General features: G+C 32.8%; 1 protein-coding gene across 2 annotated transcripts; it reads right to left on the bottom strand.

Annotated features, from left to right (window-relative positions):
* Positions 1–5,605: 5,605 nt before the first annotated feature.
* Positions 5,606–54,579, bottom strand: LOC128165838 (annexin A4-like). Of its 2 annotated transcripts, none has more exons than XM_052830688.1 (16): positions 54,453–54,579; positions 48,453–48,482; positions 44,177–44,381; positions 43,205–43,284; positions 40,051–40,155; positions 39,573–39,620; positions 30,717–30,785; positions 29,483–29,723; positions 26,648–26,742; positions 22,530–22,643; positions 16,186–16,276; positions 13,990–14,090; positions 13,356–13,607; positions 8,573–8,648; positions 6,970–7,082; positions 5,606–6,157 (listed from the first exon to the last, which is right to left on the bottom strand). In XM_052830688.1, the coding sequence occupies exons 2-16, from the start codon at positions 48,465–48,467 to the stop codon at positions 6,032–6,034; spliced, it is 1,731 nt and encodes a 576-aa protein (XP_052686648.1). In that variant the 5' UTR covers positions 48,468–48,482; positions 54,453–54,579; the 3' UTR covers positions 5,606–6,031. The 2 variants fall into 2 exon arrangements, with proteins under 2 accessions (XP_052686648.1, XP_052686649.1); XM_052830689.1 differs by lacking the exon at positions 54,453–54,579 and adding an exon at positions 54,238–54,260.
* Between the last annotated feature and the right edge of the window lie 8,437 nt (positions 54,580–63,016).

A 63,016-nucleotide genomic window follows, 5' to 3' on the forward strand; every position in this document is an offset into this window, starting at 1 on the left:
GCATTAAATGCAGACATTTTCACACCCAGGGTTCGCTTACAAAAATCAAGGTGCAATTTTAAAATTGCAAAAAAACCTTCTTGTAATAAGAGGTAATCTACATTGTACCTAACTCTGCATACACAGCAGCATTAAATGCAGATCTGTTCACACCCAGGGTTTGCTTACATAAATTAAGGTGCAGTTTTTCAACATTGTTACCTTTATGAGTGTCACAATCAATAGATTTATTCATGCTTACAATTTTCCTGTAGGGTATCTCTGATTTTTTTATTTTATGCTGATATCCTTTTTGGTGCCTCAAATTTTGCCACTTCAGGTATTGGTCAATAATGGACTATGCTCGGACTGTTCTATTTGTTTACTATGATACTATAAATACCCATGTTTTTGGTCAGTGTGCCGGGGTCCATTAGCACGCACTGCAGTAGTAGCACGATGTATAGCTAAGAGTATTTTTTACGGTAACCAATCTCCATAAGCTAGGGGCAAGTTCGTTTTCTTATACTTTAGTCTTGTTTGTAGTATTTTTATAAAAGACTTTAGGTAACTGTTCTTATACGTGTTCGATAGTATTTTCGGGATAACGTTTTACATATATTCTTGTTTATTTACCGTAGAGTTATGGTGTGTTTGTATGACAAGCGTGGTTTGCAAGTTTATTTGTGAGTTTATATTTTGTAGTCTTATACGGCGTTATTGGTCATACATTGACTGCTTTGTAATGTTAAAGGGTCTAATACACTTAACTATATTGCATAATAATAGGTCTTATACGCTTAACTGTGACAGTGTTTAATACGTTAAGGGGTCTGATACACTTAACGGTTTTGTAGAGCGAGTATTGTGCGGTGTGATTGTATGGCGTACAGATACGGTAATTATAGTTAAATAAGTATATTGTGAAAGTGAAACGTTTAATTGAAAATACTGTTATTTATATATAATCAAAAGGTTCCAGCAATGTCCCAATGATGATCCAGCCATAGTCACCAGTGTTCCAGTATTTAACATCTTACCACCTGTTTAACCTTCTTCGTGTATTCACTTACTACGCTGGAAGCCGGTGGACGGAAGCCGTCACCTTAGGACGTGGTACCGAAGGACGACACATTGGAGGAACACTGGAGGGACACTGCTGACAAATGTACCACCATAGGAGGCCATGACGACAAATATCAATGTCAGACTTACAAAAACCAATAACTTTAAATTTGTTGTTATTTGGAGATGATGACATATCATATGATGAAAATACTGTACTATATAAATTAGTTCATAACTATATTGTAAAATCTAACAGATGTAGCTAAAAATATCATAGCTATAGCTATACATATCTAAAACATGCATCAAAAAGTAGTATACAAACCGGTTTTTACCAACCTTTTTTTTTTGCCCATCAGAATATTTTTTTATGCTTCATCATACTATTCTATAAATAAGTGTATTATTTAATTTGTCATTTATATCTTGCATTTTATATGTATTACCTTGCACCTTATGGAGAAGGCTTACATAGGCATTGCCTGCTGTCTAATCCATTCATGTAAATATATATTTGCATAATAAAATACACGTACATGTATGTTCAAATCAAATTAAAGTGAAAAATAAGGGTGAATATCCAAATCATGTAAAATGTCAAGAGGAATAATAAAAAGGATGTCCAATGTCAAAATGCTTTACATTTTTATATAAGAAATTTTAACATTATTATTGAAGATAATAAAAAAAATAATACAGTGAATGGCTTTTAATTATTTGCAATACTCAGACGATATAACTTTAACTTTTAAAATCACCTCATCTCTGAAAAAAAAGCATTTTATTGCAGGGTCAAAAATTAATTTGAACAAATCCCAATGTAAAATCAGGTGCAAATTAAAAGATAAACATGAAATGTAAAAAAAAAAGTAACAAACAGTGCAATACGATGCTTAGGAATTTACATCTGTAATGATACAAAAAAGTTCTTCGAGTCTTTGGAAAAAAGTAACTATATTTGGCAAATCACGTGTTGTTAATTAATAATGTCAAAACTAATTTACATTGCATTTATTGTCCACCCTCCGGAAAATAATTTTATTCGGAAAGTCAATAGAGCGATTTTCAATTTCATCTGGAAAAAAATGACATAATTCAACGAAACACTTCAAAAAGGCATGGTCACAATTTCGGTCAAATTCAATTTTTTCTGTTTTCATGCTTTAGAAATGCCAAAAACTTGGACAAAGAAAGATACATTTTACATGTATGTTTAAATAGTGAAATACATACTATTTTAAAATTTACTGTTAAATTCATTAACGACTGCTTTGAACACAGATGTCAATTAGTCTAAGAAAATGTTAAACTGATCTATATAGATCAGTAAAAATATATAATATATATTGTTATACATGTACTTTCATGTTAAATACTGAAATCTGATTGGTTAAGACGCAGTTCATAATCCTTTCTATTACCCTGAGCGTTAGCAACGCACTTAGCAACGGGTAACATTAAAAATTGTTACATGCACGAATATTATGCGCGTACGGTTAGCTGTAGAATTCACGTTATTCCTATATAAAAGCAGTAAAATTTTCTTAAAAATTTTAAAAAAGACATTCAGTATAACAAAATAAATAGTGCCTGTTTGGGAGGATAACAGTTGAAATTGACACCCCTCGAAAACCATTGTCAACCTCCGCTTCGCGTCGGTTGACAATGGTTTTCTCGGGGTGTCAATTTCAACTGTTACCCTCCCAAACAGGCACTATTTATATACTGTACATGCAGTTATTGTAAACATACAATGATGTTCCTATATATCAATTGGGCCTTTGCCAATTATTGTAACTGTTTTTGTGCCAATAAAATATTTGTATTTGTATTTGCATTTCTAATGATCAAATGAATTTTGAGAGTCATTTGTAGATACAGGGCTCGTGCCCTGTTTTTGTTTACATACATGTATGTTCGTAAAAAAATATTTTTTAAGTTGATTTTTCTATCCTCTTATTAATTTTAAGCATTAATAAACAGTTCCTAACGTTCGTTTAACACATTCATTTTAGGTCTAAAACTGGAATTTTTACTTCAACGTTCAAAATGTAAGCAAAAGGTTTGTTTACCTAGCAGAGAATTGCTTCTAACTCAGCAAATGACACCCAAAGTTTGGCTGCCTATTGAAAATGCCTTATTGTAGCATTGTTAACATTAAAATTGGAAAAATAATTTTTACCAAAATCGTGTGGTCTTGAATTGAGTTTAGAAATAAAAAGAAGAAAGTGGAATCGGCGTAAGAGAACTTCAGTTAAAAAGCACTGAAAGCAATTTGGGTTTAGATATCTATAATTCATGATGTAATTAAAGGTCAACCTTAATTTGAATTACGTGTTATCAACGTCCGAGAGAAATATAGAAGATTTGACAGATATTAATCATCTTTCTTAATTATATTCAAAAAAGGATTAATCATTTTTATTGCAACCGCCTTAATCCGCGCAGGGGGTGGGGGAAATTTTAGATATCCTGAAATTCAGATTGTTTGGCCGCATTTGTTTGTCCCTGATGGGGTTCATCTTTCTGAGTTTAGTAACCAATTTTTTTTTTTTGGCACCGCCTTCAACGGGCTTTGCAGACCTTCATTGCAAAAACCACCAAATGAGTGTTGGAAGAGTTTGGGCCATGGCTGTGCTATGACTAGGTAGCGAGTCATAGTTTCACCGGGGAAAATATGGTGTTTCTATATATCCGGCGACAATAAGCATGATAAGACTAAAATGCTCTAGAAGGTAAAAAAAATTTTGAACTTTAAGTCGGTATGGATGATTTTTGGGAATCCAAAAACTACACCCAAACAATCCGAAGCTTAATTCTTGACTGTCGATAATGATGAACAAATGATATAAAAATAATTGTAACAAATTGTACCGTAATTAGCACTATAAGTATGAGTGACATATGACACGGAATAAAACTTCAAATTGAGTGAGTCAGGTCTAACTTTGCAAAAAGCCTACCCCCCCCCCCCCCCATTTTTTTCGCATGAAATATAATTGTTCCGTAATGTACCTTTGGAAGATTGAGAAGTTGGAGTCTTAGGCATACTAGCCCCCCCCCCCCCCCCCCCCCCCCCCCCCCCCCCCCGGATTAGGAATTTCGTGATTTTGGGATTTAGGTTTTTTTCTCTCAATACTTCTGAGGATCAGTCTAGCCCCCCCCCCTTTCAATTTGCTTCCGACGCCAGTGTTTATGTCCACAAAGTAAGAGTTGATTTAAAACGATTAAGCAATTTCGTCTTATATAAACAAATGCTTTCGAATTAAAGTTTTGAAAGATAAGATGTGATATAGATATATAGCAATTTGATAACAAATAAAGGAGTGTAAATTTCAGGATTCATACAAGATGTCTTCAGACTTTGGATAATAGTTAAATGAAATTTCACTCCATGATTATAGTCTCAGGCACAAGTCGTGGCTGCATTGCTAATATCATTGTTTTCTATTTATTTGCACTTTATTTGCAGTTTGAAACCTGCAGGCAATGCTTTTGCCTAAGATTTACGTCTGTCATGTATCTGACGGTGATCAATATTTGGTCACTCATTAAGGTTTTTCTGATTACCTCATGATTTTTATCTTAAGTTCATTTTCCTGTTTGGATGGGGTGCTTCTTTTGCATACTACTGGTGGTGCAGAATATGCCACATCATTTTGCATAGTCTTAGTAGTATCATTGGACTTGGTTATAACGTATATGTGCTTAATTCGACAGTATGTAATTGCGAACACCTGTTCCCAGTGTTCACAATTTTGTATTTTTAGGGATGCCATACAAGGCTATACTGAGTATATTGATGCATCGGCTCCCTCACAAACGTCTAAAACCCATTTAGCCAATAATACAACCTGACAGCTATTTTCTTCTTACTTTTTTTAACTGGGTATACTAACACTCCCTTATTTTTAACTTTCATCTTTGATATTATATTGAGTTGCAATTTATTTTTACATCAGTATAAGTTAAGACCAAACAAATATTGTGAATATTGTCAAGAAACTAAAGAAAATATTGAACATCTTTTTAATGTGACAATGTCAACAAATATTGCCAAAATTGTGTAGGAATTATGTAATCATTAAAGATTTCTATTATTAAAAAAATTGAAAGGTAAGATTTTTAAATAATATATTATATCTTATGTTGCTTACAGAATTTATAAATACAAAATGTTTTGTAGATTTAAAGGGAAAAAAAAATTCTCAAAATCTGAGAGTATGTAAAGAACTATTTAATAAGAGATATGAATTACATACTATCTTGTTTCATACAATACACAATATTTTTATAAAGCTCATTAACTATGATTTTCATGTAATATGATAAAGGTGGTCTCATAAATGTTATGTCTCATCTTGGTGAGCTCTGTAATCTCTGATTACCTATGTTTGTAATCTTTGATTACCTACAAATATATGTTTTAAAATAGTTTATACAAGTTGAGGGTTTTATGAATAAATATTGTAGATATGATGAAATAATGTGAACTTGATTGAGGGTTATAAGTTTATTATTACCCCATGTTATTTCAAGAACAAGATTATATACACTCCTTTTTTGTATGAGTGTATTTATTTTTCCCAATATATATTAAAGACATATTTCATAACATACATAAAATTAAAACAGTGCAAAATCCTATAAGAAATGGAAATACTAAAAGAATATGATCTTTTGTTATTCCATGGTACATACTCAGAGTTTGTTTGCGAAAAATCATACTTAACCTTAGTATAACAATGTATATCAAGGTCCATGTACAATTGGATGATATCACATTTTAACAAAGATTTGAGTTGAAATGTCAATAAAGGTATTATACACTAAAATATACACATACTCTAATTTAAACTATAACTAAAGGTCAATATGAGCATAAAAATTATATAAAAGATGTTGAAAGATCAGAGACATTGTTTGTATAGATCAAAACAAAAATCATTGTTTTTATTCATTTGGCTTAATCTGCCAAAAATGATTAATTTTTACCAACAATAGCACATAAAAGTTTTCGGTAGTCCCCGCTTGTGTCATCCTGAATCCATTTCCAAAGGGTTTGTTTATTCATTTCCAGGAATTCCTTCTTAATCTGCACCATATCAATCTAAATTACAAAACACATTATGACTTACATTTGAAATTCAGAAAAGACTTTTAAATGGAAGTGTAATTCCAATTTATAGGGACATGCAATGCTGTCACCATTATTACACCATAATATCATACAACATTTATGTATCAGTTAAGAACATCAGCTATTTCTTAATAACAACAAAAAATAAATTGTCTTATTAATTAACACTTCTGAACTTTTTTGATTAGATATTAACATCAATTACTTTCATGCAACAAATTAATTCCATACACCACAAGTAGTCCTGTGATCGCATGTAGTGACAGGAATACAACCCAAGCTAAACCAATATACTTTTGATCGAGCTTAAATAACTTTAATTTACTGTTATTGTTACTGAAATATAAGAAAATTCTATTACTGCTCTGCATGTTCTTGATTGAAGGTGGAATAACACATCATCACAAAATGGCTGACCTCTGATTGAAACGACATTTCATTTAATCAAAAGGTCTTTATTGATGGCAACATGTAACTCACTCCATAGTCGAGTGGATAAAGTGTCGGGCTTGTGATCCGTACATCCCAAGTTCAAATACTGCAGGGGCTTATGTTTTTATTTACTGAATTGAATTTTTTTTAGATACTCAGTTTTTGTCCCCAAACCGAAATATTTTTGCTTATTTGACATATGTAGAGTTTATTATTTATTATATCTTTCATATTCAAATAATTTACTATTAATTTGAGTGACTTTTTCTAGGTGTGTTATTCCACCTTAAACAATGATGTACATACCCCCCTCTCCTCAACACACCCAGACACACATTCATATCATATACCTCTGCTCTGGAAACAACTATACGAATCAATGTTTTGTCATCAGTTCCTAGCCCTTTGATTGCCTTTTTCAAGCGCTCTGCAAAGTATTTTGGTCTGCATTTGATATTTTGAGCTGAAAAAAAACCACAAAAACATGAGCCACCTACCTCATCTTATAAGCAACAATGTTTATCTGAATCCCACTATGCTAAAAACATGTTTTTATGTGTTTATCTTTAAACACGTTGTGGTGAGCATAGCAGGAAATACACATATCCAGGAATGTATAAACATGTACCGGTACTAGTCGAATATCTTGCATCATTGTCAACTACAAAGCACCTGTTAACAACATTGCTTTCCACTTAACTACTTTTACTCCCACTCATAACCTGAAGTTGGCAACTTAAATCTTTATTCCAAATTGTCCTGACACAGGGTATTATATATCAACATTTCATAGAGCCAATTCACCCAAAACGTCAAAAAGAAACTGAAGAGATATACGAATTTTTGATAAATACAAAGTCGGTTGTTTTGATGCAAAGTTTGGACAAGATTAAGGGGGGGGGGGGGGGGGGGGGGTAAATAGTTAATGGAGTTATCTTCCCTTGCTTCTTCATAATGGAGTTATCTTTCTTTGCTTGTTCATATTTACTATACGTAATTAATCATTGAATATCATATGTAATTATAAAGAAGTTGTATGATCAAAAGAGTTATGCTAGTATTTTTATCATTTGAAACAAAAACAGGTTTTGAACTTTCTAAATAAACAAATAGAATTGTTAATAGTAAAGTAATAATTGGCTAACTAACTTCATTGCTACATATAAAATGATTTTGGTATATAAATGCCAGATGGTGAATAAACTTCAATGAAGGTTGAATAGTAACTCATATGATGGCTTTTAAAGCTGTTTTTTGTTTGTTTAAATGCCCAAAAGGAGAGTTTCTGTCTGCCCCTGGGGATGGGAGGTTGTTTTAGATAAAACATGTCTACTAGCCACCTTGTTTTAGTGTATATTCTATGAAAACATATACACATAAAACCTATCCTGAAAGTAATAAATATGGGAAAATTATTTACATTCAACACATGTGTACATTCTTTGTTTGAAATGTGCAGCCTATAATCCAGTGTAATAGTTTAAGATACTAAAAATTTTTATTGTGCCTTTGACTATGATTTTTGATATTGTAAACCAACTTTTATTCGCAACCACTTTATTTCGCGATTTACCCAAGAAAAACTGATTCACTGCGACTTATTTTTATGATCAAGCCTTATCAACATTAGAGAAATATTCGCAATGATGGGGCAGCTTTCACGAACCCTGTGAAAATATTTAGCACCCAAATAAAAGTTGGTTTACAGTATCCAGTAATAATTAAGATATATAAAGACATTTAAATCTTAAACAATTAAATTTGATACCAAAATTTCTTTTTCTGAATAGTGTAAATTGTTTCTGCTATGAAAATAATCAGAAAAGGTACTATTGCTCAAAGAACACAAACCGCCACGTACCACATGCCAAAATGCAAGCATGGATTGAATGCACAGATTCTTTCTCATCTTTGAATTTCCAAATTAGTTTAATTATGCTTCATTATACATACCAATTGCTTTAAGGCCCGATCTAAAGTCACCAGAAGTTTCTCGGTCAACAGAATTTGTAATGTCTCTTTGAGTCAACTGAAAATAAATTTTAATCATCAAAATAAACACATGCATATATTAATACTGTATACAGGGAAATATTTGCCTCTGTTTTATTTTCTCCCCTTTTGCACTCATTGTCAGCAGGTAAATTTAAGACTGGGTAAATTCCAACGTCTCATATTATCTCTTTTTAAACACAACTGTGTCTGTGTGAATTCAAGATGGAGCAAAACTGTTTGCTTGCTTCTGTTTACTTTCTTCAAACCATGCATGCACTGCTATAAATAACCAATGGCCATTTTTTTTATTCTTATGAATGTGTCTCTGCTATCTTTCAACTGTAGAGGTCTTCAGGGTTTAGAAAAGAGAAGGGATGTTTTTAACTTTTTAAAACAGAAACTATAGTCGATTAATTTTTTACAAGATACACATTTTACTGAGGATGATGTAAATATAATTAGATCAATGTGGGGATTTGAAATTGTTATAAGCCCAGGCAGAACTGACTCCAGAGGGGTAGCAATTTTATTCAATAATAATTTTGAATATGAAATATTACAGACAACATCTGATGAAATGGGAAATTACTTAGCAACTAAATTAACAAAAGAAAAACATAATATTCTTTTAATAAATATTTATGGACCTAATTGAGATGATCCAGAGTTTTATGAAAAAGTTCACCGCAGTGTAGAACAATTTTATTGGGATTTTGTGGTGATAGGAGGTGATTTTAATTTGGTTCAAGATACTTCTTTAGATTACAATAATTACAAACACATAGGAAACCCCAAAGCCCCAGAAAAGTGTTACTTAACTTAAAAATAATTCAATTTGAAAGACCCATGGAGAAATCAACATAAGAATCTAAAATGATATACATGCATGGTTTGGTCCATCAAGTAAAAAAGGTAGAATAGATTTCTTTTTTGTTTCATCTCAACTATCAAATTTTGTTCATAACACAAGCATAGAAATAGGATACAGATCAGATCATTCAATTATACTTATTGATATCGTTTTTTCAAACTTTGAAAAAGGAAAAGGATTCTGGAAATTCAATAACTCTCTTCTAAAAGATAAGGAATACATAGATGGGGTAAAAAAAAAGGTTATAGCATCTTTAAAACAACGGTACACAGAAACACCAAACTCACAAGAAGCTATAGAGCAAATACCAGATTCAAATCTCCACTTATAAATATTGATTATCAGTCATTCTTTGAGCAGACTCTGCAACAGATTAGGGGATATACTACAAAATATAACTATATAAGAAAAAAGAAATAAGATAAATAGACAAAAAGAAATAGAAAAAAAATCAATATTCTGAGCTTGTATGAAAATGTAATAAACAATAATTATAAATATACTCTTTTGCAAAATGAATTAGGATCTATTAGAAAATAATATATGAAGGGTTTACTAGTGAGAACACATGTTAAAGGATTGAGGAAAGTAAAAAACCTACAAAATATTTTCTTGCACCCGAAAAAAGAATTTACATTAATAATTAAACAGTATCTAAACTCATAGACGATAATGGGATTACAGTTACAACTCAACAAGAAGTACTTCAAGAAATAAAAACTTTCTTTCAGACATTATACAGCAATAAAGATAATGAATTATGCTATGTTAATCTAGAAGACATAGTTGATGAGCACTTATTTAACAAGATATCTGTGAGCCAATGCTCACTAGTGATGCCCGAGCTCTGATGTGAATATGCAAAATAAGCAAAGTCGACATTTAACAGAAAGTTGACGTCCAATTGGTACAAAAATATATCCTACGATATGGCATGCCTTAACACACACTGGGTAAAAATTTCAAGCATCTGCGATAAATAGCTGCTGAGAAATCTTTGACGAAAATTTGTTTGAAAATTTTGGCTAAAAATAAACAAAGTACTCATTAAACAGGAAGTTGATGTCCGATTGGTACAAAAATACATCCCACGATATAGCATGCCTATACAAATACGGTGTAAAAATTTCAAGCATCTGCGATAAACAGTTGCTGAGAATTCTTTGACAAAAATTTGTTTGAAAATTTTTGCTAAAAATAACAAAGTCTTCATTTAACAGAAAGTTGACGTCCGATTGGTACAAAAATATATCCCACGATATGGCATGCCTATACAAATATTGTGTAAAAATTTCAAGCATCTGCGATAAATAGTTGCTGAGAAATCTTTGACGAAAGTTTGTTTGAAAATTTTGGTTAAGAAATAAGCAAAGTCGTCATTCAACAGGAAGTTGACGTCCGATTGGTACAGAAATATATCCCACGATATGGCATGCCTATACAAATATTGTGTAAAAATTTCAAGCATCTGCGATAAATAGTTGCTGAGAAATCTTTGACGAAAATTTGTTTGAAAATTTTGGTTAAGAAATAAGCAAAGTCGTCATTTAACAGGAAGTTGACGTCCGATTGGTACAAAAATATATCCCACGATATGGCATGCCTATACAAATATTGTGTAAAAATTTCAAGCATCTGCGATAAATAGTTGCTGAGAAATCTTTGATGAAAATTTGTTTGAAAATTTTGGTTAAGAAATAAGCAAAGTCATCATTCAACAGGAAGTTGACGTCTGATTGGTACAAAAATATATCCCACGGTATGGCATGCCTATACAAATATTGTGTAAAAATTTCAAGCATCTGCGATAAATAGTTGCTGAGAAATCTTTGACGAAAATTTGTTTGAAAATTTTGGTTAAGAAATAAGCAAAGTCGTCATTTAACAGGAAGTTGACGTCCGATTGGTACAAAAATATATCCCACAATATGGCATGCCTTAACAAACACTGTGTAAAAATTTCAAGCATCTGCGATTAATAGTTGCTGAGATAAATGCGACAGAAATTTTTGTTACGGACGGACGGACAGACAGACAGACACACAAGGGTAAAACAGTATACCCCCTCTCCTTCGGAGCGGGGGTATAATAAACTTAACAATATAGAAGCACTAAACACTATTAAAAATATGAAAAATTATAAATCACCAGGCCCAGATGGTTTTACCACAAAATTCTATAAAATTTTCTGGAAAGATATTTTTCATTTTTGGCTAATGTCAGCCAATGAAGGCTTTGAAAAAGAGTATGTTGTCTACTACCCAAACCCTAGGAATTATATCAATTATACCAAAGGAAGACAAATGTAGGGAATTTAAAAAAAAAACCTGGAGACTTATATCACTTTTAAATGTATCATATAAACTTACATCAGCATGTGTTGCAAATAGATTAAAACAAGTGTTATTATTCATATCATAAATGAAAACCAAAAAGGATTATTAAAAGGCCAATTTATCGGGGAAAATATTCCTTTTGTATATGATATTATTCAAGAATCAAATATAAGGCAAAATACTTTTACTTATGGACTTTGAAAAAGCATTTGACTATTTCTCGTGGTCTTTTATGTATAAATCATTAAAAAATTTAACTTTGGCCCCGATATTATAAGATGGGTAAAAACACTTTTTACAGATGCTAAACTACCGGTATGTGTAATTTTTTCTGAATTTTTTAATTCGACAAGGTGATCCCATTTCACCCTATTTATTTATTACATGTGTAGAAATAATGGGTATTATGATAAGACAAAATAGAAATATTAGAGGTATACATATATGTATAATGGGGTGTCAATATATAAATAGTGCCTGTTTGGGAGGGTAACAGTTGAAATTGACACCCCGAGAAAACCATTGTCAACCGACGCAAAGCGGAGGTTGACAATGGTTTTCGAGGGGTGTCAATTTCAACTGTTACCCTCCCAAACAGGCACTATTTATTTTGTTATACTGAATGTCTTAATTTTTAAGAAAATTTTACTGCTTTTATATAGGAATAACGTGAATTCTACAGCAAACCGTACGCGCATAATTTTCGCGCATGTAACAATTTTTAATGTTACCCGTTGCTAAGTGTGTTGCTAACGCTGAGGGTAATAGAAGGGATTATGAACTGCGTCTTAACCAATCAGATTTCAATATTTAACATAAAAGTATAACAATTTCAACTGTTACCCTCCCAAACAGGCACTATTTCTATATTGACACCCCGAGAAAACCATTGTCAACCAACGCGAAGCGGAGGTTGACAATGGTTTTCGAGGGGTGTCAATTTCAACTGTTATCCTACCAAACAGGCACTATTTATTTTGTTATACTGAATGTCTTAATTTTAAAGAAAACTTAACTGCTTTTACATAGGAATAACGTGAATTCTATGGCGAACCATACGCGCATAATTTTCGCGCATGTAACAATTATTAATGTTACCCGTTGCTAAGTGCATTGCTAACACTGAGGGTAATAGAACGGATTATGAACTGTGTCTAAACCAATCAGATTTCAGTATTTAACATGAAAGTATAACAATATAATATAACATAACAACCCCCTACCCCCAGTTGATAATATTCTTTCACATGTTATATTTTAGTTTTTGTTAAAATTATTTAAATATTCGCCCATTAAGAAGGCGTTGCATTCTCTTTCTAGGTAAAATATTGATATTGTGACTCCTATTAACCACATCTTTTGTAACATGCAACTTTTAGGCCTCAAGATGTGTTTGATGCTGTGATGTCGGACAATATTGTGATAAACACATTCACACACAGTGTACATGTATGTCCCCAATATAGAAAATTGTGTTCAATAAAACAAAATATGAATAAATAATCACAGTCAAATTGGCTGCTACTTTCTTTACCTTAACATATTCATTCCAAGTAGCCCTTAGTTGATAGTAATGTCTTGTTGAGAAGATGCGAATGAATTCTTCTTCATCTGTTCCCCATCTATCCTCTCCTGCTTTGAATAGTTTTTCAGCATCTCTTTTAGCCTGGCCCATATCTGCTAACTTGGAATAGTTGACATTGTACATGCCAGTTCCGTTCCCTTCCACTGTAATCTCTTCAACAGCTTCCTCTAACTGTTCTCTTGTTATTTCATAGCGATCACCCTATCAGAATTCCCAGAAACACAAATTTTAAAAATAGTGCACTATCTATTTCCTTTGATTGCCAACTTATTTCAAGGTTGTTTCTTAAGACATTAATTGGGGATGAGACATTACTGATATTTTATCAAGAGGCCCAGGAGCAAACTTTTTTCATCTGAGTAACAATAACCAACAAAAGCTATATAGACTTAATCCTTACAGTATCAAATACAAATTATCTAGACAACTTAATAGTCCTAGAGTATACCTTGATTTTCTAAGATTTTCCAATTTTTCATATATATATTGACCCAACCCTATGGCCTAATCCCATGACGTGACCATCAATTTCACAATTCAGATAAAGGGCTTCATGAAAAAGGCATATTTTGTAGAAACAAACCTGTGATGCTGCTACAAGAAGTCGTTTGAAATCACCACTTGTATCACCCTCAATGTCCTTTTCAATCAATGCATCTGAGGCTTTTCTGTGTGGACTGGCAACTATAAAAAGACATATAGAACAATATATAAACAATATCATGCAATCAAAAATCAAATTCACAAATTGATATTGTTTATCTTAAATTCAAACATGTTTGATTCAATGACTAGATGTGCAGGAATAGATTCATTATCATTTGTATGTTGAAGCACATATAAAGTAAACCTATCTTCTTCTGTGGATAAAACCTTGAATATGTCTCTAATCGGAGTCTTCACAGATGCAATTAATTGCATCGATCACTTTCTCCAATTGAACATGCAACTCCAATCAGAAGTTGGTCCCATAATACTATGATTTTCTTTGATGAGCTTGTTTAATTAAATCTTGGATAAACTTCCAAAATATTATCATAATTGGCATATGCAAGGATAATTTAATATTACAAACAATTTTTAAATTGCCAAAACACTAAAATCATATCAATAATTTTGAATTTCATTTACATTAATGTCCCATACGGTCACTTCATAAACTTACTTGACTAATTAATTTAAAAAGCTTTTAAAAATAGTTAAAATTGTAATTATTAATTATATAATATATTTCCTTATAATGATAAAACTATTCATTTATATGAAATAGGATTAAAATAACCCACAAGCCACTGCCCATTTTAGAGATTATCAATTTTCCCTAAACACATGCTCCATCTAAACCATGGCCCAGATAATGGCCCCCTTGGGACAAATAAATTCAGCTACAATTTCTTTGATGTTCTTATTAGGCTAGCTCCTAAGAATTTAATTATCATTGACAAACGAAAAGTTTGCATTGACAGTTGATAGAAAACTTATAAAACATAAATTTAGCTAAGAAATAAAGACAAACCTCCATTTGGATGTATTTATATAAATATATTTAAGAGTTTTTACTATTAATTAATTAATAAAATCTGTAAGGATTTATTTACCTCCCTTGCTTTTCAACATCAGTGTACAATATATAGGAAAAGAAAAATGAAAATTGTCATAAAATCATTAAATATTGTTTGAACTTCATAAAAATTGCAGGTGCACATCTTCAGATGATGTTCAACAAATGTACAAATTTTCAGACTGTTCCATGCAGTAGTAGAAAATTCTATAGGGGGGACAAAATTGCATCTACATACAGAAGGAGGGACAGACAAACAGACAGACAGGGTACATCCAATATACCCCCCCCCCCCCCCCCAAAAAAAAACTTTGTTTGAGCAACACAAGTAATAAAATCAGCTTTATGAAGTCATATCCAAAATATTGAGACAAAGAATGAAAAAATTGATCCTGTTTTAAAAGGTTTTAAAAATTTTCAACCAATGTTTTTTATGTTGGGCACCTTTTGTAACTAAATGAATTCATACTTATATTACATATTGACCATTTCCATTTTCAAAAGATCTTAAACAACTGTTCATATCAATATAGACCTAAATCAAATTTTGAACCCCCTGTATGGACAAGAATTATCCTGGTCCACAGTCTAAACAACTGCGAATCAACAAATGTCAATATGATAAATTTATTTCCTATATCCCCCCCCCCCCCCCCCCCCCCCCCCCCCCCCGAAATTGTGGCACCACTGTACCTCCGGGGATCATGATTTAAACAACTGAAATCTACACTACCTGAGGATGCTTACACACAAGTAACAGCTTTTCTGGCCAATTGGTTTCTGAGAAGAAGTTTTTTAATGATACCAACAATTTTTAAATAATTTTTAATAATCTCCCTTTGAAAGAGGGCGTGGCCCTTCATTTTATCAAACTTGAATCCTCTTTACCTTTGTTCCAAGTTTGGTTGAAATCGGCCTAGTGGTTCTGGAGAAGAAGTCAAAAATGTTTAAAGTTTACAGATGGACAGACAGACGGACGCCGAACATAAAGTGATCAGAAAGGCTTACTTGAGCTTTCACATCAGGTGAGCTAAAAAACCTGAAGTCAATTATGACGTCATATAAATTTTTACATCATAGCTGAAATAAGAGAGGTCGGTGTTATGTCACAATGAAATTCTGTGAGTTATCTCCCTGTAACCACAAACCTTACCTTAAAGGAACACATAAAAAGGAAATGAATCTATATATTTTTGTTACAAACAAAAGAAGACCTACCATCTCCATACACTTTTCTCAGCTCATTAATCTGTGGGTTGGTTCTAGTCATTAAAATTTCAATGAGGCTTGCCTCATCTGTCCCTGGTCCCTACAAATATACAAATATTATATTTTTTTATCTTTAAAATATAATTTTTCGGGTGTGTCTTTTTACCCTAATGAATGCCAATGTACCCCAATGATACCCCAATGAAAATTGGTGTACCTTAATGATAGTATGTGCATTTATGATATCCTTAGTGAATTTTATGTCCAAAATCTCAACTTTACTAAAATGTTATAACCCCAATGAACTTAAAAAGAGCCCCAAGCAATGATACATTCTGAACAAAATGGATTTTAATTTTTGTTCCATTAGAACATCAATTTACCACCTATTATCCAAATATTTACCAAATGAAGACAAACCATACCCCAAATAACAACAGTGTACCCCAATGATTCTAAAGTTTAGAAATAATGATACCTAATTGAGTTCCCAATAATAAATTGATGAACCCCAATAATACTGTACCAAACTGTTATCTCAATTCAATTTTCAATTCAGTTTACTGGTATTCGCTCAAACCATGAAATGGTACATGAGGTCAATCATTATTTACAGTTCAAAAGTCAGACTGAGGTACATTTTATAAATGAATAGATAAGTAGTAGATGAATAGTAAATAAACATAAATATACAATATATACAATGAAAATAGGAAAAAGTATAATAATGGAGAACAGACTATTATATCAGTTATTAGTCCCCTACCGGTTTCACCGGAGGAGACTATAGCTTTCTTCTGCGTCTGTCAGTCCGTCTGTCCGTCCGTCCGTCTGTCTGTCCCACTTCAGTTTTCCACACTTTTTTTCTTTATGCATTTGAGGAATAATATGAAACTTGCTGAACAGCTTCAAAATGTCAAACTACAGATCAAGTTTACACTTTTGTAGCGTCTGATTGACATATTTTCGAGAAAATTAATTTTTTATATTCCAATTTTTTAATGTTCGGGTTCGTTATCGGGTTCGGTGTGTAACTGAATAAATGAGGTCAGTATGTAGTCAGTATACTGTGCGTTACTTGTACCATTCCTTTTCCTGTACCATTCCTTTTATCATTTCTAACAAACAAATGAATTCTATAAAATAGCGTCAAGCATTGTGTTGTAAATTTAATCGGCAGGGTTTTTTTGTATTATTATTACAATCGGGTTCGTTGTCGGGTTGGGCTGTTTAACTGTTTGGTTTGATTCGGGGTACAGAAGACGGTAAGAAATGATATTGTGCATAACAGTGCATTGTTTTCACAAATTTTTACCAGCGAATACAGAATAGACTTGGCGAAATTACAGGAGATGAAATAAAGAGTATTATTTTACCTATTTCCTATTTAATTTCTATATCAACTATATAGTTTTAATTTCCTCTGTTCTTTTATCTCTGATTAAAGCATGACATCTCGTTTACAATAGCTCTGAAATAGTTGTGTGCTTGGAAGCTTTCATAGAATAATACAAACCGGTAGGGGACGTGTATTGCTTATGCAATACTCTCAGAATGCTTGTTTTATTTCATATATGTGATGTATATTAACCGTGTGATAAACTTTTGCTATATCAAACGGGTGATGCTTTATCAAATACTTCCGGTCCGAACTATTTTTGACACAACCCCTCGCTTCAACGCTTCAGTGACCTATTTTCGAAGATTTGCTAGTACTTTCAACATAACTATTTCTACTACAAAAATTGATATAAAATGGATTTTGTCAAAGATTTAAATTACAAATATGAAGGAAAATACATAACTGCGTAGCATCGGCGCCAGAACTGGGGGGCTATTGAGGGAGGGGGGGGGGTTAGCCCCCCCTTTTTTTGCGAAGTTATACATAACTGTAATCACAAGACCCTTTTTTATTGTTTGTCAAGATTTTTGATAAGTTTAGCCCACTTCCAACATTCAATTTGCTTTGCGAAGTTTATAAAACTGCAAATTACGTTAACTATCAAGGAGTTCATCCTGACGACGCGATGAAAACAGAGCGCTTTTTTTTTATATACAAGAACTTACTGAAATAATGTTTCATAAGACTTTAATTCCACCACCAGTAAGCATCCTTATTCACTATACTTTCAATTTCGAATCATAAGGCTAGTGTTTGTTTGATGAAACATCAACAACTGTTTCTCGTTTGAGTCAATTCAAAGTAACGAGCATTCGTAACTTTGTGTATGTCAACAAACTTATTATTCATTGACAAGTCTTCTAATCGATATTTCCATTTAATCAAGTGAATAAGCTCTATGGAAAATCATTTAGAGTTTAAAATTTTTTTAAAGTTTATTTCAGTGAAACTTTACATTAAAACAGTTAGATTTATCTCAGGAATGACGTACTAAATTGTATTGCGCAAGGTCACATTAACCGCATAACACAACGTTGCATCATCGTTTTTAATATCTGAAAAACATCAATTCGGGTCATATAATGGACTGTCTCAAAAGCTTCGTAATATAAATCAAATTGTATGAGATAAATACAACATCTCTAATTGTGTGATTTTATATTTGCTTTATCCAACTCGTTGAAATGGTCATATTCGCTCGGCAAGCCTCGCGAATATATACACCATTTCAACTCATTGGATAAAGCAAATATAAAATCACACAATATAAATATCCTCTATATATTACATTATAATTATTACAATCAAAAATTAAAATTATATATTTTGATACTAAAATTACATAATTTTTTCAGGTTTTTAACATAAGAATAAGACATAAGTTCACAAAACTTAATAGTATTTGGCGATGAACAGTATTTATCATTCAAGATATTTATGTCTAAATGTCAATATCTCTTTACATACAAGAATATAATGGAATTATAAAAACCTATTATTTACTATATAAACCCATGATACCAAAGTTATTATATCTCATGTAATTATGGATATAAAACATTAGGCTATCTTCAGATAGAGCCTGGTGTCGTTAAGAACCGGGCCTGCTTTTACAAGTTTCTCACTTCATCTAACTTGACGGGTGTGATTGTAAATATATATAATTAGTAGGGATGTCAACGAGTACTCGAGCATCGCTTGGTCACACCGATCATGAACTAAATTTTTTTTAGTCGATTACTCATAATAAAGTGAATAGAATTTAAAATATTATTTATTTTTTCTTAATGCGGCAGTTTCTGTTCTATGAATGTTAATCTCTTTTGATTTACATAGAAAGCGTTACTTGAGAACAATTTGTGTTTCTTGTAAGTTATTCATTGGATAAGATCTTTGTATAATCAAAACTTTAACCATATCAATAATTCTCTTAATGTGTTTGTTTTTATTATCATTAAACTTTGATTGTTGATTAGGCAAGGACAATGACTTAGTACTGTGGAACAGATCACATTTGATTTGCCTAAGATGATACTGAGCTCAATAATACGTAAGAGGCACAAGACAAAAGGAAAAGCCAGAACATTTTCCAATTGGAACACTTTCCAATTTTATTTAAATCAAATACATTTAGTATATTTTAGCATAAGTTTTTAAATGTGATTCGATACCCGTGATTGACAGTGGTTGTATGTGAATGGGTATGGTGGTTACCCGCTCGGACACATGGGTTTTCTCCGGGCACTCTGTCTTCCTCCCTCATCAAATGAACCCCTCTCGCTAACATCCGTGCCAACGAAAGATATTCATATAAATTGTAGAACTTGTTTATCAATTATTGTGAAATAAAAAAAGGTTAGTTTAAGAAAATGCTAATGTTAAAATCGTGTGTATTTAAAAACTTACTTTCCTATTCGATTTGGCAAAAGTATGATGTTCAATGGGTCGCCCATTACTTATGTTGGTCGTTCAAAACCCGGGTTTTAAAAAACACAAATGATCTTATATTCTGGGGAATCAATCACATGTTAAAAGGTACCTGCAGTGCTGGTAAATTTTTTATATAATGGAGATCTATGTGTAAAAATATCATCCTGAAAATTTAACAGCGATCGCATAAGTAGTTTTCAAGATATTTTGGGAAAACCTGATTTCACACCTAAACAAGTTTTGAATCAAGCCGATTTTCCGTGAGATGAACTTTGACGTCACGGGGTCAACACCGCTATATGAGAAGCAGCAGAATCGTAGGAAAACTGTTTGTTTTCTTGCATTGTTTAATTGATATATGAACATTGTTTTCTGTTGTTTTATTTCCTTATCAACCCTGGATGACTAAATATACCATTGTTTGAGTTTATACCCGTATTTTATCAAACAAAATGCTGAATTTGGAAAACTGTTTGCAGTGCTTCATGAATTAAGTCAAATGTGTAACACATTTTGCATATAAATGCACAGCATATGTAGCAAAATGACAATTAATCAAACCACTATTGTTATAAGAAACATATTTTGTTAATACATGTATTGTCATTCTTTCGAAATGATTTTTCCGTGACATTTTTAACTGATTAATAATATTGATAATACATATTTTGTAAAAGGTAATGCAGGGTCTATTCCTCATATAAGGCATAAAATTACAAATGATGCCAACAGAGTATTCAATAATATTGATATCGGACTAATAACAATCAAAATAGTATGCACTCTTTAACAAACCAACACAGGATTATAAACGGATCAAGACGAAAGTCCAAGAAGGCTGCATGATTAAGTCTGTCTCGTATTCTTTTAAAAATACAAAAATGGAATTTCATTTTACATTTATTTACATCCTTTGTCAAAATGTTCAAGTTTTTTCAGATTTCAAAATGATTCATTGTCGTTATAACATTTAAGCTATATGGAGATATTGCGGTTTATTGCTGACCATAGTGCTCGAAAGAAAGATGCACTTTATTAAATAAGAGAAACTAAGACCAACGTAATTACTTCCAAAATAACTACTTGATCACATAAAAAAAGGTTTAAATTGCTGAATTGTAAATTTGGTCATTATTTAAGTGATTAGATAAGTAACAATAAGGCATTTATTTCGAACATTAGTTTACTTTTTGATAGTCTCATGCATGATTCTTTAATCACTGATTTACGGACTATACACGAGTATTAGCTTACGAATGCTTGATTTACACAGTCTAATTTATTTTTCTGTTTTATTTTTTAACAGTTGAGAAGCTAATTATATACAAATCAATTTACCAGTGTGTGAAACCCTCTCTTTGTTAACCAGACTCGTGTACTCGTGTATACATACCCCAGATACACATGTGTCTGGAGCAGTGGCTTCATTAGTTTACCTGTTTACCTGTGTCAATGTTTCAGATCACTCGTGTGTGAAAGGCTATTATGTAATCAAATAATGAACATAAATCTGCCCATGAAAGCATTTTAAGATATCGTATTCATTGGTAAAAAGGCGACGAGGATAGCAAATTTCAAATTCCTTTAAAAAGAAATCTGATGTAATAAAATAATTACGGATACAAATTTCTAAATCTACAATACTTAAAATAACTAGATTCGTCAAAACATCAGACCTGTATCAATCATTTTGGCTGAAAAATCGAATTTAATTTGTATAGCTTTGTAAAGAAATTTTCCTCCTGTTGATTTCCCAAAGCAGGTAAAAATTAGCCACCTTGAAGCGGCATAACTCCGTTATTTTTGCATCGATTTTGATGCGGTTTTTTGCATTTAATTCTGGTAAATAAACTCTTTGACATAAGTTTCACATCGGCTGGGCTGCAGGTACCCTTTAAAATTTCGTAGTGTCAGTTAACCAATAGAAGAAGGGGAATTGCGTAACATTACGTATACAGTATGTGTATACAGAATTTGGGTGAATGCCGTCAGGGTGGGTGACCTGCAGCAAAAAGTGTGACTTGGGGTCCACTAAATATTACAAACAGCGAAATTTTCTTGATAGAATAATTTAATTTCAAATAAATGAAAACTTGTTTTTCAATTCAAATTAAAAAAAAAAAATCTTCTGCGAATTCATAACACAATGTTAACAACACACATCTATGAAATTACCTCTTAACGATATACTTTACACTCGATCTAAATACAACTAACAAACAGACTATAACCAGGGTTAAAATTGTCATAAATATCATATATTTTAAATTTCATTTAAAACCATTGAGAACGTCCGGTTTTATAAGTTGATAAAAAATCGCCTATGGGAGTTTTAATGTTAAACTGAATTCACGCGTGGCACATTTTCAACTCTCAGAAAATAATGGCGAGATTTTAAAATCCGCGAAGGATGCTTCTCGCGATTTTACGCAGATATTAATTCCTCGTGTTTAATGAGGAATTTACAGTATTGCAGCTAGAAGTTCAAGAGAGCTAGCCATCAGAATATAACAGTACTTACATATATAGCTTCCTTAATGCAATATGCATCATATACAGCTGGGGGAACAAAAAGTGCCATAACTGCTGATCTGTAGTCACCACTTAATTCAGATTCTATATCTTCAATTAAATCCTAAAAACAAAAGATTAAGAAATTACACATATAAAACAATGAGTAGCGACCCAAGCGCCAAACCATTTAAATATATATCTTTAGTGTAAATAAATAATTTATAACTATTTTATGAATGATTGTATTTTGGTTTGCAGTGTTTATGTATTTAGCTAAACTACATGTTTGGGTTCAAAACCCAATTAAAATTTGCTTCCTCTAAACTCTTGTAAATTGCATGTATATTTGCATGTATCGGCTATCGCACAAGTGATTTTCTATTCATATTAAATCATGACACCATTATTAGCTATACGGAATTAAAATTGAAAGTTATTCCATGAAATAGTTTTGTTTTTTTTAGTTAAATTAATGTTTGAATTTGAAGAGTCTGTACATGTATTAATCTATCATTTATCATATAGTTTAAGTACATATCATTCCTGTCACCAGAAATATTGGGTTGTCATTTACAACAAGACATCTACATATTTAAAAAAAAACATGATCTGAGATGTTTTCATATCTCATTTTTAAATTCTTAAGTTCAGCAGTACATTAATTAATATAACAAAATATGTTCTATCAAAAGGTGTTTTCAGATAACAGAAAATAACTTAAAAGCTCCTGACAATTTTGTCTAAATCATCAGTTATGTACAGCATCACGTCTGTTTAGAAAAAAGAGGCCCATGGGCCACATTGCTCACCTCAGCAACAATAGGCATGATACAAATCAGCATAATGGAGTCATAATAGGACAATGTATTACAAGAGGCCCATGAGCCACATTGCTCACCTGAGCAATAATAGACATAATAAAGTCAGCTTTATGGAGTCATATACAAACTATCTGGACAATGTATAGCTGCAGGTCTGTACCTCCCAGTCTGAAAAAATTTGGATGGACGACGTGGGAGCTACAGTGCCTCCCATAGTAAAAATCTGCAATTTACGGCGCACAAAAATATGCACTAGTTTGGGACTGATTAATCTTATTTCCGAACATATTCTGTAAAAATAATTGATTTCAAATAATTCCTTTGACATTTTACTACAGATATTGTCACTTTACTTGCCTCTGATATTCTTTTAAACACCATCACCAGTACCGTAAAGTGAAGTGGTGCAGTTTGTTTACACGAAATAATGGTGACTCTCGATCTCGACGTGAATTAAACATTTTTTTTTTTCCAAGGTCGATAAGCGTGTTTTGGGAAAAGTCTGGGGCAAGGAAAGAGTTGATATCAGTTGGAAATTGCATGAAGAATTTAGTGCCTCTTTTTTTTTTTAAACAGAATTTGTGTGTAAATAAGGTTAATCAGTCCCAAACTAGAGCAGATTTTTGTGTACAGTAAATTACAGATTTTTACTATGGGAGGCACTGTAGCTCCCAGGTCGTCTATCCTTCTCCCAGGGAATATGATTTGAATTAACTTGAATCTACCCTACCTGAGGATCGATGCTTTCACAAAAATTTCATCTTTCCTGGCAAATTGGTTTATAAGAAGATTTTTCTCTATACATTTCTATATATAAAAATTCAACCCCCATTTTGGCTGCACCCTACCCCCAGGGGTCATGATTTTCACAATTTTAAATCTACCCTACTGGGAATTCTTCCCTACAAGCTGTCTAATTAGATTCTGAGAAGAAGTTTTTTATAGATTATTCTATATATTCCTATGTAAAACTTCCCTTTGCATTGTTGCCCCATCCTACCCCCAGAGGTCATGATTTTCACAACTGTGAATCTACACTACCTCAGGATACTTTCAACAAGTTTAAGCTTTCCTGGATAGATGGTTCTTGAGAAGATTTTTGAAAATTTCCTAAAAATTTTCAATAACTCCTAATTATCTCCTTTTTGAAAAGGGTATAGTCCTTACTTTTCACAACTATGAATGCCTTTTGCCTAAGGGTGCTTTCTGCCAAGTTTTGTTGACATTGGCTCCGTTGATCTAGAGAAGATGTTGAAAATTTGAAAAGCTAAAAGAAAGACAGACAGACAGAGAGACGGACAACAGACAAAATGTGATCAGAAAAGCTCACTTGAGCTTTCATCTTAGGTGAGCTTTAATTAAATTGATTTGAATTTTGATAATATATCCATTGATAAAATATTTGGTAAATTTATTTAAGTTTAATTAAGAAAAAACTAGACAACATTGAGATGGTGACCATCTCAAAGGGCCCTGCTTGAATAAGTGACAATAGGATGAAAAGCATTTCAGAGAATTTTTCTTTGACCTTGACCTATAACTTAGAAATTTTGAATGAAATGAAATTTTAGAATGGCTTAAAACTTTTGATTAAATCTCATTACCCCTTACAAACAGGAATTTTTCTTCAGCCTGAGCAAGATTAAGCAAATGGGAAATCTACGGTCTAAAACTGATTATAAAAAGATCTACTATGACCTTCACATTGACTTTGTTCAAATTATAAAGTCACTGCACACCATTAAACCAAAAGCTCTTTTAAGGTGGTATGGGTAAATTCCATGTTGTGACGTACTGTTTATTGAAATAAACAGTAAAATGAAGTGTAAATACATAAGTAGTTTCTTTCCCAATATTGTTACGTAACAGCATAGCGCAGTGGGTTAGAGGGTTTACTACGAATCTGTATGTCATGAGTTCGCTTGGGATTTTACAATTATAACCTCTCCAAATATTTTTACAAGCTATATTTTGGTTAAATATTGAAAAAATTTGAAAATTCTAAGCCGGTGAAAGTATTTCGATTATAATATACTTTTATCTAGTAAATTAATATAGACAGATGTCACATACCACCTTAATGTGAAGTAAGAGCCGATTAGGGCTAAGTGAAGAGTATATATATGCTCTGAAATAATTTGACCTACAAACACCATTCAAGGTCACTGCCCACCCTTTAATCGTAAGCACTCTGTAAGTGAAGTATCAGCCAGATTGGAGAAAAGATATGCTCCAAACAAGGATTTTTCATATAATTCTACTATGACTTCACACTTGACCTTGAAACTTGGTTTAAGGTCACTGCATACCCTTCACTTAAAAGTTCTGTTAATGTGAAGTATGGGCCAAAAGGATTAAGTGGAGAGTATATATATGCTCTGAAAAAAAAATTTGCATGATCAAATATGACCTTGACACTTGACCTACAAACTTTATTTAACAACACTGCACACCCTTTGACCATAGAAACTCTGTGAGTAAAGTTTGAGCCAGATTTTGGCCAAGGAGGGGGAGAAGATATGCTCTGGACAAGGATTTTTTTTTATAATTCTGCTATGACCTTAAGCTTTGACCTAGAAACAAAATTCAAGGTCATTGCATACCCTTTTCCCAAAGGCACTCTGTGGGTAAAGTATGAGCCAGACTGGGCCAAGGGTATATATGCTCAAGACAAGAGATCATGGATGGACAGACCAACAGACAGACTGTTCACTATATGGCACCTACAGAGTGAGGCCCTGATTACTAAAAAGGTACCAAATTATGCCATGTTTTCAGATCACAAAAGTTTAACTTCACTTTGAAAGCCCCAACATTTTTCTGGATCCATGCAACTTGCATCATCATTCTTTTCTTGTTTTTTATTTTTGTTAACGTCTGAGGCGCGGGGCGCAGGAAAAGGGATCTGCATTGACTGGTCAGTATTATGCATGTTATACAGTTTAAAGCCATAGTATTTGTACCATTTTGGTGATCATGTTCAAGTTTGGTTACATTTGGCTTTGAAAAAGTAAAAATACTCATTATTAATAACTAGGGTTAACTGAACATAAATTTTGAGTCTATCACTTTTGAATTTATTCATTTTCTATGCCTGCAGAAAGTACAATACCAAGCACAAAACAGTTTTCATTGGTCAAATCTAAGCTTAGAACTTAATTCATTTTCAACAACTACTGTGTTTTTTGGGGGGGATGCTCATATATGAGCACACACACACATACTTGCAGGTTAACTACTAAGGTGACTTTATATGTAGGGAAAGAAAGAGGTTGAGAGAGTGAGAAAATTACTAAGTACTCACTCGTCCATATGAAGTCTTGTATTTCTTCTTCAAATCCTGTCTTTGGGCATTATTTCTGGTAGTTATCACATGTGTTATGGCATCTTCATTTGTACCTAAGCAAAATAGTATATAATGTACTAATATTAACTACCGGTAATATTTAATTTTTATATTATAATAATATTTAACTAATATTTAACTATATTTATATTTTTATATTTATATTTAACTATATTTGACTAATATTTTAACTAATATTTAACTTTCAATATGACATATACCAGTAGATGTCATATTGAAAGTTAAATTTTTGCCCAATATTTTATACTCTCTGATCTTTTCACATTTAAGGAATACAGCCGCACCTGCTGTTACGGCCACCTTTAATCAGCGGCCACTCGCCATGAACGGCCAGTTTCAATCCCGCCCGTTTAGTTTTTCACTATATTTTAAATGATTTCAGTGGCCACCTGTCTAATGCAGCCAGCGGCCACTGTTTTTAGGTCCCATGGTTTCAACATGCCTGTTTTCAACGGCCATTTAGTCTGTTTTGTCACATGACTTTTGACTCTGACATGTGACCCCGTATCGAAACAAGCCAAACTTAGACAGCTGATAATGCTTTAATGACAAATAATTGAGTGTGTAATTTAAAGTCTGCTGAGATTTAATGAGATAATTGATTATGATAACACCTGTTTTGTGTTTATATATCTACACGTACTTATATACTTCATTACAAAGTTATTAAATGGCCAGTCTTGCGCTAAACAGCTTAACATTTTTCTAAAAAATTTTGTGAGATAATTAAAGAGGTGCTTATTATATATCCCAATGGAATTTTGATACTTTTTCAAAGAGGTGAAATATTGGCTATCGTAGTTCATTACGTAGCCTTTGTCGGAAACGCTACTTCTGTTTGTTTACCTCATTTAATCACTTGAAAATTATTATTTGGGCGTATTTAGCAGAAAATGTTTTGCTCTTAAAACATTGCTAGATAAATTGAATTAAAACGGCCATTAAAAGTTAATATAAACTGTTTATTCAGCAATCTGAGCTGTGCATTCACCTTCTCTGTGTACGCCGCCATTACAGATGCTATTAATAAATCTGTGCAATAGAGCCAAAATGAAAATACTTGGTGTTTTTTCTTCATTAATTTGAAACCTGGAATAAGAGGCCACCTGTCTTAAGCGGCCAGGTTGTCATTGTCCCACAAGTGGCCTCTTAATTTAAACAGGTGCGACTGTATATCAATTTAGAATTTAGTGTATCACAGCCTTCCCAAGGTCATATATCATTATAGCCCATTTCACTTATGACCTACATGGGTCTTTATGATACAAGGCCATAATATTTTCATTTTTTCACATAGTTCACAGGTGAGTAATAATCACAATCACAGTGTAGAACTTATATACAATATATGAACAACTTATTTACACAAAATCAAATTGCACTTATGCAGGTTTCACAATGCACAATGCACAACTTTATATACACTGAAAAACCTCCTGGAAAAGTCCATCACAAAGACAAGACGCCTATTTTCAGGGAAAAAAGTAAAAAAACTCAGGGAGCAAAAATCGACACGTCCGACCTGCTCAATGACACGTGACACCTTCAATGTTTTTAATATTTATTTAATGATAAAAGAACTATATATGATTTTAGTCAAATTTGGCCCCCTTAATTTGCTAATTTTCAAGTGATTCAGGTACATTAATTTGTTGTGTAATTTTCTAAAAGAGTTGACATAAAATATGTTTTTCACCTATTTATTTGATTAAATACGCACTCACTGGCAGTATATGACGTCAGAAGTGACGCTATTTTTATAATTCAATCAAAAACAGTCAAAAATAGACATTTTTCTGATCTTTTTTCGAATCGGAAATCTAGAGCGACTCTTTGAACAAGAACAAACTTTTTGTCACTCATAAGTACTGGAGAGATACATCTTTGGTGAAAATATTTTGTTTGTTCAAGCAGTCGCTCAATGTTTCCTTAAAGAAAAACTGCTTCAAAACAAGCAGTTTTATGCTAAAAATGCGAAAATGGCAGGAAAAGGTAAACTGTATGATGTCATATCTTTAAATTGTGGGCACTAAAATCAAAATGAAAATTGTGAAAAAACTTCAAACGTATATTTGTTCAAATAAAACAAAGAATAAAAGTAAAATGACAATGTTCATTTAAGGCGGCCATTTTAGCCTCAAACCATATATAGTCCTTTGAACCGCGATTTGAGTCTTTTCCTAACCCCCAAGGGTTTAAAACAAACTGATAAATCTACTTTAAATCAGAATATTTATATGTAGCATGACAACTTGGTGACAAAGAAGATTTTCTAAGATTTAATACATTTTACTATATGGCAATGTAAACCTGAGGCCTGAACCCCTGATCGAGGGGCCATGAATTTCACAATTTCGGTTACGAGCTGCATGGACACCATAACCATGCATTCAGTTTTTTCCTCACATGTGTGAAAGTAGAGAAGATTTTTTAAAATTTGGCTCTTATTTTTTGGCATATTTGGCTCCACCTGTGGCCCCCTGGGGGTGGTAGAGCCATGAATTTCACAATTTAGATTCCTTTTACCATAGGGATGCTTCATACCAAAAATAGTAAGAATTGGTCATGTGCTTTTCAAGAAGAAGTAAAAAATGTAAAATTGTTAACGGACTACGCACAACGGACAAAGACCAATGGCATTAGGTCTTAAAAACTTTGCTATGTCCAAGCTTTTGCTAGATCCATGTTTGTACTATACGAGTTTCACTGTATATCTCAATATTTATTTTAAAACTAAGTGCATACACATAAAAAAGCTCAGGTATTACTTACCCAAACCTCTCATAGCTGATCTCAAATACTGTACATCATATTCTGCATTCCACTTTTTTTTGGTCAAATCTTCATCCTTTGTGGCCATGAACTCTACAACTGGGTCTGTTGGTCCATATGTGTGATAAAATCCAATGGTTCCCTCTGTAATGTCCAGGGTTCCAGAGACTTTTAAGCGCCGCATCAGTTCATCAATGTAAACTGAGCGTAACTTTTCCTTCAACATAGCTTCAACTTTTGGCTGTTATAAAATTAGTTACAAACATGTATTTATGTCAAATAGTTTTATTTTAGTAAACAAGAGAACCAAGTGCAACATTGCCCATCCAAACAGTTCTTGTATGACTTTCCAAATTTTTACATACGAAACTCTACTAAATATTACGGTATACAACTCACAAAAACTCTCATATATTCCAGGATTTAACAATACATTAAAACAATAATTATATAGATCATTAAGACCTCCTTTTGGCCAGGACTAATAGAATCATTCATTATTACATTGGTGGATAGCAAGGGGACAAAATTCACTGTCTAGGGCAAGGCTCTGTCGAGTCCTAGACAATGAATCTTGGCCCTAAGGTTGAATTTCACTATCCCATTCGAGTATAAAATGATTATTTTTCTTGCATTATAAATAATAAAGAGATGTCTGACAACTTTCTGTTATAATGTTCAAAAGATTACTTTCGATTTATCCCTCAACATGTTTAATCAAAATAGTGTATTAAAGTCAAAATGAGGGGAATCAGGGGATTTGAGAGTTTTTAAAATAAAAATATGATAAATTGTTATCAAATAACCAAAACCATTACTGAAAGGATAATCTTAATCCATTAGTTTTCATTTCAGTACAGCAGAAGTTTCTTAATTAGATTTTAAAGAAGTATAGTTAATACCGCGGTACACAGTGTAAGACAGAAAAATCTTACACTGCTATCTCACACTGGACAAACCGATCTCATACCAAAGGTAATGCGAGAAATCATATTCTGAGTTCTAACATGCACCAACTAGCCAATCTTATAATTTTAGGCCACAATGCAGCAATTTGAAAGATGATATCTTTGGATAATGAATAATGATACGAAGCAAAAAGTAGATTACCGGGTACAATGACCTACCTATTATAACTCCTAGTCATATGTCCTAAATAAAATAACCATACAACATACAGAAGTATTGATAGGTTTTCAATAAGAAGTTCCTAGATAAAAAACAAAAAAGTTACATCAGTTTCCTCTTCATTATCTTCTTCTTCCTCTTCTTCAGTGTCATCTTCCTCGACTTTTCTTTGCTTCTACAAATAAAATTTTACAGTTAACTCATAAGACACAATAAAGCTAGTAAAGTGGTTCAGATGAATGGCCTCATTAACAAATATTATTAAGAACATTGTTCATTACATTTGAAGACAAAGCAATGATTGAGCAGTTATATAGTTTCAAAAAAGCCGTAGCAAGAAACCTTCTCTGAATGGGTTGATATCCTCAATCAAGATTATGACACAAATAGATATATTGCTTGCAAAAATAATAGTCAAGTCTAAATTGGGAAAACTGGAAGAATTTATTCAATATCTAGAGCAATTCTCTCTCCTCTCCTCTATTTCTCAATACTTAATATCAAGTTAAGGAAGGAGTCTTTTCTAGTTTTCGACTTGTCAAACGTAAATTTGATTAATTGTTCATGAAATCAAGATGAAAGGAATTTAAAATAGTATATTTTTCTTTCTTTTTTACTATCATACAATTTGGCATAGAAAAAGTAATCAATATTTAGAATCTAACAAGGACTATATTTTTGGCGTAATATTGGCGTAGGAAAATATCACATGTTTCGCAATTCAGAATTGCTGCAGATTAATGAGTTTGTTTTAGCATTTTAAAAACAATAACATTAACGTTGGATTTTTTTTACTAATGTGAACTATAATGATATGATACTTGGGTTTCAGAATATGTTTTTAAAATATGATTTGCCTATCAAATTACATTTTTATATGCTTTTTAAGCGCCCATTCTATACCTTGATTTTTATGAAAAAATCACTAAAATCAGTTTTTCTCTCTTATTAAATGGTCAATATATTAGCTTTTGTGTCAGTTTATATCTTTAAATAAAGTTTTCATAATACATAAATATCAGAAATATTTTATTATTGGAAGTATAAAAAAATAATCAAAATTTCTTTAAAAATAAAAAAAAAATAGAGGAAATTCGGGCTAAGCAATATCAATTTTAGTATAAATATTTATTCCAATTTAGTAGTATAAGCTGATAGACATTCTGATATTCTATCTATTCATTGAAAAATAGAATATTCAAATCTTAAACAAATGTCTACAGAACTACAAAGAGCTACGCTTATTTTTATCATCCACTAGCTACATTGAGGAAAAAGGTAGTGACCTTGACCTGACCTTTATGCGTAAACAAAAAGGTCAAATTTGATTAAACTTATAGAATCATTTGGTAATATGATCCATTTGACTGTGTCAAAATTTCATGAATTTCTTATTATAAGAAGAATGTTTGATAACGAGAAGACTCCCTCCTTAATAAGAATTTATAATGATTTATATGAATACTTGAATAAAAAAAACTGGTAACAGTTCCGTCTGTTGACAATGGGTTTCAAGGGGTGTCAATTTTAACTGTAACCCTCCCAAACAGGTCCTATTTATTTATTATACTGAATGTCTTAATTAAAAAAAAAACTTAAATGACTTTTTTGGGAATGATGTTATTCTACGGCAAACCATATGCTCATAATTTACGGGCACATAACAATTCGTTACATTATACTTCCATGTTAAATACTGAAATCTGATTGGTTAAAGCACAGTTTATGATCTGTTCTATTACCCTCAGCGTTAGCAACACACTTGGCAACAGGTAACACAACGAGTTGTTACGTGCACAAAAATTATGTGCGTACGCTTAGCCGTAGAATTCACATCATTTCTATGAAGTCAGTTTAGCTTTTTTTTAACATTAACCTTTGTCTGTAAGTCACAGACTAATAGATTTTAAGTTGGACTTACAAAATTTATGTCTAGTTAGTCTGGCTGGACTAATACAAAAGTTCTGCTTAAATAAATGTTTGTTATCCTAAGGATACAAAAGTCTTCATGCATAAACAGTTAAGTTGAAATAAAATGGAATTAAAAGATAAAAAGTGGGTTTTTGTACTCATTTTAGCATTAGCAATTTAAAAGAAAAGAGCAGTTAACATTTCTAGAACATGAACTGCGAAAAAGGTGTTTTTAAAGAAATAAAAAACAATAAATAAAATCCGCCCTCCGCCCAATATTTTTTGCAAATCAGGATGAGAATCTAAATATTAATTTTATGTGGCCTTTCAAGACATTAACACATGGCCGAAATGCACGGTGTTCCCTAGGCATCGCACAGGTCCAAACTGACCATCAGAAATCCTACCGGCGACGCTAATGAAGTAATTTCCACGGTCACATTAATAAACAACCAATCACTTATGTATAAGATAATCTATTTTGTATCAAAGGACAAGAACTAACAATATATTGTGTTCTCTGGTGATTGCACCTGGCTACATCAGCGACAGTTCGGAAAAGAGAGATAAACAAAAGCCTGCAAAACCGGGATGCCCGATAAAAAAACAAAACAAACACACCCCACCAAATACACTACAACAGTAGGAAAAAAGAGGAAATTTAATGGCTAATTTCTGAAAAGCCCCTTTTTCACCTGGAAAATTTAGTTGATTTCATTTTCTTTGTTATAGAAAATACTCTTAAATACTTAATTATGCATAATGATATTTATTTGGGTTTTATTTACTTATTTTTTATTCCGATGTAAAATTGAAAGTAATCAGAATTTCCTCGATGTCACATGTTCCAAAGCAAATCACTAGAAAGATTCAGAAATTCCATGTTTTATCGATTATAAATTGTGCAAGCCCTGCTCGAGATTAACGCATACAATAGGTAAATAAACAAACAATATAATGTGTACACAGGTAAGGTCAGTCCTGTATGCGGTCATTCGGAACAACTATCCATGTTGGTAGCTTTAAAGCTGAACACCACTCATAAATAGGCACCGCCACACAGATGGTATATAAACCCTTCGATTTCGTTACACCCGATTGCACACCTGAAACTTGTGGTGGACGTGTAGTATTCCTTTCGCAGTCTTTTGATTTTATGCATTTATTTCTTATTCTATGTGCATATTCTGTTTGTAAATAATGCATAGACTAACTTACTGTAAACCAATTTTTATTCGCGGCGACTTTATTTCGTGATCAACTGCCGATAAACTGGTTCACGACTAATGTTCGCGACCAAGCATTATCCAAACCTGTATTGTTATAAAAACTATAGACAAATGATTGGTTCACGGCGAGAAATATTCATGACGACAAGGCTCTCGCTAACCTCGCAAAAATTTCTTGCATGCGCATAACAGTTGGTTTTCAGTACTTGATGTTAGTATTCTCCAGGCTTGAAAATTTGATAATTTTATCGCGACCGAGTAAAACAGTGAGGCAAGATGTACATCCACACAGGTGAGACCTCTACAGCAAAGTACTTTGAACTGTTTAGAGGCCTGTGCCTTATATAGGGGTTGTAGGGACAGCAGTGATGAAAGAGAAATATGGCATACAGTGCCTATTTACGAGTGATGTTCAGCTTTAGTCTTACAGATTATCAGGAAAAAATACAAGAGGCCTTAAAGGGACACGTTTTATTGTTAAAATTTTCTTTTATTATTTTATGTATTTTATGTATAAAATCTTGCTCATTTTGAATGACTGACCAAAATTTTAATGTAAGAAGTCAAGTATTAAAGCCCTATTCACAATTGGCACAAGATCAGAAAAGACAAAATATTCGTGCGATCGAAAAAATTATATATGAATCATAAACTGGTGCCAAAATAATCGAATTTGAAAAAGTATTCGTACGAAATTCGCATGATCTAAGCAAGCATTGTGCGATGTAAACGCATTAAATCTTGTGATATATCTTGCGTCTATATGTGACTGTTGTACAATGAAAGCGACTGTTGAAAGAGAATGTGATAGGATCTAGCGAGAGACCAGGTAATTGGATGATTGAACTTGCGAATGCTCGTGCGAGCCAGAGGGGGGATATATACCGCCCCTTTCCGACGCTCTTCAGTAGAGAAAGTTGAGAGAGACAGAGATGCAGTAACAAGGAAATCAAACAATCACACCGTTATTGCTACTGAAAAATCAGACAATTTTTCGAAAACAACGTATTTTGTTTAATCATATGTTGTTTGATACAATAAAACCTTTATTGCATAAATGTTCATATGGTGAAGCCCTCGAGAAAATTGATTTTTCTTGGAGCAATAAATCTTCATATTCCCCTCACCATCATGCAATTAATGTATATTGTTATTTGTGGTCTGAAACAGAGATGCTTATACAGGGTTTATATATACTGGTGGCAAAGCATGGCATATTGAGGCTAATAAGTTGTGCAATGATAGTAAAACGTTGCAAGATTACATAAGACATGTTAAGCAATAGTCTCATGGTCGCAAAACACACGCATATACAGCAGCGATTCATCTTACGACCTTTAAAAATCGTGCATCACTCTTGCGAGTACACAAAACATTCTAAAACGTTCGTACATTTGATTGCGTCTGAATAGTGTGCATATCCACTATTTTTAAGAAAAGAGACTTGATGCGAGCACTAAAATGCATGCAATAAATACGAGACCCCGTGCAATGTATGGGAGAGCTTCGTGCCAATCTAAAAAATTCTGATTGCAAAGTGTTGTAAAGTGCTCGTGCACCAATTGTGAAAGGGGCTTAAGAGAGATACAGAGGTAAAAAGTCATTGTTATGTAAACAAAGCTCGAGTCTTGTATTTGTTTACAAATTATGTAAAGTATGGAATTACAAATTTTTTTCTCCAAATGATTGATGAAGTGGCAAACAAGGTAAACTGATCAATGTGTTCATAGTTAATATGATAAACAGAAACAAGAGGCCCAGGGGCCACATCGCTCACCTGAGCAACAATCGCATTAATTCTGATCAAATTAGCATTACAGTATCAAAATATCCTGATAATTGAGTACAGTAGATCTTGCTAAAAAAAAATAAAAATCTGCCAATTTTATCCACCTCATATTTTTTGGTAAATACCAAGCCCCTTTTGTTGTTGTAACTGTAAGAAGATTTTTCTCTATTCCTTTATACCCCCCCCCCCCCCCTTCCCATTTCGTGGCCCCACTTTTCACTAGGGAATCATGGTTTCATCAAACATAAATCTGCATAACCTGTGCTTTCACACTAAGTACTGAGTTTTGGACCGAAAACTTTCCCAGAATATTTTTAAAGATTTTCTCTATATCTTCCTATGTAAAACTTGATCCCCCAATTGTGGCCCCACCCTACCCCCGGGGACCATGATTTGAACAAACTTGAATCTACACTATCTGAGGATGCTTCCACTCAAATTTGAGCTTTCTTGGCCTAAGAGTTTTTGAGAAGAAGATTTTTAAAGATTTTCTCTATATATTCCTATGTAAAACTTGATCCCCTAATTGTGGCCCCACCCTACCCCCGGGGATCATGATTTGAACAAACTTGAATCAATACTACCTGATGATACTCCCATTTTAATTTGAGCTTTTCTGGCCTGATAGTTTTTGAGAAAAAGATTTTTAAAGATTTTCTCTATATATTCCTATGTAAAACTTGATCCCCCAATTGTGGCCCCTCCCTACCCCCGGGGACCATGATTTGAACAAACTTGAATCTACACTACCTGATGATGCCTCCACACAAGTTTAAGCTTTTCCGGCCGAATAGTTTTTGAGAAGAAGATTTTTTAAAAATACCAACAAATTTTCAATAATTCTCAATTATCTCCCCTTTAAAGAGGGCGTAGCACTTCATTTGAACAAACTTGAATCCTCTTCACCTAGTGGTGCTTTGTGCCAAATTTGGTTGAAATCTGCCCAGTGGTTCTTGAGAAGAAGATGAAAATGTGAAAAGTTTACGACGACGACGACGACGACGACAACGACGACAGACAACGGACAAATTGTGATCAGAAAAGCTCACTTGAGCCTTTGGCTCAGGTGAGCTAAAAAGCAACATTGGATTGAGACTTATACCAATAAAACACATTTGTAAACCATAACAAAGTTTAAGCTTTGTTTACAAAACAAAGACTTTCAAATTCTGTATCTTGCTTATAACTCAATATTTGACTTTCAAATTTTCATAAAGCATTAAAAATACAAATATTAACCATTCAAAACATTAAAATTGGGAAAATGAAATGTTAAATTTTGAGCTCAAATCATGTCCAAGTCCCTTTAACGACCACCTGAGTACCATAGCCCATACACAAACTTGTTGTAGAGTCTCATATATGCACTTTGAGTTTCATTTTGGAGTAGAAAAATTATAGTATTGAAATGACAACCACCTTCCTGCCTGGAATCTTTTGTAGAGGACTAATATAGCAAAAGAGTTGAGTTCCTAAAAGAGTGTATGACCTAATAATGAAAAGGTGCTCAAATTCAGTAGACATTAGTATCTTAATACAAAGGGTTTTATGTTTATAAGTTTTCATAGATAAACTAAAACAAGATGGCTAGTATACTATTTATTACTATACTATTAACAAGTGGGAGTAGAGAAGAAGATTTTTGAAAATTTTGCTTTTTTGGGCATATTTAGCCCTGCCTCGCACAACAAGGGATGAAAACCAACTGTAATAGGTCGCCTGAGTCACTCAGTTGACCTAATAAAGGGATATATAAGAAATGGTGTTTTCATATTAGATCAGATTAACAGAATTCTTCAATTAACTGCTATCAGATTAAGTGGAACCCTCTGTATCTAGCATGATGTACATTGTAATGATACATTTCTGTGATTATAGAGTTACTGAGTGAAAACAGGCGCATGCAGGATGTCATGGGTGACTTGATTATTTCTTTGCCCTAAGGAGTTGTCATAGAGAATATGTGACAAGCACATGTGTTCACAACAATGGCCTCCATAGGGACACTTATGTGTTTAAAAAACTAAAGGTGAAGAGAAGGCAAAATACAGTAATGAATTTAATTTTGACAGGCAAATAAAATTACCTGCGCACTAGTTTAATGAAACATTTCTGTTTCTGTCTAGCAAGACAAATGCATAAAAAAGTTAGTGTTCAACTCTATTACATACACACTTTAAAAAAATACTTTAAAAATTTTCAAAGTGCATTTGGCATCAAGTAAACACACTTTAAAAAAAATATATGAATTTCAAATACAATATTTCTTTTGAAAATATTACACACAAAAAATCAGACATTGCATTGAAAAATTGGCAAATTTAACACCCTTTTTTGAAAGTGCATTGACATTAATTTGTCCAAAATTTTAGTTACTTTGAATTTTTTTTTTTTGGTAAGTGTCTTGCCACATCGCAACCCTATCAACAAACAAGAACCATGACCAAGAATCATAAATTTCAAACTTTTTACACTGGCCTATAAATGCATATTGAACTCAACTAACATGAACCAATTCAAGATTGACATAATTTGTATTAGTAGAGGTCCCCTTGCTTATCCCAAACATGCACTCAGTTTGCCTACTAGATGCCCTGCAGTATTTTTAAACTTTTTAATTGAAATGATAAATGCATTTTCTTTATTGATATTACCACTTGAACCCAGCCCTAACACCAGAACTTCTGACCTTAAATATCACAATTTTAGAATTGCTTTTACATTTTTACTCCAAATTCGTAGCCTTTTATACATTAAAAAAAAACTAATAAAAAAGTCATCTGTAAAACAACAAATCTTCAAACTAGCTCAAAATAAAACACAGGAAAATGAAATCATCACGACAAAGGGTGGGCTATTTTTTTCCATATGAAAAAAATACAAATACTAGTAACTATTGTCACTACAATGTTTAAAGAAAAATCCTAAATTAAACTAGAAAACTGACCAGTCAGGAAGGGCCCCGCTATGACAATTAATATAGAGAAGTGAAAAAAACTTCCTATTCCATCCTCTTTATATAATTAACAATGATGAAAAATAAATGCCCAGCAGAAGATGTAAAGAACTGGATTATATAGGATCTCGTGATTTGTAGTTGGATATGATTTTCATCCAACAATTAAAGTGTTTTTTTCTTGAGCCTTAGTGAGGGAATAAAACACACAAGTTGGATAAAAATCATATTATACTACAAATCATATGAGATTCTATTTATCCCATGTTTTATACACCGCAATCAATGTTTATACTGTTTATAAAACTCTACATTATTTTACTTCATTATGCCATTGTAAAGTCACAACTGTGGGATATCAAAAAAATATCCAATGAGTCATATCCACGGGATAAAGTGGGTTAACATGGGATGAAATAAAATTTGTTAAAAAAACAAATTCAAGAATTGATACCGATGCAATGATACCTAGGCTTTGCCTCTATTCAATAAATTATCATAAATCAATGTGTACAGTATTTTAACCAAAATAAAATATGAATATTATATTTTAAAGAATGTACACAATACTACACATCATTCAAAATTGACCTTAACTTCAAAACAAAGTTGATTTGCAGACACAGGCAGTGCAGTAATTAATCTCAATGTGACAGATAGAGATAAAGCTTAGGATTTTCTTTCTGTGGAAGGTTAATTAATCCCAAAGGACAAATATTGCACAGCCTTCCATGTATACAATGGTAACATTCTCAGCAGTTATCTCTCTTTGCCCATTCATTCTCAGCAGTTATCTCTCTTTGCCCATTCTTCTTATGCATAGTTAGGAATCTACCCCACCACCCCAGCTCCAAACCAGAAGACATAGAGAACCAAACTTAGCATCAAAATATGTATTTCTGCCTACTGAACTACCATACCAAATTTGAACTTGATTGGGCAACCATAAAATAAGTTATTAGAAAAAAACAGGAAATTTGTGGACGGAAGAGTGACAGACGGACGGACAGAAGGACGGACGGACAGAGTGATTACTTTAGGGCACCCGCAAATCCTTGCGGGGCCCTAATAACAAACCTTTTTCTTTCCTTTCTTTCTCTTTATACCCATTTCCTGTGATATTCGCTGTAATAATAATTAGAATAAAAGATTAAAATTGAGTAGTTTTGAAGTAAGAATTATGATTATCATAAGAATTATTGCAAGTGTTGGGAGCCAACTTCATTTTACAAGATGATGAAAAATTTAATTCAAAAGTTTTATCAATATCACACAAAAAATAATATATAATAGCATTAAGGTCTAGAAACCAACTGCATTCTGTCATGAATAACATGAGAAAATGATATGAAGAAATAGGACAAAAAGACTACGCCTATTCCCCCCAAATTTTAAAGGCCCATTACAAAATTTATATAATTTTTACAATTGTTCTTTGTTACTGGGGTATTTAAATTGATAAATGGAGTTTAGCAAGGAACAAACTAAGGAGAGTTTTAATGGTAAAATGTTATCTTCAATGTATATTCAATATTTCCCATTTTCAAAATGATACCTCTTTCATCTGTTGCTGGGCATACCATTGGTTCTGGTACATCTGCTGGTTGTACTGGTCCACCATCCCCTGGGGAGCAGGAGGAGGGGGAGGCGGCTGCCACGTCTGAAAATTCAACATCAAATTGTCAATTAGAAACCAAAATATTGTAAAAATACACATACAGCAGATCTAGATGTCAAAGATCTGGATGTAACATTCTAATCTCTTGTTCTAAAACATAAGCTATAGTCATAAATATATGGTAACAGAGATAACATATAATATATATATCATAACGTTAAACTTCCAATTTAATGCTGACTTAATACTGCTGATTACAAATTTCTATAAAAAGTTGAGAAGGAAATTTTTTATTCCTCATATCCTAAAAAATTAGCCTTGTAGATTCAAGAAGTCATTAAAGTCATGTTTGCATGTTAAGGGAAAATTAATGAATAAAATCATGCTTACAAGAGGCCCATGGGCCACATCGCTCACCTGAGGAACAATAGGTATGATAAAAGCAGTTTAATGGAGTCATAATACAAACTATCTGGACAATGTACAATAATACATGTAGATCCTGTATAAATAAAATCCATCCCCCCCCCCCCTAGATATTTTTATGTTTATAATCATTAGTCCCTTTTCTAACAGGATGATTTTATAGACATATCACATGTTGAGTATTGCAGTTCTCAAAACAGTCTGGGCGGACTCCGAAAAGGAGTAAACTCCGAAAACGGAGTATATGGCACCGTCATGCACTGCGATTTTCTCAACTTCCGTTTTGTAGCTAATGTAAATAATGGAGAGTTGCCTCCCTTTCCCGTAAAAACGTGATTGAAAAATAGATTGAAATCCGTCAGAAGCGTGAAAAAAAATATGGAAACGACTCAGAAATGATTCATCTTAAAATAATACTTTAAAAAAAAGTGGAAATGTTTCGGTAAACAACAGGAAAAATACATCAAATATTAAAACTCATACGTGGTCGACCAGGACTTATAAGATAAGAAAATCGGACTTCAAATTAAGACTTGGAAATATGGAAATTGAAAATTAATTGTTGCACTAATGTAAGTATTCAAGCCTTTAATATAGATGATGGTTTTTTTTTTAAATACGACAAAATTACAATGTATACAAGGTTTTAAGAAGTGCCGACTTGGCGAGTCAGCGCGTGATCAAAAGAACGGTGTAATGACTACAAACGGGATAAAAAAAACTAACAGTAATAGTGTATTTCACACCCTAGCACATAAATTATCTTTAATAATAGTGAAATCATGGAAAAAAACATTAATTATTCACTTTATTGGCTTCTTTATCGGAAACAGAATTGACAAACTTTGACAGCAAATAAAATTTGATTTGCCCAACGAACGTATATTTTTGCCAAATACATTCTGTTGAAACATGTCTTATAAAGCATTTAAACGTATTTTCAGACCTGCATATGAATAATCCGCTTTGCACAATCAATTTTCCTGAGTGCCCTGTTTTCACGTAAAAATCGGATATTTTGATTAACTGCGCATGCGCCGAACTCCTTTTTCGGAGTATTTTTTCTTTTGAGAAATCACTTCCGTTTACTCCGTTTTCGGAGTCCGCCCAGACTGCAAAAAGATCCTTAAAGCAATATGAGCTGTATTTATTAGAATTTTATTTTGCTGCAAAAACCTGCATGTAACTTAAACTTTTATGATAAATAAGATTTGAACAAATCATTAATTTTTGTCAGAGGAAAGATTTCTTTTCTAAGGAGTATTATATAGCAGTTCAATTTTTGTACAGGATGACAATAATTCAATTTTGCTTCAATTAAGGCTTCTTAATGGCTCTTCCCACAAAAATAAGGCTAACAGAATTTAAAAACCACTGATATTTTTTGTCATTTTAGTAGAAAATAACAATTTTGTATAAAAAAATTTAGCAAGAAAATTGCAGCTCATATTGCTTTAACAATTGTTTATATATGGGATATAAAGCTACATCAAACCCTGAACCTTCTTGTGAGGCCAAAAAATTGTCCTGAAGCCAAAGTCTTAACAATCATAAAGAATCATCTGGCTGATTAGTTTCTGAGAAGAAGATTTTTAAAGATTTACTCTATATATTTCTATGTAAAACTTTAACACCCCCCTCCCAATGTGGCCCCACCCTACCCCCAGGGATCATGATTTTAACAATTTTGATTCTACACTATCTGAGGATACTTCCACACAAGTTTCAGCTTTCCTGGCTGATTAGTTTCTGAGAAGAAGATTTTTAAAGATTTACTCTGTATATTCCTATGTAAAACTTTGACCCCCACTGTGGCCTCACCCTACCCCCAGGGATCATGATTTTCACATCTTTGAATCTACACTACCTTAGGATGCTTCTGCACAAGTTTCAGCTTTCCGGGTCAAATTGTTATTGAGAAAAAGATTTTTGAAAATTTCTCAAAATTTTTCATTATTTTCTTATTATCTCCCCTTGAAAAAGGGTGTGGCCCTTAATTTTCACAACTTTGAACCCCCTTTGTCTAAGGATGATTTGTGCCAAGTTTGGTTGAAATTGGCCCAGTAGTTCATGAGAAGATGTTGAAAATGTGAAAAGTTTACAGACAGACAAAATGTGATCAGAAAAGCTCACTTGAGCTTTCAGCTCAGGTGAGCTAATAATATATAGTTTTTTGTGGAAGAAGTTATTTAAAGACATGGATTGAAGTAAAATTACAGTATTGTCATTCTAGACATAAATTGGTTCCTTAATAGCTTCAGAATTGTAGTGCTATAAGAAATTTGGGTTGACGAACTGTAGAGCTAGTTCCATCCATACAAAAAACTGTGTATGGGGGTATAATTACAAACAAAAAGTTGTGCATGGTTTTGAACTTATTCAACTAATTTAGTAATATAGTCTGTAAATATTTTTCTATTAAAAATTTTGGAGTGATTTTACCACTTATGCTTGCCTTGCTTTACATGCTCAAATGTTTTTCTAAACAAAGTGAAGTGAGTTAAATTCATGTCTGGATTAAGAGTCCCCATTTTTACTCTAAACAAACCACAACATCAAAATATAAAATTTATGCTCTTTAAAAAACAGCTCATTTTGCTTTAATGGACAATGCACTAGCTACACCAGAACAAGATCCAATATGGCAACCCCCCCACCCATACACCTGTTGTTGATATTGTGGGTTGTTTTGATACTGTTGGTAGCATCCTTGAATGGCCTGGAATGGATTTGCGCCATATCCTCCTGCAAAGATATGAGAAAAGAAATACAAGCTAGCTTCAATTATTGATTGTCAGTTTTGATTATCCAGTTGTTCAAGGGTAATCAAGCTTGGGCGATCGAGATGATAAATTACAGGAGAGAGAAAAATCAATAGGCTTTCATTCTAGGGGTCCCTCATTGCTGAACAAAAGTTAGGGCTGTAGCTATGAACCCTAATGTTCATGCACATTACCGTCCATGGAACATGCATTCGTGGACTATATACCCATCTGTCTGCCTGTCTCTTTCCTTAAAGATAATAACTCAAGTGAGTTTAAACCGTCTGTGAACTTGAAATTCTAACAGATACTATATACCTCTCCTCTTAAGAATCAGTATCAAATTTACTCCATTACTCTTTTAGTGTATATGTAAAAAAGATTTGTTTTGGTTTTGGGTTTTTCTATTTTAAATTGAAACCTTATTCATAATGTCATCTTTCATTTACATTTTTAAAAAATTGTCAAGACGTCTCTTTTAATTAAATCTACTGTTAATTAGAATTAAGTCAATGTTCATTTTGTTCATGCAATACAAGAGGACACTTGAAGTTGTAAGTGTCCAAGAAAAAAGGTGTGGAAATACTCTTCCACAAATTTGCTCTCTCTCTCTCTCTCTCTCTCTCTCTCTCTCTCTCTCTCTCTCTCTCTCTCCACACACACAAAGTAAAACTTGTGTTGCTTGACCTTCAAGATAGGAAAAATTACATCATAATATTCAAGGAATTGCTTTTTTAATTTCTATGAATTTATGCATAAAAAAAATAAAGAAATTAATAAAATTTAATTCTGGGAATAATTCAGACTTCACAATTTTTTATATGCATGACAACAATTATATCGGTACGTTGTTTTGTATCTGTACGGGCACTGACCTCCTCCGTATCCTCCTGTTTGGGGTGGTGGAGCACTTCCCATCTGGTACCCACTGTAGGCAGACTGGTTTACATTGTAGGCACTATAACTGTTTCCATAGCCACCATAGCCTCCATATCCCTGGGGTGGTGGAGGGGGGCCAGATCCAGAATATCCACCATATCCACCATAGCCACCCCCACCACCATAAGATGGATAATTGCTCTAAATTAGAAGAAATTCCATTTCTAATCAGAACTGTATTACAAACCATGCATGTTAAATGCTGGACAACCAATTGTCAACTGTTTGTATTGATTTAAAATACATATGTACATGTATTCAGCTAAAAATTTTCAAATACTATTTTTTATATTTTATTGTCTGAAATGATTTACCTGGGCATTTCTAATGTTTGACAAAACTCATTTGAATCTCAGTTAATCAATTAGGATACTCATGAGCTTAATAAGATAAAATTTCACACCAGCATAAGAAACTTATAACAAAACTCAATGGGGATATCATTGTGGCTTTTATTCTTATATTGTTCTAGTTCAAGGGGGGCTGCGGTACTTTTTAATAACAGCTTTGAACTTCGATTACAGAAAGAAATCAAAGTATTAAAGAACTGACAGGAGTTGATTTTGTCAATGTTTATTTATTTTAAAATCAATGATATGTTATTTTGCATGACAAGTACATGTAGTTTTTAATTTGAATTACGCACATTTTTATAATATGATTTTTTGGACTTTTTCGACAAGAATTGAGAAACCTCCACATGAATCATGTTAAATAATATTTAAAGATAAAATTAATTTAATCAAACTATGTATCAGTAATAGAAATATTTCTCGAAAATTGTATGGATCCAAGCAATATTGAACTCTAGTCTTGTTCAACCAAATGCTTGGCTGACACCGTAAATCTCCGACAAGGATTTATGGAGACAGCCGAGCGTCGAGTTGAACGAGACTATATTGAACTCTGGCGTAGGAATACATACGACTACAAAAAAAATTTTTAATTGTTCGTACCATTTAAAATCTGACTATTTTCAAGGTATTTATAAATAAGTTTCCTTGAAAAACAATGCTTTTGCATACATTACATCGAATTTATCAATTATTTTCAAGAACTAAGTCTTGTCAGCAGCAATGATTTGTGCTGAGGTCCAAACACTGTTTCACTTTCGGTTTGACTGAGTAACTGCATATATAGGATAGTTGATTAAAATCAACTCCAAAAAAATGATAATAAAGGCAACTTGTTAGCATTAGATTGAAGAACTGATAATAATAGAATCACTTTAGTCAATATCTATGGACCCATCTTAGATTGCCCAGGTTTTTACGAAAAAGTATATGAAAGTTTTTTAGAATTTGAAAATTATTATTATATTCTAAGTGGTGATTTTAACATAGCCATAATTACTCTCATGTAAATAATTCCAAAGCAAGAGAAAAGCTTTAAATTTTAGAGATTATAAGTGACTTTTGGGTTTGAGTGATTACTACAGAATCCTTAATCCTGACAAGAGAGTGTTCACATGGAGAAGAAAAACCCCTTTCAAACAAGGGCGTCTTAACTATATTCTTATTACAGAAAACCTTACACAAATATTGTTGAAACTGCTTCAATCAAATCCGGATATAGGTCAGATCACTCTGTTGTTGTATATGAACTAAAATTTAATTCTTTTGAGAGAGAAAAAGGTCTATGGAAATTTAATAATAATCTACTCCACGATAAGATGTACCGGTATGTTGAAAAGTTAAAAACCATATTCAGTTAGTTAAAGATCAATACAATAAGTCTATTGATGAGTCTGCCTTTCTGGACATTCTTGTAGTCGAAATCAAAGGAATAATATTTTTTTGAAAAAGAGAGAATGATAAAATTGAAAAACAGTTAATTTCTGATTTTGACTTTTCACTGCTAGAAGAAAAATAAATTGCTTTAAAAGCTTTAAGAAAAGAAAAATACAAGGACATTTTATACATTTTCGGACAATGTGGATTGATGAAGGTGATAAACCAACCAAATACTTTTGTCACTTAGAATCCCAAAATTTTCTTAATAAAATTGTTAACAAGAGGCCCATGGGCCACATCGCTCACCTGAGCAACAATAGACATAATAAAATCAGCTTTATAGAGTCATATACAAACTATCTGAGTGTTATATAATAGATCCTCTATAACAAGGACACCGCAAAGCAAAGCATCCCCTCACGAAATGATATATTGGTGGGGGTGATGCATTATTTAGGATATACTTGTAATTGAAGTGACCAAATATTTATCTTCTTAAAACCTCTGTGAATAAAAGTATTTTTTTATTCCTATCCCTATATATATGCATGCACTGGAGTGTATCTGGGGGGTGGGGGGGGGGGGGTGGGGGGGGGGGGGTGTTTCATTTACGTGATTGTACATTTCCTCCAATTACTAGCAAAAACAAAACCCACCACACATATTTTAAACTTTAGTAATTTAGTTTCATTCTCTTTATTCAATGACATACATTACGCATTCAGCCAATTAGTGTAGGCAAATTGAAAGTTTGATAATGAATAAGAAACGTAGCTAAACATCTAGCGATTTGTAGTCTAGCTGCCTTATGGCTGGAAAAATTCAACTTAACATGTCATAATTTCAACCCTGATTTTTTAAATAGAGTAACGTATCTACAGCAATTAACATGTATTGAAATCAATTCCTGGTTAACAATGCTGATGATACTCATCAAAGTCTCTTCTGAATTATAAACCTGTTCTTCTGTACTTCATGAAAGTTGGCCCAAAATTCGTCTCATATGGCTGCTTGTTTGGATTAAATTGGGATAAACTTAATCTCTTGCTTGCTTCAGTTTTTCCATTTGGACATCCTTCTTACTTACCATTTCTAAAAAAACGTTTGTTTCTTACCTTTACAAGCCTATACCCAACAAAATATCAAGTCGTTCATCTAAAATGTTTACTTTTGCGAACGGGAAATGTCTATTGTCAAGTTGTACATGAAATTTCTATTTTACGTGTTGTAATTAACAATAGTTTAAAAAATATTTTACAGAATTACTTGAAAATGAACAGGGTTTGTCCTTTAACCATGCTTATAAAGTGTACGAGGTTTGATAAACATGCATGAGAGAGTTTTCTTTGAATCTTGCTTAAAAGGCTGAAAAGGACACACATACATGCCCAAGTTGTGCGAGGGGATAAAAAAAATTCCCTTGCATATTCTTATGTTTATCATTGAGCCCCTTTGTAACAGGATGATTTTGCTGTTTTATCAAATATTGATGTTCTCAAGAAGATCTGACACAACTGTTTATACATGGATTATAAACCTTGCTCAAATTTTGAACCGCTTGTGAGTTGTGAGGCCCAAGAATTTCCAGGGGCGAGAGTCTAAACAATTTTGAAGAAATAACAATAGGTCAAAATACATAATAACATTTGAGTTTTTATGATTTATTAATTCAATAAATTTATCTGTTTTCCTATGTAAAATTGGAGCCACCGCCTTTCCCCTACCCCCAATTTGTGCCCCCCCCCCCCCTGGAGGGTCATGATTTTCACAACTTTGAATCTACACTTCCTGAGGATGCTTTCACACAAGTTTCAGCTTTCCTGGCCAAATGGTTTTTGAGAGAATATTTTTAAAGTCTATATATTCCTATGTAAAAATTTGACCACCCCATTGTGGCCCAACCCTACCACCGGGGGTCATAATTTTCACAACTTTGAAAATACACTACCTGAGGATGCTTCCACGTAAGTTTAAGCCTTCCTGGCCAAATGGTTTCTGAGAAGAAGATTTGTAAGATTTACATGTACTCTATATATTTCTATGTGAAAATTCTACCCCAATTGTGGCCCCACCCTACCCCCTGGTTCATGATTTTCACAACTTTGAATCTACATTACCTGAGGATGCTTCCACATAAGTTTCAGCTTTCCTGGCCAAACGGTTCTGGAGAAGAAGATTTCTGGCTTTTTTTTTTAATTTTCAATAACTCCTAATTATCTCTACATGTAAAACAGTGTGGTCCTTAATTTTCACAACTTTGAATGCCCTTTGCCTAGAGATGCTTTGTGCTAAATTTGGTTAAAGTTGGCCCAGTGGTTCTAGAGAAGATGTTGAAAATGTAAAAGTTTACAGACAGACGTACAGACATGGACAGATGGACAAATAGACAGATGGATGACAGACAAAATGTGATCAGAATAGCTCACTTGAGCTTTCAGCTCAGGTGAGCTAAAACAGTAAATAAAAAACAAATACATACCTGATAGTATGACATCACTAGATGTACTACCTGGAAAGGAAATAATTATTTTCAACTAGAGTTAATTAATCCAAAAAAAATTTGCAGGCCAATTTACATTAAAACAAAAAAAAACAAGAGGCCCACAGGCCTTGACAATCACATGAGTACCATAGCGTGTAATATCATCAATAGATGTTTGTGTATGCCCCCCTCCCTTAGAAACATCCACGAAGAAAATGAACGGAAAATGCAAATAATTTGAATTTTCTAAGTAAAAGGGGCATAACTATGTCAAAAATTGCTGGATTGTAACCAAAATAAAACTTGATCTAGATATTATTATAATAAATCTGTATACCAAATTTCATCTCAATACATGCAACTTCTGCGAAGAAAATGAACAGAAACTATTGGTGGACCGACCGACCAACAGACAGCAGCAAAGCAATTTGCTCTCCTTTCTTCGAAAGGGGGCACAAAAAATTATCCCATGAGTGATATGCACCGTACTGAGATAAACATGTGATAAATGGCCAAGTGCTTGGCTTAATGGCTCTATAGATACCTACTTCATGAGGTAAAAAGGGGTTCAAGCCACTGATGCACCAGTACAACCGTTTTACTTTTCTAATTTGATCTCAACTTATATATTTATTCCATTATATCCATTGTGGGCAAAATTGCAATAACTTCCTAAAATGCATGGATATCATCCAAAAATTTCTTTTTATTTTCTTTCATTTAAGGCTGTTCAAAATTAATTCTACGTTTAACGTAACCTGCGCACGTAGGTTTTGGCAAAATTGTCGTTTTGAAAAAACAAACAAATCCGGATTTGTAAAAGTCGTTCCGGTTCGGGTTTTCATTTAGCAACATAATTCTACATCCTGAATGCGAATGAGACAAAACATGCTCAAAAACAGCATCGAAGCATTTATTATTCATAAAACAAAGAAAATGAGATTCTACGCCACTATCAAAGTAAAAAAAACAAAAACGAAAAATGATGAATCAACACATGATCGAAGTTGACAGTAAACATCTTATTTCTGAACCAACTTTCGCCCAAAAACGAGGTTTGTTGTATATATTTTTTAAAGCAGTCCATCAACAACTGAAATTACTACCCATCTTATTAAAAAAAAAAAAATGTGTATGAGAAGTCATTATTTTTGCAATTATTTAAGATGGAAAAGCTTCAGCAACTTCTTACTGTACCAACACTGTACTGAAAAAATTATACCTTTCCCCATAAACTTCAATATTAACTTCAAGATGTGATAAATTTGTTACTATTTAATTTTTGTTCTATTTCAAAGGTGAATAAACCCTAAATCATATTAAGATTTTAGTGTTCAAACTAACAATATTTGATGTCAAATATGACATTTATGTATGTAATATTTTGAAGTGAAAGCCAAAGAAGAAATATGATTGAGCCCCAGCATTATATGCATATTTAGTGATTACATATATGATAAAGACTGCAAATCCCTTACATTTGAAATGTATCTACATTTTAAAAAAAACATTTTAATATTGAATAAAAATAGGAAAAAAGAAGTGGATTACACTTGTAGGGTGGCAGTTATTTCAAGAACATTGTCTTCAGTTCTTAGTACATGTAGTATATATAGGTACAGTGAATCTGACAACAAAGCTCTGATATGATAAATTTGAAAATGTGTCATTATGAAAATGTATGAAATAATGTCGTTAATTTGATTGTAGATAACTTGTGAGTCACATGTGTTGAGCAACTTTTTCCACAAAAGGAAATTTAAAGTTTTCCTTTGGTTTGCTACGTTTATGGTGATAAAAATTCATTGGATGTACCACTTGAGGTGCCTTGCAAGTCACTCCACTTCTCGTCCAGTTTACATGATGTACTCACAGAAAGGACATAAACCCAAATTACACAAAAGTATTTGCTTGGAAAATGCAAGATTTAACATGGACTGAATCCTACCATATGTATATGACAGTGTTGATGTATTGGTAACTGAAAGGGTGACTTTCAATAAATACACATTTGTTTGAAATTTTTGTTTATTTTTTTCCTCCCTTCCTCGTAAGTTTTTAATTTTCATGTGACATTAAACATAGAATTAATTTTAAACAGCCTAATATAAAGTTTGAAGGATAAATAAAATTTTTATGATAAAAAAAAAATACTTTGAGGCTGAGTATCAGAGAAATTATTTTTTTATTTTAATGTTTACAATTGCAGCTTCAGCACGGCATTATAAATAGGCAACCAAAATTTTAGTGTCATTTGTTGAGTTATAAGCAAGTTACAAAGCTAAAAATTACAATTCTTTGCTAAAGTCTGTCCCAAGATATTTATGCAGCACATTTAGACGATTTTTTAATAAAAATACACTTACCTGTGAAAGTTGAAAGGTAATTTCATTGACACATTATCATCTTTCACTCGGAAAAATTCATAGGAACGAAAAAAAGATTCCTTACGGAGATTTATAATGGGGAATGTTTACATCTTTCTCCATTCTGAATACAATCGGAATACACCGCATAATTTTACAACGTTATCATCTGGGCTTGCTGCAGTACAAAATCCCCATAGACATCACATTTCATTTTTAAGCATTGTATTGAAACCTGATAAAGCTAACAGGGGCGTTTTAACTGAGAAATCTTGGAATTTTTTCATACTTTTGAATGAACATCGTTTGAACCCTGAGGTATTTATAAATATCATGATATTAAGCAAAATGTAAATCCAGGATATCTTGGGACAGATATATATAAACTAATCTTTTGCTTACATTTTGAATGTTGAAGTGAAAATTTCAATTTTAGACTTAAAATGAATGTGTTAAACGTTTGGAACTGTTTATTTATATGCTTCAAATAAATAAGAAGATAGACAAATCAGCTTGAAATTTTTTTTTACTGATATATTGAACCTATGTAAACAAAAACCAGGAACAAGCCTTGTTTACACGACAATGAATTTTGAGTGTGAACCCTGTACCTTGTTTATAACTCTAAGGTTGACTCTCAAATTTCATTTGATCATTAGAATTAAAACATTCCTAAAGCATTGAAAATACATGTAATGTAAACAGCTAGAAAATTAGAATTTGATTAAAATTTTGACCATGTCCATTTAACTGTGTTTAAAACAACACATCTTTGGCAAAAATACTTTTTTCATGATATCATTAATTTGTTCACGCTTTGCAGTTATATTATGAACAGAAACTGCAAATAATTGGAATTTTTTTTAAGTCCAAGGGGCATTACTCTGGCAAAACTTGCTCGATCATACCCAAAATTGTCTTTGACTTAGGTATTCTTAGAATAAATCTGCATACCAAAGTTCATTTCAGTATGTGCAACCTATGCAAAGAGAGTGAACGGAACTTGTAAGAGGACCGACTGACAGACAGCAGCAAAGCAGTATGCCCTCGCCTTGTTGAATGGGGCATAAGAATAAAATTATCTTTTAGCTAGTTATCAAATATGATTACAAATTTATTGTGTCGTCAGATCTTTTAACTAATAGTTATATACACTATTGCTTAATAAACAAAAAAGAGAAACTTTTTTTTAAATCTGGCTCCGTCACAAAAATTTTAAAATCACCCAACTCATTCCTACTCAAATCCTTATTCAAAAAATTCATAAATTTGAGATCAATCAATACTTCGACTTGAGGCTGAGTATTGACCTCTCTCTCTCATTACATATACATGAATTCATATTTGAATAGTCAATACAAACATATGAATAATTTCAAACATTACTATATTTAAGAAAATTAGTTGCTTTTCCATCTGCAGTACATTATTATAGTCTGTCCCAAGATATTTTTGCCGCATATTTTCTTAAATTATACAATACTTATAAATACCTCTTGGTTCAGACGATGTTCATTCAATAGTATGAAAAAATCCCAAGATTTCCCCATTGAAACGCCCCCTCTAGCTTGTCGGGTATCAGTACACGGCTAAAAATAAAAAGTCTACGAGGTTTTTCCATTGCCAAGGAGATGAAGACGCCCGGATGATAACTTTGAAAAATTGCGCGAGGGGTCCCGAGTATTTCCGAATGGAGAAAAGATGTCAACATTCCCCATTATAAATCTCCGTAGGAAATCTGTTTTCGTTCCTGTGAATTTTTACGAGTGAAAAATGATAATGTGTGAATGAAGTTATCTTGGGAATTTTCCCTTCCATCGATTTTAATTGCACTTCAGTCACAGGTATGTGTATTTTTATTAAAAATCGTTCAAATATGCAGCAAAAATATCTTGGGACAGACTATAGTTCCCTACTGGTTTTCACCAGAGGGGACTATAGCTTTCCTCTGCCTCCGTCGGTCTGTCTGTCTGTCTGTCCCACTTCATTTTCCACACTTTTTTTCTTATGTGTTTGAGGAATAATATGAAATTTGCTGAACAGCTTCAAAATGTCAAAACTACAGATAAAGTTTACTCTTCTGTAGCGTCTGGTTGACATATTTTCGAGAAAATTAATTTTTATATTCCAATTTTTTAATGTTCGGGTTCGGTGTGTATTGAAAAAACGAGGAAAGGATGTAGCCAGTAATAATATTGTGCATTACTTGGGCCATTCCTTTATTTGTTTCTAACAAACAAATAAGTTCTGTAAAATAGTGTCAAGCATTGTGTTGTAAATTTAATCGACAGGGTTTTTTGTATAATTACGTACAATCGGGTTTGTTATTGGGTTGGTCTGTTGATTCCAGGTACAGAAGATGGTAAAAAATTATATCCTGCATAACAGCTAGTACACTTTTTACACAAATTTCTACAAACCGGTAGGAGACGTGTATTGCTTATGCAATACTCTTAGAATGCTTGTTTTTAATGCAATTGCACGTATCAACCACATGCGCTCTCTCTCTCTCATTGTGCGTGTGTTTCAGCTACAGTTTTATTAAATCATACCAAATATGTAAATAAATAATACCAAATTTTAAAATAAATCGGCAAAATAATTGTTTTTTTATCTCTAGTGCAACTGCACTGTTTTAACCTCATGCATTGTTCTGGCGGCAGCATGCTTTTGATGCCAGCGAAGTTACCGACCGACCAAGTCTAGTGAGCAGCTGTCATAAACAGTTGCTGTCACCAAGTGGGAAAATCAACAAATCGACGGTATTTTGAAACAAGTTCTATATATATTTTTGAAATGTGTTTACTAACAAAACTGCTAAAACGTGCATGTTATTATAATTATATTTCATTGAAATTGCCTTAATATTGATTTAATAAGCATTGCTGTGTTTTAACTGGATAACACCATAATCACCAGGTGTCAGAACTGGGGGGGGGGGGGGGGGGGGTTAGGCCCCTCCCCCCACTTTTTTTTTGCAAAGTTATACATAACTGTAAGTAACCAAAGACCTTTTTCTCTTTTTAGGGGGGTTTGCTTCTCAAGATGAATTTCACAATAATTTTAGTAGGACAAATGAATTACAATGTCATTGCAAAATCCCCATTTATTTGTTACTTTAAACCGAATCCTTCAAACAAACGGTAATAAAACATTGTGTTGAGTTCTATTTTACAATCAATATTATTTAAACTTTGAAGTATTTTATAAAAATCGAGATATCAAAGAGGAGAATCTGGGACAGTGTATGGGCGATTGAGGCTCTTGAACAAGGGAGGAAAAAACACCGGTTTGGTGACATGCACTATTGCGAAATAGAAAACACAATATTTCCATTGTTGTTAGTGTAACTATGAAACAGCTATATAGAGATTATTTAAGATGATAATTGAGCTGAATTGAGAAGTTTTCCTTGCCTTCTATATTTGTCAGTTTTCGGTCAGCATTGAAAATTCATGCGAAAGTATTTTTGTCCCTTAGGAGTTCTCATAATCAATGTAGATGTGTTATGTTTACCTTCACAACGCCGTTGTCATATTGTGCCCGTTCACTGATAAACGCTTACGACGTGTTTCTTCTAAATAAATAAATCATACGATAAAAAAACCGTTGTTCTCATTTTATACTTTACCTTATCTGCAATAAGTCTTTTAATTCTCCGTAGATATATTGTTATCGATAAAACGTCTACCTCAGTATTTCACAACCATTTTGCACTTTATCTAAAAATTTCCCTAAATTTATCGATTATATTTTGTGTATATCAATCCCGATTTTAAAACAAGCAGAGGGTCACATCTCTCAACAAAAGGCATAATTGATCAAATCAGCTTTTTGGTATCAAGCACAAAATATCTTAATAATTTAGTACAGATGATCTTGTTTAAAAACAATATCAAATTTTCTCCATATATTAATTCTTATGTTAAATTGTGTTTCAGTTTTCAAGATTTTTAAAGACATTTCTCACAGGCACCCGACATAAATTTTTCTCATGATAAATGAAAAAGAAAGGTGAGGAACCTCACATACTCCACGCTCCTCTGTAACTTGTCAATGATACACGTTGTCAAGTGTACGGCAAGTTATGCATTAGATACACAAAACAATTTGATAAATGGTTTAACATGAAAAACTTCCTGCAAAAATTTGTCGTATCAAATAAGAGGCTCATGGGTCACATCGCTCACCTGAACAACAGTTCCTTGTATCATTTTATATTAGTTTTTTAAAACATTTTACCAATATATTTCTATGTTAAACTTTAGACATCTCTTCGAATCCTAGTATTAGTCCAGGAGTCACCTTAAGATGCTTGCATTGTAATTTCACAGTTTATAGCATTGTAGTTCTTGAGAAGAAGATTTTTAAATATTTTCCCTATGTTAAACTATTTTCTATGTTAAACTTTGAGCCCTCTTGGGGTCTCAGCACAGGGGCATCGTATAACCAAGGGAAAAATCGAAAGTAGGACACGATTTGTAAACAATGTCAAAAACCAACAATATAATAAAAAGAAAAGTATATTGAAAATTCATAAAACTGCTTGTTTCTGTCATTTACGACTAAAAAAACCTTCCGCATGAGAAAATAACCCCCCCCCCCCCCCAAAAAAAAAACTGGCTTGTTTCTTGAATACAAATAAATATTCTTTATGAATCTTGTGTAATTATGAAATAATGATCTTTCTGTGAGGTTTAAAATAATAAAATCATATTCCTTTAAAATATAATGAACATCTGTGCAATGAAATCAAAACGTGAGGAGTGAGTTACTTAAATGGCAGGAATATGCAACTGGGCATAACATGCAAGGAGACGCGATCGTGCATGGACGAAGATAGTTGATATGTCGACAAATAATAGCACATGTACGTACCCGCAACGTTATTTTTTACAAGATAAACGATAGGATAGGATTCACGCACGACAGAACAGTATACACGCACAATAGGATAGGATTAACGCACGATAGAACAGTATACATGCATGATACGATAGGATTGATACACGATAGGAAAGGATAAACAATTGCCGAGTTGTTAATCATCGCTGCGTCATTTCTAGAATGTATGGTGGCATATCTCTGCCCCTTGTGTGCAAGTTATTTTTCTACTAATTATGTCGACATGCAAGATAAATATGTTGACATGCAAGATAGTTATGTCAACATGCAACATAACTATGTTGACATGCAAGAAAACTGCAATCAAATAAGAGTTATAAAAAATCTCAAATATCGCCAACCTGTGACATCCAAGATGCTAGATACGCTACCTATTGATGTCAACATGCAACTTATTTATGTCAATATGCAACTTCTTTATGTTAGCATGCAACTTATTTATGTCGACATGCAACTTATTTATGTCAACATGCAAGTTAGTTATGTGAACATGCAAGATAGATATGTTGACATGCAACATATTTATGTCGACATGCAACTAAGTTATGTTGGCATACAACTTATAAGTTATTTATCTTGCATGTAAACATAACTAAGTTGCATGTCAACATATTTATCTCGCATGTCAACATAAATAAGTTGCATGTTAACATAACTAAGTTGCATGTCGACATAACTAAGTTGCATGTCGACATAAATAAGTTGCATGTTGACATAAATAAGTTGTATGTCGACATAAAAAGGTGGCATCTAGCATCTTGGATGTCACAGGTGGGCGATATTTGAGATTTTTTGAGATTTTGTATAATTCTCATCTGATTGCAATTTTCTTGCATGTCAACATAGTTATGTTGCATGTCGACATAATTATCTTGCATGTCAACATATTTATCTTGCATGTCGACATATTTGATAGAAAAATAACTTGCACACAAGGGGCAGAGATATGCCACCATAAGAATGTATAAAAATGACCAGTTATTTTTCTTTAACTAAAATTATGATCTTAAATGATCAATAAATTTTCTGTATTAACATTGTTTTCATTACCTAACACCCTAGCCGATCGACGCGAATATTTCAGCCCGAGATCAAATCACATGGAAATAGCGGGTTCGATTATAAAAATCCAAGTGAACTCTTGTTTAAAGTAAAAATAAAATCTATCATAAATACATTTCTTTTTGTGTTAGAAAATGGTGCATTAAAAACGAATTATATTACATACAAGTTAGTAATATTTACGCAGATACACATTCCGCGTACGATTTGTTAACATTGTTCAGTTGTTTTCATTACCACACACCCTAGCCGATCGCCGAGAACATTTCAGCCCGAAATCAAATGTTACACAGAAAATAACGGGTTCAATTAAAATACAATTCTGGTTTTAAATAAATATGATTTCTTTCGTTTGAGGGACGAATTAGACAGAAATCAATTTCTACTTGGTATAATAATGAATTAATTATCCGGATATATAAGGTTTTCATTCGAATACCTGTTTGTGTCACCTGGTTCTTAAGAACCGGTTTATTAGCAAGGCTATATAAAGAATTGCTCAGGTGTTAAATACCAGTTTAGGACGACACGTACAGCGGAAAGTTTAAATTTTCAGAATTGTTTTATTAAATAGATAAATAATGTGATCCAACTTTATGCCATAATTATGTGTCTGTACATTTAATATGCCAAATATTAAATAGCTGCAGCGTGTCGTTGCCAATTCCACACAATGTGTTGTTATTTACTAGTATCATAGTATTCAGCTTTCATTTGGAAAGTAATGAATGGATTTAAAGGAGAAATACAAATTATATCGTAAAATACTTTTGTTCCAGTATGCATAAACAAGAGGCCCAATGGGCCACATCGCTCACCTGAGCAACACTGGCTTTATATGGTCGTTCAAGTGATATTTTGCCATGTTGCCCCTCGGTAAATGAATATCCGAATTTTACACTTATTTAAGCATATACTTAATCTTTGACATATTTACCTTTATGGAATACCATTTTTTACCTAAAATAAGATTATATGCAATATAAATAACTACATATTCAGTTGGTGTTCACGGTTAACTTCCAGTTTCCTTTATTTTAGCCCCCCCCCCCATCACTTTATAAAAAGATTTAAATACATGAGAGCATAAAGGTACATTTTCTCCCTCCACTACTTACTAGTTATTGTATTTTATTTTCAAAAATCCTATATATGAAAGAAGAAAAGTGTACCTCAATGCACCAGAATAAATGCGCTCAATTCCTCAAATTAAAAACATTGAAACATTTAATTGGCCTTCTCCATTATAAAGGATTGTCATTTACTAGGCATGAATCCATTTCGTATGACGTTTCATATCCTTACTCACTTGATTGAAGAATTAACTTAACTGAAAATGTTGTCACACATGTAAAAGAGCTATAATTCAAATCAATGTATTGGCAGGCATGTCGCTCTATTGTACCAAGGCCCACCCTTTATTTGATCTTCATTAAAAAACAACAAATGTCTACAAACAAAGATGATTTTCCGTTGCAATAATTTTTTAAGAACAGCGATAATGCTTTTATTTTCATAATAATAATGTGTCAGGACTATAGACACTCTTTAAAAGGCGTCGTTTTCATATACTTGTGTTCGCAAAACTATCAAAAAGAAGACGGGGGAATAAGATGGTACAACTGCCCATTTGGTTTAGTCGTAAAATACAACTTCAAATTTAACATTTTTTTCAATTAAATATATTTGATATGTTATAATACAAGTTTACAAAAGGGTAATTTCTAACTATATTCAGTTTGAAATTTTTCAACAACAAAAAAAAATACATGTAAATCCTAAAGTTTTGGTGATATTGAACCTACAATCTAAAAACCTATGTTCTATAAAGTTACCAAATGTCTGGTGCTCTAACCACTGAGCCATTTTATTCACAACAAAGTGTGTTGTTTAAATGCTTAATGAGACGTTGGCCACGAAATTATGGACTTGTATTATTTTTCTAAAACGTAAAATTGTTGGGCTACAAAATGACATTTTTAAAGTATAGTGGGTCATCTCTTCACATTTTTGTTGATTAAAATCGGTGTAAATTCCATTAAACCGCATTCAGACTATACCAAAAATATGGAGCTCAGACCAACTCTATAAAAGAAAAGGCATTGAAGTTATAAAAATGACATTATTTGAAGGTTTTGAGACACATACGCCAGTTTGAATCAACCTATTACAAGTATTTAAAATACTTAAGGGTTACAAACCAATGTTACGTTAAATACACATTGTTTTTAATTATTTTTAAAACAATTACTAGATTTATTGATGTTTTAATTTTGCGTATCTAATCATTCCTCATATGGGCATTTTGCACGCCTTATTCAGCCATCTTCTTTGTGTATATATCATGCAATTCATCGTTGAAGAAGGTGCACCAGAAATTAGTTATAGCATATCATCCTTTTGGCATGACATTTCTATTGATCAATCAAAATTTCAGCGTCAATCGTAGAATTATAAGCAAGATACATAACTTATTCAGAATGAACAAAAGCATGGCCTCAGTTCTGTGAGCAAAGCTCTGTATCTTGCTTATAATTCGAAACTTGAAACAGCTAAATATGGTTAGCAAAGAGAAAATTGTAAACAATTAAAACAAAAGAAACATGCACTAAATTAAAAACAAAGAAAGAGCACAATTTATTTTTCATAACATATTTATACCTATATATTTTTAACAGCAAAAACAATCTCCGTTTAGACTGTAAATGCAGAGCATCTTAACAAAACACGTTTCATTATAATCAACCATAACGTAGAGATTGTACCGAATTACCAATAGAATGTGTACCCTAGTATTTATAATATAATATGTTGTAAGTGCATCAGATTTTGCTCATTTTGCACAGGTAAACAATTAACTGTCTGATTTACCGAAGTCTATATTTGATTCGATACGTAAAAATTCCAAAATACAGGCGATATTTCCATAAAGCATAAACGAAATTCAAAACAACGTAAAAACACGGTCACGAGTGAAAATGTCAACGCATTGAAAGAATTAACCTAAATTCACTTCACGAAATCGGCACAAATATATTGAGCATGTTTCAAGTATCCTTCGTACGTCAACTGTTGCACAACAGGCAAATCTATCTTTATCAGTTTGACCCGTTTGTCATCAGGCTGGTCATGCGTCAACATTCAAACATGGCTGCTTCAAACTAAGAACTTTCGTTTACGATATGGAATACCGAACCCAAAGTTATAAACTGATTGACCGCGATTATCTCTTTATCTTTATTTTCGTAAATTACTCAAATTTGAAACAGAATTCGCCGATAATTTTTGCAATTTATTTTTTTCTTAACATAAGGATTATTCATGCAAAATTACGTTGAATTTGACTCAGTAATTCTTGAGAAGATTTTTTTAAAATGCACCCCCCTTTTTCTACAGTTTCGAGATTTTCTCCGTTTTAAATAAAGATCGGCCTTTTATTTCTGCAATTTATAATCACCTCTCTATAGGGTTGCTTTGTTCCAAATTTGGTTAAAATTGGCGAAGTGGTTTTAGAGAAGAAGTTTAAAATGTGAAAAGTTTACAGACGGACAGACGGACGACGGACAAAATATGATCAGAATAGCTCACTTGAGCTTTCAGCTGAAAGCTCAAGTGAGCTAAAAACAAATTATATTTCATAGAAGTTGTTTACGCAGGTATACATTCCGTGTACGATTTAATATATTTGATATCCAGGTAAATATGTTACCTTGTTCCTAAGAACTTCGATAGTTTACATTAATTTTTCATTTTCAAGGCTTACAGATATGATTTACATGCAATATTGGTTAATTTTGATGAAATCAGTATCGTTGTAGAACGATAAATTTTCGTATACAGCGCACTGAACGACTTGCAACTTTGAAGTAAACTTACTTGCTAATGAAAAGGCACGAAAAGATTAACACGATAGGATAAACGAATAACTGTTAAAATTGAATGATAACCCTGATAGGATTAACGCATGATAGGAAAGGATTAACGCACGATACGATAGGATTAACGCACGATAGAACAGTAAACACGCACGATACAATAGGATTGATACACGATACGATAGGATAGGATTGTAAAAAATAACGTTGTGGGTACTTGTATGTATGTGCGACTTTTGTAAGTGCTGTGGTAACTAGCACTTTTTTGTATCTCCTCGTAATGAAGATTTCCAATAAAAAAAGTTATTTTTATAATTACTTTTAAAATGATTAGAATTTACTTATACATGGATGTATGCCTAGATGGCCGAGTGGTAAGAGCCGTGGCCGCTCACTGTCAGGAGCGTAGGATATAGAAGTCGTGAGTTCAAAGCCCGACCCGGGCGAGTTTGAATTCCAATATAGTGAATTTTCGCAGTGCTGTATATTTATTTGTTTTTATATCTGCAATTCAAGTGTTTTTTCACGAAGAGTATATAGGAAATTGCAAACTCTAGTATTTTGCAGAAATGCCTGGTAAGGTATCCTAATTTTTTTGCAAGAAAGCTTGTCAAAGTAGTAGTAATTTAGTAAACCATTAACAAATTCCTGGTAAAAGTTATATAAAGTTGAGGAACGTGTCGTCTGACCTTAAATGATATATCTGCCGCTTGGAATACGCCGAAGGAGTTTGTGCACTACTCAGCTTTGCTTTACGATACTTATTCTGACGACCGTTTATGTACGTGTGTTATTTAAATTTAAAACTCGTCGTTACCAAATTTGAACAGTACCGTGAAAGTGTATATGCCTATAAGTTCCTTTTAATCATTTCTGGAATTGGAACAACCAGCCTCGCCGTAAACGTTGATCTCAAGCAGACGAGATCATGAGAAAACGCTTAATTTTCTATTTAGTGAATTAATATATGTACAGTATTGTTTATTTTTGAAAGTTAAACTTTCAATTTTTAGCCGGGCTCTGGTGAAAGCAGGCAAATCGCAAATGATACTATAAATAGCACAACTTCAAAAGTAAACAAACAAGAGGCCAATTGGCCTTAAGGGTCACCTGAGTAGCATATATCCCATACACAAACTTGTCATGGAGTCTCATATATGCATCTAATTAATTAGGTTTCATACTGGAGTAGAAAAATTATAAATTTGTAATGACGACCACATTTCAAAAAGAACTGTGAAAACTATAATTTTGGTGAAAAACTAAAAGATCTGGTCTACAAAATCATGAATTAAGTTTTAATTTCAGATGTGTGGGAGTAAAGAAGATAATTTTTTAACGTTATATGCATTAACATCTATACATCCATTTTGGCCCTGCCCTAGAGTCAAAACCCATCCTTGAGGGGACATGAAAATCAAAATATCAGTAGAGGACTTCCTGGTAAACATAATTATTAGTCAGGTCTTTTATACAGATGTGTGAGAATAGAGAAAAAAATTGTTAAACATTATATGCATTAACACTATATTGCCCCCCCCCCCCCCTCATGTTCTGAACCCCTGACCCAGGGGCCATGAATTTCACAATTAAGGTAAAGGAGATTGTGGATATCATAACCATGTACATGTATTCAGTTTTTTGCCCACATGTGTGGGAGTAGAGAAGAAGATTTTATAAGATTTAAAACATTTTTACTATATGGCTATATTAGCCCCACCCTAGAGCATTTATGCATTTATTTTTTAACAAATATATATGGGAGTAGAGAAGAAGATTTCTAAGATTTTATACATTTTTACTATATGGCCATATTGGCCCCACCCTAGAGCCTGAACCCCTGACCCAGGGGTCATGAATTTCACAATTTTGGTTGAGGGCTTCATGGACATCATTATCATGCATTTAGTTTTTAACAAATATATATGATAGTAGAGAAGAAGATTTTCTTAAGATTTAATACATTTTTACTATTTGGCCATATTGGCCCCACCCTAGAGCCTGAACACCTAACAAAGGGGTCATGAATTTCACAATTTAGGTAGAGGGCTTCATGGACATCACAATCATGCATTTAGTTTTTAAAAAATATACATGGTAGTAGAGAATTTTCTAAGATTTAATACATTTTTACTATATGGCCATATTGGCCCCACCCTAGAGCCAGAACCCCTGACCCAGGGGCCATAAATTTCTCAATTTTGGTACAGGGCCTCATGGACATCATAACCATGCAACCAGTTTTTTCCTCACCTACGTGGGAGTAGAGAAGAAGATTTTGAAAATTTTGCTTTTTTTGCATATTTGGCCCCGGCCGTGACTCAGGTGACCTAAAAACCAAACAGCGTCAAAG

This window comes from Crassostrea angulata, chromosome 10 (genome assembly GCF_025612915.1).
Source record: "Crassostrea angulata isolate pt1a10 chromosome 10, ASM2561291v2, whole genome shotgun sequence".
Lineage (NCBI taxonomy): Eukaryota > Metazoa > Mollusca > Bivalvia > Ostreida > Ostreidae > Magallana > Magallana angulata.

Coding starts and splice junctions, on each gene's coding strand:
- LOC128165838 (XM_052830688.1), bottom strand. Junction 22,644..26,647: donor ACAAGACTTCATATGGACGA/GTGAGTACTTAG, acceptor TTTTGTTTTTAG/GATTTAATTGAAGATATAGA. Junction 6,158..6,969: donor TAGTTGTTTCCAGAGCAGAG/GTATATGATATG, acceptor TTTGTAATTTAG/ATTGATATGGTGCAGATTAA.